This window comes from Cryptomeria japonica, chromosome 4 (assembly GCF_030272615.1).
Source record: "Cryptomeria japonica chromosome 4, Sugi_1.0, whole genome shotgun sequence".
Lineage (NCBI taxonomy): Eukaryota > Viridiplantae > Streptophyta > Pinopsida > Cupressales > Cupressaceae > Cryptomeria > Cryptomeria japonica.
In genome coordinates, this window is record NC_081408.1 from 590,343,814 (window position 1) to 590,415,902 (window position 72,089).

At 34.9% G+C, this 72,089-nt stretch overlaps 1 protein-coding gene across 1 annotated transcript; it reads right to left on the minus strand.

The window, feature by feature from the left end:
- Positions 1-36,957: 36,957 nt before the first annotated feature.
- LOC131050773 (cysteine-rich receptor-like protein kinase 10) lies at positions 36,958-39,835 on the minus strand. Its single transcript, XM_057985031.2, has 7 exons — positions 38,947-39,835; positions 38,705-38,848; positions 38,460-38,605; positions 38,132-38,342; positions 37,806-38,040; positions 37,559-37,709; positions 36,958-37,456 (listed from the first exon to the last, which is right to left on the minus strand). The coding sequence occupies exons 1-7, from the start codon at positions 39,725-39,727 to the stop codon at positions 37,097-37,099; spliced, it is 2,028 nt and encodes a 675-aa protein (XP_057841014.2). The 5' UTR covers positions 39,728-39,835; the 3' UTR covers positions 36,958-37,096.
- Between the last annotated feature and the right edge of the window lie 32,254 nt (positions 39,836-72,089).

A 72,089-nucleotide genomic window follows, 5' to 3' on the forward strand; every position in this document is an offset into this window, starting at 1 on the left:
GAGGTAAAGCAAGAATTCTCAAAGCAATGGATCCGAAAGTCAGATTAGAATTTTGATGGGAATATGCCTCCACTAGCAGAATAAAGTATCACTCCACTAGCAAGAGACTCTTCATCTGATTGAAGGAAAATCCTTTGAGGGTTTAGCAACAAATTGAAAAACATGCTATTATACCCTTGGTTGATGGTGAGAAGTTGGATGACTTCCTTAATGACACATGAGTTAAGTTGTGACTTAACCGACAAGCATTAAATGTGGTAGTTGGAGAAAATAACATTATAAAGCAAGTGTTTTGGCTCCTTTTTCCTTTCACCGAGCATTCAAATCTTTGAGAGTGCGAAAATTCCCGAGCGAAGGCATCCTTAGCGAAAAAGTGAAGCAGTTCATCCAAGCACTCATCCCTAAGGAAGATTGAGGTATTTATAACTATGACTTTCTCATCCACATCTGAATTTATTGCAAACCCTACTGTGATTGAAGTTATCAAGTGCCCTAGACCCGTATTCAAGCTTGTTCCTGAAATTGTAGAAGGATGATACCATAGGTGAATTTTTAAAAATACCTAAGGAGGTAGTATATGTTGAATATCCTAGAATATACATACATTGTCATATAGAGGAACTAGGAGATGATGAAATCAAGAACATGTATAGGATTGTGATTTGTGATGAAACTGGCAATATCAAACTAGAACACAAGGTAGTAGAAACCCTAGGTTTTGTGGATATTCTTAGCATCCCTGATTTTCCTAAAGATGTGATAAGAATAGTCCTAAGAAGAGTCCATGGTGAATTTTTTTGGTTGGACTCAATTCATAAGATCACCAAAGAAGCAGTTAAGGCAGTAATAGGGTTACCTTACACTGGTAGCAGACCTAACAAAACTAAAAGGGTCTCAAATGATGTAGTGATGGACCTAACCGGTGCAACATTTGACAAGAGGTCTCTAAGGATAAATGATGTGAAGGACATCAATGTCATATTTGTCAGTATGATTTTAGGCTACAAAGCTACACATGCAAATAGGTTAAACTCAGTATCTAGCCTATGTAATAAAAGTGCATATGACATGGTGAATGATAATGCTAGAATAGATGTGTGTGAATGGCTCAAAGATGAATTATAGAAAATCTGAAAAAGATCAAAGGAGATAAGAAAGGAACTTTTAGATTTGGAAATTTGCTTGTATGTTTAATGTTGTACATTACTAAGCAAGTACCTAGTATTGGTAGGAGAGATTTTGTCTTTAATATACTGGTAGGAAAGCAACTATTGGATCTATTAAACAACATGAGAGAAAACAGAGAGAAAAATATAAACGAACATTTTCAAGTACTGAAGGCTCGAATGAAGATATGAATAAGGATGTCTCAGGCAATTGTGGATAAGTATCAAAATGAAATATGTTTCATAATAAAATAAGATGAAATCTGGATGGAGGTAGTTCTCCCTAGAACTATTTGGGTAACTGAAATGGGGTATGAAACAGATGATAACATCATTAAAACTGAAGTGAAAGCCCTCCTTGAAGCACCAAAGGAACCCTTTGAGAAATTCTTTGGCAATGCAGAAATAATTGAGAGTGGCATTCAGTCTAGGAAAAGGGTTAAGAAAGTTGAACAAACAGTTAGGAAAGGCACTAGACAAGCAAAAGCAATTAAGGAAAATGTATTGAAGCAAATTAGTATCAAAGAAAGTGAGTTGGAAGGACTTCAACCGGAAACTCAGCTTTCACCAGTTGTAACTTCCTCTGAGAGTGATATACCGACGATATTCAAAAGGGTAGAAAGGAAATGAAAACCCTCACTGGAACCCTCACCTACACCCATGAAAATAAGACAAAAGCAACAAGAAGTGAGGCCTCCAGTTAAGAATTTGACTCTGAAGAAGAAGAAGGTAAAACAAGATATTGTTCCACTAGATAAAATCCTTAGTAAAATAACAGAGGATGGAAAGTTGAAAAACATTAGCAAACTGTATAACACACTTTTTGCTGATGACAAAGAAAGCATAGAAAATAGTGTAATTTTACACTTGGATATATACAAGAAATTTTTAATGGAAATTGTTGATGAAATACCAAATGATTTGTAGAGAAGACTAGAAGCTATAAGGGTAGCCATTGTTGAGCTGGACAAGAAGATAAAAATTGAAAAATTACTCGCAATACATCTAGTAAACTCACCTGATGAGATAGAAAAATTAATCAGTGAGCCCAACCAGACAATATTTTCAACTGCTCACTAGCATGTAGCACTGATGGCAGGAAGAGTAAATGAAATTTCAGAAGAGACTGCAGATCAATGGGATATATTCTTTGTTGCAAAAGAGGAACAAGAAGAACTTAAAAGACCTAAGACTGTCAGAGTCTATCAAAAGGGCATGGATAAGGGGAAAGGTAAGGTAGGTGGTCCTCCAAGCCTAGAAATAACCAACAACTTACCCCCACCTCTATTTGATACTCCACCGGCACATACTGCTAACAATCAACCTACAAAAGATAGTATGGAGACTCCTCAAGAGGATAGAAATCCTAAGTAAGTGATATTATATACTATGAATATAGACACCCAGGAGGTGAATATTGTGGTAGATAAAGAAACTACTGAGGATAAGAAGAAAGATGTGGCTATGCAACCATCGGTTGTAGATGTGGAGATTAATGTTAGCATAGAGAGAGAGAAACCGTAGAGGACACTACGAGGAAATCATCAAAAGCACTGGTAGATAAAATTGAGAAATAATCAGAGAAACCGGCAATGGACACTACAGAGGTGAATGCAGAGAAACCAACAGTGCATATCAAGACTACATCAGAAAAACTGATAGTTGAGCGCACAGGGAAACCCACTGAGGCACAGACCAAGAAATAGGAACACCAACAGGTTGATGTACAGATTCAAACATAAACAGTGCCATCGGCAAGAACTGAAAAGCCAAAACCTTTTCTAATAGAAATGAAAACACAAACTGACCTACCAGAGGTCGAAACAAGCAAGGTTATTACTACAACCAGTAGCATGGAGATTGTGAAAATAGTTGGGCAGACATCTGCTACTTCAATAGTAGAATTATGACACACAAACATGACAGAAGTCTTACTGGACTCAATAAAGAAAATCACAAATTATAATGCACAAACCTATAAGGCCATTGGTGACACAATTCCTATTCTTAAATTAATAGCACCCAAGTGCATTGTGGATAATAAAGATAATTTAGGTTAACTAGACACATTGTCTAAATTCATCACTAGCAACATTTTGACAGTTGATCAAATAAATGAGGAGACATTTAAGGAGAAAATGAATAAAGATAAAGATAAATTTTTTGATGAAACAATAAAGAAGTGCATGGGACACATTGGCACTCTTTTACCAGTGCTAAACAGAACAATAATGGAGTTTAAGGAACTCTATAGAGACACATGCAAGACAAACAATATGACAATAAATATAGACAAGGAAATCAATAAGGTACAAAAGGAGATTGACAATATAGCTAATAACCTCATTCGTTCATCCAAAACATTATCAGTTACAGAGTAGGAGATATATAGTTTTGAAGAAAAACTTGAGAAACTTGAAAAAGAGAAAATTAAAATAAAAGGGAAGGCAAAAGACCCGAAATGCAAACTCAGTCCCAAATTGGACTACCTCATCTCTCAAGGACTAAAGACACCGGAGGAACAAATGCTTCACCTCACTGATACTATTCAAAGGATAGAGGCCACATTGAAAGACAATAAAAAGTTCATTGAGAGCTTAAATTTTGTATTGGCAGATCTTTTCCAAATTGTAACCAACCGGTTACAAGGATCGAGCTGAAATTGCACTGAATAGACTCTTTGACAACCTTTGTCATTGATGTCAAAGGGGGAGTAGTGGAAATGTGAGAAAGGTTGACTAAAGGAAATCATCTGCTCATGGGGAGTACGCAGGGAGCACTCAATTTTGAAACAACATTATGAGCACACAGTTTTGGTAAGAGAATTTTGGCAAATAATTTTTGGATATATATTTTTGGATTTTTCTCATGAGTGTTGCCATCAATGCCAAAGGGGGAGATTGTTGGAAAATGCACACTACAATAAGAAATTGTAGGTGTAATGTCCTAAAATTGTGACACTTGCAATTTCGACCCCATTTGGGTCTTCACGATGGTGACGCAACACTGAACCTGAATGGAGACCCCGAAACTTGTTCATGACACCGAAAACTGCATTTTTCTGCACCTTGGCATGATCCCTCCTTGCACCCTGCTATCCTGGGAGGTGGGACCATGGCGCCCAGCGCCCTGGTCCCTGGCCCTATTTTGGGCCCGATCTCTTTTGGGCCTTGGGTCTTTATGTTTGCAATTCGGGAAATAATGTTTCCTGGTCGGCCTAAGGTCGGAAAAATCAGTCTATCAGTAAGTATATAAACTACATTTCCTCTCCCATTTTGGGGAGGAAGGACATAGGTGTGCAAGATGTGAAAGCGATATTAAAACACTCAAACATTCAAGCATTCAAGCATTCAAGCATTCCTTCAAGCAATTGAGCATTCTAAGTCTCCATTCAAGGCTAAGTGTTGCATTCAAGACAAGGATTCAACCATTGAAGAGGAGATCACATACAACATACAACATACAACAACATTTACACCTTCGCATGTAAGAATACAAACATTCTTACAACAAGGTATCAGTACTTGTTTACATTACAATCATTTACATTTATAGCATTCTCATTTCTTGGTTAATTCCAAAACCGGGGTTTGACCTAAGGGCAAACCCCTAATCCCTAACCCCCCAATCATCCTCTCTTTTCTGTGTGTAGGTTGCAGGTACGCAGCTGTAATTGAAGATCTGGAATCTTTGTGCAGAGACAAACAGATCCCCCTTCGTTTCGCGGATTTTTCGGAGGACCGTGTGCACGCTGAGCGCCATCGTCCCATCAACTTTAGCTCAAATTTGCAGGACAGCATCGTCTCGACATTTTACTGCTAATTCTAGTTCCGCAGCCTCATCCTATATTCCTATCCCTATTTATAAGTGAATCTTTCTCACTTTACATGCATTCCTAGCTCAATCCTTCTATCTACATTCTTTACAAAAGAGGGTAGCCTTGCTGTCACAACCCTTGAAACTCATTTAGAATCCAATCTTGCATTGTGTGGGATTGGATCTTGTGGGTTTCAACCCCTCTTTTGAATGTAAAGTCTCCCCTAAGTGAAAACCGTCAACCCTAGCGACCTCCTTTCTCTCTCCTTGGAGTGGTGGAGGGAACACTTAGGGTTCGATCGCGATTTTCTGCTTTACAGTAGGTGATTAAGGTATTGTCATTGATGGAAACCTTACAATAATGTGATACTGGTAGATAGACACAGGCACCCACACCGACAAACTCTACATCGACATACAGATCATTGGCACCAAAAAAGAAGATTACCGGCACCCTGGCCGACAATAATTTTGTATAAATATATATTGTAATTAATTATTAAATCTTTTGTAAGCCGACTTGGTGGATTATAACATGATTCATATAAGTATGAGATCATTGTAGATTATTTAGGATGTAAAATATGAAAAGAATATAACAGACCTAATGTGCGAAATAAGGGTTTATGTATATTGCAGAGCTTAAACCGGTACTGAATCTCGCATAGTAGATGCTGATCTAAAGTAGTACAAGAGATTGGATTTGTATAATCCAATTTTGTCAGTCAGTGTGACTTCTTTTGTAACTGAGCAGTGAGCTTTAGGCACTTGGCCTTCCTGCATGTGCAGGCCCCTATTATAAACAATAATATTCCCTTATTGGCTAGTAAGTGAATATTGTGGTTCACAAATCCCACTGAAGTTTTTCCCACACTGGGTTTCCTCGTTAAAATATTGTGTTATGGTGTATCTCTTATTTTGTGGTTATTCTTAATTATGACATTATTTTTAGTTTATTGGTACACAGTTTTGAAGTGTTTTTCATGTTATAATTCAATTAAATTTATATACCGGTCAAATACTGATTCAACCCCCCCCTCTTAGTGTCTTTGGGAATCCTAGCAATTCGTATCAGAGCTTGGTCCTCTATTTTCAAAAGCCTAACAACTTGAGGAAGATCTTGACATCGGTAGAGATGGAAAACTTAAGAAAGCAATTGGAAATAGCTCTTGCACACTATGATGCGGAAAAGGTGAAGAATATCAAACTTGAAGATGATCTGAAGGCTACATAGGATATTATTCATGGACTTCAAGAAATTTTCACTATTGCAAGGAACAAGAAATAAAAACTTTTTGAAAAGATACAGAATGATGAAGATGAAAAGGAAACTCTTAATGATTTGGTAAACAAGCTGAGACAAGAAAACAGTACAATGAAGAATGAGATGCAAGAAATGACTATGAGATTTTGTAAAGAAATTGAAGATAGGAAGAATAATGAAGAGGACTTGGTTAGAAGACTAAATGATGTTAGAAATGAAAACACAAGACTTAGTCATGAAAATGATATGTTGAAGATAGACTTGATGCATACACAAAATGAAACAAATCAACTCATGAGACTGAAAGGAATCTTGGAGAGTGAATTGGCTACTGCAAATCAACACAAGGAGAAATTCAAGAAAATTTCAGAGGAACTTGTTGGCATGCTGAAGAATTAGAAACCTAATGGTGATACAAATGACCTTTGCTTTGAAGTTGGTGAAAGCTTTGGTACTTCAAATAATCATAATCATAGTAAACTGGTAAGACAACCTAATGCTTACAAATTTAATGGGAAATACTTTAATTGTAACAAGTATGGTCATAGAGAAAATTAGTGTAGATCTAGAAATTATCAGAACACTAATATACCCACCAGTCAATGCTCTAAGTGCAACAAAGTTGGTCATAATTCATAAAATTGCAGAATGAATGTAAAATGTTATGTTTGTGGAAGATTTGGACACTTATCTAATCAATGTAGAACACATACTGACATAGGATATGGGAAAGCTATTCAGAAAAACAATGTGACTTGTTATGCTTGGAACAAAATTGGACATATTAAATTTTTTTGTAGAATTAAGGTATCACCGGCAAATAACAAAGGTCCTAGCTTGAAAGGTAAAGAAAAGGTTGAAGAGGTAGAGCAATAAATCTCAAAGCAATGGATTCAAAAGCTAGATCAGAATATTGATGGGAATACTCCTCCACCGGCAGAACAAAGTATCACTCCACTGATAGGAGACTCTTCATCTAACTGAAGGAAAATCCTTTGAGGGTTTAGTAACAAATTGAAAAACATGCTATTATACCCTCGATTGATGGTGAGAAGTTGGATTACTTCCTTACCAGCAGTTGAGTTAAGTTGTGACTTAACTGACAAGCATTAAATGTGGTAGTTGGAGAAAATAACATTATAAAGCAAGTGTTTTGGCTCCTTTTTCCATTCATTGAGCATTCAAATCTTTGAGAGTGCAAAATTCCTGAGTGAAGGCATCCTTAGCAAAAAAGTGAATTAGTTCATGCAAGCAAGCAGCCCTAAGGCAGATTGAGGTATTTATAACTATGGCTTCCTCATCCACATTTCAATTTATTGCAAACCCTACTGTGATTGAAGTTATCAAGCACCCTAGACCCGTATTCAAGCTTGTTCCTGAAATTGCGAAGAAGGATGATGCCATAGGTGCATTTTCAAAAATACCTAAGGGAGTAGTATATGTTGAAGATCCTAGAATATACATACATTGTCATATAGAGGAACTAGGATATGGTGAAATCAAGAACATGTATAGGACTGTAATTTGTGATGAAAATGACAATATCAAACTAGAACACAAGGTAATAGAAACCCTAGGTTTTGTGGATATTCTTAGCACCCCTGATTTTCTTGAAGATGTGATAAGAATAGTACGAAGAAGAGTCCATGGTGAAATTTTTTGGTTGGACTCAATTCATAAGATCACCAAAGAAGCAGGTAAGGTAGTAACAGGGTTACCTTCCATCGGTAGCAGACCTCACAGTACTAAAAGGGTCTCAAATGACACAGTGATGGACCTAACCGATGCAACATTTGACAAGAGGTCTATAAGGGTAAATGATGTTAAGGACATCAATGTCACATTTGTCAGTATGAGTTTAGGCTACAAAGCTACATATGCAAATAGGTTAAAATCAGTATCTAGCCTATGTATTAGAAGTGCATATGACATGGTTAGTGATAATGCTAGAATAGATGTGTGTGAATGGCTCAAAGATGAATTGATAGACAATCTGGAAAACATCAGAGGAGATAAGAAAGGAACTTTTAGATTTGAAAATTTGCTTGTATGTTTAATGTTGTACATTACTAAGCAAGTACCCTGTATTGGTAGTAGAGATTTTGGCTTTGATATACCGATAGGAAAGCAACTATTGAATTTATTTAACCAGATTGGAGAAAACAGAGAGAAAAACATAAACGAACATTTTCAAGCACTGAAGGCTCGAATGAAGACAAGAATAAGGATGTCTCATGGAATTGTGGATAAATATCAAAAGGAAATATGTTTTGTAATCAAGAAAGATGAAATCTGGAAGGAGGCAGTTGTCCCTAGAACTATCTAGGTAACTAAAATGGGGTATGAAACAAATGATAACATCATTGAAACTTATGCAAAAGCCCTCCTTGATGCACCAAAGGAACTTTCTGAGAAAGTCTTTGGAAATGTATAAACAATTGAGAGTGGCATTCAGTCTAGGAAAAGAGTTAAGAAAGTTGAACAAATAGTAAGGAAAGGCACTAGACAAGAAAAAGCAATTAAGGAAGATGTATTGAAGCAAACTGGTATAAAAAAAAGTGAGTTGGAAGGACTTCAACCATAAACTCATCTTTCTCTAGTTGCAACTTTGTCTTAGAGTGATATACCAACAGTATTCAAAAGGGTAGAAAGGAAAAGAAAACCCTCACCGGCACCCTCACCTACACCAAGGAGAACCAGACAAAAGCAACAGGCAGTGAGGCCTCCAGTTAAGAAGTTGACTCCAAAGAAGAAGAAGGTAAAACAAGATATTGCTCCACGGGATAAACTCCTTACTGAAATAACAGAGGATGGAAAGTTGAAAAACATTAGCAAATTCTATGACACACTTTCCGTTGATGACAAAGAAAGCATAGAAAATAGTGTAATTTTACACTTGGATATATACAAGAAATTTTTGATGGAAATTATTGATGAAATACCAAATGATTTGTATAGAAGACTTGAAGCTAGAAGGGTAGCTATTGTTGAGCTGGACAAGAAGATAAAAATTGAAAAATTACTTGCAGTGCATCCAGTAAAATCACCTGATGAGATAGACAAATTAATCAATGAGGCCAACCTGACAGTATTTTTAACTGCTTATCGACATGTAGCACTGATGGCAGGGAGAGTAAATGAAATTTCAGAAGACACTACGAATCAATGGGATATATTCTTTGTTGCAAAAGAGGAACATGAAGAACTTAAAAGACCTAAGACTGTCAGAGTCTATCAAAAGGACATGGATAAGGGGAAAGGTAAGGTAGGTGGTCCTCCAAGCCTAAAAATAACTGACATCTTACCCCCACCTCTTTTTGATACTCCACCGACACATACTTCTGACAATCAACCGACAACAAAGAGTATGGAGACTCCTCAAGAGGATATAAATCCTGAGTCAAGGATATTATATACTATGAATATAGACACCCAAGAGGTGAATATTGGGGTAGATAAAGAAACCACTGAGGATAAGAAGAAAGATGTGGCTATTGAGCCACTGGCTGCAGATGTGGAGATTAATGTTAGCATAGAGACAAAGAAACTGGCAGAGGACACTATTGGGAAATCATCAAAAGCACCAATAGATAAAACTGAGAAACAATCAGAGAAACTGGCAATGGACAATACAAAGGTGAATACAGAGAAACTAATAGTACATACCGAAACTACATCAGAAAAACTGGCCGTTGAGAGCACAGGGAAACCCATTGAGGCACAGACCAAGAAACAGGAACACCAACAGGTTGATGTACAGGTTCAAATCAAAATAGTGCCACTAGCAATAGCTGAAAAGACAAAACCTTTGCTAATAGAAATGCAAACACAAATTGTCCTACCAGAGGTTGAAACAAGAAAGTTTATTACTAGAACTGGCAGCATGGAGATTGTGAAAACAGTTGGGCAGACATCTGGTACTTCAATAGGAGAATTTTGGCCCAGAAATGTGACAGAAGTCTTACTGGACTCAATAAATAAAATGACAGAGTATAATAAATAAGCCTATAAGGCTATTGATGACACAATTCCTATTCTTAAATTAATAGCACCCAAGTGCATAGTGGATAATAAAGATAATTTAGGTTAACTAGACACATTGTCTAAATTCATCACCGACAACATTTCGACAATTCATCAAATAAATGAGGAGACATTTAAGGATAAAATGAATAAAGAGAAAGAGAAATTCTTTGATGAAATGATAAAGAAGTGCATGGGACACATTGGCACTCTTTTACCAGCACTAAACAAAATAATAATGGAGTTTAAGGAACTCTATAGAGACACATGCAAGACAAACATTATGACAACAAATATAGACAAGGAAATCAGTAAGGTACAAAAGGAGATTGACAATATAGCTAATAACCTCATTGGTTCATTTGAACCATTATTAGTTACAGAGCAGGAGATATACAGTTTTGAAGAAAAACTTGAGAAACTTGAAAAAGAGAAAGTTAAAATAAAAGGGAAGGAAAAAGACCTTAAATGCAAACTAAGTCCCAAATACATTCAAATGACAGAGGCTGCATTGAAAGACAATAAAAAGTTCACTGAGAGCTTAAATTTTGTATTGGCAAAATCTTTTCCAGATTGTAACCAACCGGTTACAAGGATCGAGCTAAAACTACACTCAACTGGCACTTTAACAACCTTTGTCATTGATGTCAAAGGGGGAGTAGTGGAAATGTGAAAAAGGTTGACTAAAGGACATCATCTTCTTAGGGGGAGCACTCAGGGAGCACTCAATTTTGAAACAACATTATGAGCACACAGTTTTGGTAAGACAATTTTGGCAAATAATTTTTGGATATACATTTTTGGATTTTTCTCATGAGTGTTGCCATCAATGCCAAAGGGGGATATTGTTGGCAAATGACACTCCAATGAGAAATTGTAGGTGATTGAAGGTATTGTCATTAATGGCAACGTTACGATCATGTGATACTACCAAGAAGACATAGGCACAAGCACCGGTAGACCCTACACTGGCATACAAATCACCAACACCAAAAAAGAGGATTACCAGCACCCTGGCTAACAAGAATTTGTATAAATATATTTTGTAATTAATTATAAAATCTTTTGTAAGCCAACTTGGTGGATTGTAACATGACTCATATAAGTATGAGATCATTGTAGATCATTTAGGATGTAAAATATGAAAAGAATATAGTAGACCTAATGTGCGAAATATTGGGATAAGGGTTTATGTATATTGCAGAGCTTAAACCGATACTGAATCTGGCATAGTATATGCTGATCTAAAGCAATACAAGACATTGGATTTGTATAATCTAATTTTGTAAGTCAGTGTGAATTCTTTTGTAACTTAGCCATGAGCTTTAGGCACTTGGCCTTTTGCATGTGCAAGCCCCTATTGTAAACAGTGATATTCCCTTATTGGCCAGTAAGTGAATATTGTGGGTCACAAATCCCACTGAGGTTTTTCCCACACCAGGTTTCCTCATTAAAATATTATGTTATGGTGTGTCTATTATGTGGTGGTTATTTTTCTTTACTATATTATTTTTAGTTTACCGGTATACAGTTTTGAAGTGCTTTTCATGTTATAATTCAAGTAAGTTTATATACTGATCAGATACTGATTCAACCACCCCCCCCCCTCTCAGTATCTTTGGGAATCCTAACAGAAAACGAAATAGGGAAAAACCACGATGGGAATCGGTACCCATAAATATTGTGCACTCTTTTGGAATGCACCCTGTTAGGAGCCTATCCCGATTAGGAGCTTACAATGATGCCCTGTTAGGAGTCACTCGGTTAAGGGATTTAGATGATGAGCCCTATTAGAAGCTTTGATCTGTTAGGATCAACCTCGCAAGAGGATTTAACACTCAGATGTTGAGCTACCCGATTAAGGGATTTACAATGTAAGGCCTGTTAGGACCTACCCAGTAAAGGTATTTTAGTTGTTGCATCTATTAGGGAACAACAGTGAATGATCTGGGTATAGCACTTAATTGCTTGCTTGATCAGATCTAATTTCTGCTCCAAATCTGCAACAGTCTGGTAGATCTCTCACACTCTGGTTCGGCTTCACACCCTGGTTCGGCTTCACACCCTTCTGAAAACCACCGACACAACAAACATCAACTGTATCGACCTAAATAACCTTTACAACTTAGTCAGTTACAAAACTCTAAGACTTACATCATAGATCATCACTGATCTTTACAACTCATTATAGATCATCAAATGGATCATTACAGTCATTTACAAATCAACATAAACCATTGAGTGATCATAAGTCATCATAACGACTCGATCTGATACAAATTCAAACCCTTAGCTCATTTTGCTAAGCACTTTGCACATCCCCAAGAAATTTTCTCTCGATCATGCCAAAACATAATTCAAATACATCACGCAGGATGTGCCATCTCACCTCCAATATTTTAACTTGGTGTAGATCACTACCAAACCAAAAATCATTACCGGTTAAGAAAATTCTTTACCGGTCCTTAAACCTTAGCAAAAATACAACATAAAACATAAACATGACTTCCTCTATCTAAAACATTATGCGGTTCTAGTCAGATACATATTAAAATAATACAAATTCATGTTCCAAACCGCAATACTTCAATCATCATCAATCTCTAGAATCAATGAAAAAATGTCCTCATTTACCAGTTAAGGTCTTAATTTCCAGTTTAATATTTCTTACCCGATAAGCCCTTTCTGGTAGACCAAAAATACTTAGATGACAAAATACAACATAGTAAAGATCAGTTGCCATCAATGACAACACAAATAACTGATCAAAGTCATCAATCATACAATCTCAATCTCTTCATCATAATGTCATCATAAAAAGTCCTTTATCAGTTCAGTCATCATTCATCATCTGCATCAGTTATGCCAATCATGCCAACATTCTCCCCCTTCAACATTGATGGTAACACCAACATATTTAACTAAAATTATGCTGCTCAATTCTGGGACCTCTCTGTTGCACTTCACTCTTATGCAGGTTCTTCTTTTCTCCATCTAGAACTAAGTCTTCATTTCTTCTCCCCCTTTCTATTACAATTCTTCTCCTCCTTAGGACAATATATTTATTCTCCCTCTTTGACCATAACATTGATCATCAAATTACTTTTATTGTCTTCAAGGTCTCTGCCAATCTCATCTAAGTTGCTCCCCTTGTGGAGTAGCCACCATTTCATCAATCTATGGTGAAAAATATTCATTAAGTCCACTGGATTGATGCATCTTCTGCATCTTAGTTTTCTTTATGTAGGGGTATGACCCCTAATTTACTTCTGAGGTACTCAAAGGTAGTCTTTGACAATGGTATAATAAAGATGTTTGTGAACTGCTCTTTGACACATACTTTATTCTGACTTGCTTCTCCTATACTCTCTCCCTCAAAAATTGATATTTCAATTCTATGTGTTTTGTCCTTGCATGTAATATAGTATTTTTTGAAATATTAATAGCACTAGTATTGTCACAATAAATAGTTACTGGTTCAAACATATCAAGTTTAAAACCTTCTAACACATGTCTCATCCAGATTGCTTGTGTGCAATTCATTGATGCTACAACATACTATGCCTATGCTATTGACTGTGATATACATGTTTTCTTCGTACTTGTCCAAGCAACCAATCTACCTCCATGAATAAAAGCTCCACCAGTAGTGCTTTTTCGGTCATTAACATTGCCTTCCCAATCTGCATCAATAAACACTTCCAAAGAAAAATCATTTTTATAAGGATACCATAAACCATAATATATTGTGCCTTTCAAATACTAGAATATCCTTTTCACTACTACCAAGTGAGTTTCCTCGGGATCCTTCTAAAATCTAGCAACCAAACCAACAACATGTGCAATATCAGGCCTACTATGAACAACATAATGCAACTTACCAATCATGGACTTGTATTATTTTTCATCAATAGAGGGTGAATCATCATGTTTAGACAATTTACAACCTGTCATCATCAAAGTACCAACCGGTTTACAATCCTCCATGCCAAATGTTTTCAACACTTCTGTTACATACTTACTCTAATAGATAAATACTCCACCATCCAATTGTTGGACCTGCAACCCAATGAAAAATTTAATCTCACCAATAAGAGACATCTCAAGTTCTTTCTTCATCTCCTCAATAAAATCCATACATAAATCATCATCACCTCCAAAAATTATATCATCTATAAATACTTCAGCTATCAACACTATATCTTCATCAGTCTTAAGATATATGTTAGTGTCCTCACTAGTACACTATAATCCTATCTTGATTAGGTGTATATGCAATATTTCAAACCATTCTCTTAGTGCCTACTTCAATCCATATAGTCCCTTATGTAACTTGCAAACCATATCTTTATCCTTAGACAAAGAAAATCCATCCAGCTGTTCTATGTACACTTCTTCCTCAAGGATGCCATAAAGAAAAAAAAATTTAACATCCATCTAGTATACCTTAAATCCTTTAAATGCAGCATAAGCAAGTAACATTACTACTCCTTCCAATATTGCCACACGTAAAGGTTTTACCATAGTCTTCTCCTTCTTGTGCATAGCCTTTGCATACCAACCTTTCTTTATTCCTTACAAACTTTCCTTCTTCATTCAACTTGTTTCTAAAGACCCATTTAGTGCCAATCACATTTTTGTCTTCTGGTCTGGGAAGAAGTGTCCATGTCTTGTTCTTCTCTATCTGATCCAATCATCATCCTTCAGTGCATCTCTTATTGTTTTAGGCTCAATAGTTGAAATCAGACATGAGTATTCTCTTATTTTCCTTCGTGTTTGTACACCAACACTTTAATCACCAATAATTTATTGTTCTGAATGATTCAGTCTGACATACTTTGGTGTTACCAGTTCCAGTGTTGTGCCTTATGCTTCATGTTCTTCATCCTCTTCATTGCTTTCTTCATTTTCCGATTGAGCACCTATTTCTACGTCTTCTTTCTCATCATTCTTTTGTACTTGTAGTTCAATAAGTACATGTTTTTCTTCATCTTTCTCAAGTTCAGATCTGTTGTTTTCATCAAAATTCTCAGAGAGTTCATCTACCTTCACATTTGCACTCTTAATAATCCTTTTTGTTCTCTTGTTATAGCATTTGAGAGCCTTACTCTTCATAGGGTAACGAAGAAAAATACCTTCATCACACTTTGCATCAAATTTTTCAGTGAAATCATCACGTTTAATGAAACATCTACTCCCACATTTTTTAAAGTAACTTATACTAGGATTCTTTCCATGCAATAATTCATAAGATGTTTTGTTGTTACCTCTCATGACAAGTACCCAGTTCAAAGTGTAAATAATAGTGCTAACTTCTTCTCTCCAAAACATTTTCGGTACTTCACCTTGAATCAACATGGTTCTAGAAGCTTCAACAATTATTCTGTTCATCCTCTTTGCTATCCCATTTTGTTGTGGATTTCTAGGAGCTGACATCTGCCTCTTGATTTCCTGTTCATCATAGAGCTTCACAAATTCATCAGAAGTAAATTATCCTCCCTGGTCAGATCTCAAACATTTCAAATTCTTCCTGGTTTCTTTCTCTTTCTAAAGCTTTGAATGATTTTAACTTATTGAATGCCTCATAATTTTCTCTTAGAAAAGTTACCCACTTCATCTTTGAAAAATCATTAGTGAAAATCATAAAATATCTATCACCAAAATAACTTTAGTCCTCATAGGACCACAAAGATCAGTATGAACCAAATCTAGAATATGTTTTGAAGAGAAAGACTTACTCTTAAAACATACAAAATTCATCTTGCCCATCTAGGCAAACCTCTTACAATGCTTGACTTACTAACCTTTATCAAATCGTCAAAATGCACATGACAAAATCTCTTGTGCCATAACCAACTGTCTTTAGTCTTTGCCACCAAATAACTATTCACATTAGTATTTAGATGAAAAACATTACCTCTTGTCTACTTTCCAATAGCAATCAATTCTCCATTACTTCCAAGAATCCTGCACACTCCACTTTTAAATTCTAGAAGTTATCCCTTATCATTTAATTGACCAACACTCAAAAGGTTATGTTTTGATCCATCAACCCAAAAGACATCATCTTCATTTCTTTATCCATTTAATGAAATAGTTCCTTTACCTTTAACCATGCAGGGTGAGTTGTTACCAAATCTTACTATACCTCCTTCAAATTATTCAAGGGATAAGAACTTGTTACAACCACTATCCATGTGAGACACCAATACCTTTTCATCAATTAGATCTTCCTTCATGGTAGTAAACACTATCTCCTCCTTTTCATCTCCTTTTGATTCTTCATCAGTCACACCTTCATCTACTGCAACATAGCAATGTTTCTATCCTTTTCCTTTAAATTATCCTGAACTTTTCCTTTCTATCACTGATAGGACAATTAGCAATTATGTGTCCAATCTTATTGCAAGAGAAACACTTCAAGGGTAATTTACTTTTATACTTATCGGCGCCTCTAGGAAATCTTTTAGCCAATAGTGCCTCAAGTTCTATTAGATGATCTTCATTATCATCCTTACCTCTTCTACTGCCATGACTAGACCTGCATTCATGATTATGACAAATGTACCAGTTACAGAAGCTTTAAAAGAAGATTCAGACAATTTTGAAACACTATTATCAAATCTGTTTAACTCAAATGTGGTCAAATTTCCAATAAGAAAACCAACAGTGACTTTATCATTAAAAATAGATCTCAGTTCTTAAATTGTAGAAACTCTGATAGCATATTGTGGTAGGAGAATTCTAAGCATTTTACTAACAACAATATCATCATCAATCTTACCTCTAACACTCTTAATACCACCAACAACTTCTTTAATCCTTTGACCATATTGTGCAATGTTCTCACCATCAACCATTTTCATGTCATTAAATTTACCTCTTAAACTTTCTTCTTTTGTTCTTTCTACATGTTCATCTCCTCCATAAATCAAATCTAATTTCTCCCATACCACAAATGTAGTTTCTAATCCATGAACATCTATATACTTGGAATCAGATAAATACTTACAATTTCTTACAAGGCTTGAATGTTTTCTTGTTGTTCTTTAAGCTCATCCGGTGTCAAGGGGCTAGTAGTAGGAGCAACATACTTGTTTACCACATGATTACAATACTAAGCACCCAATCCTTTAATGTATATCTTCATCTGGTCTTTCCATATCTAGTAGTTATCCTTGCTAAACTTGGGACCCTCCTTCTTCATCATCTTTATTCAGGATCTTTCCCTCAAGCTGTTAAGATTTCTGCACATAGAGGGCCAATTCTTGGATACCAATTGTTAATCTTAGAGGATCTAATTAATACGGAGATGGGGGGTGAATCTGTATTAACAACAATTTCAAACTTAAAACTCAACCTTATAAAAATTCACCAAATCAATCATAAACCAGTAATAAACTCATTACCATTACCAGTAATCACTGATAACCAACTGCTAATCTGATTTATCAAGTCTGCACATTAAGTGTTCATAAACCATGCATAAACTAAAAATAAACATAACAGAACATCAAAACATTCACCATATGAACACCATATTTTTAACATGGAAACCTAAATAGGGAAAAACCACAGTGGGAATTGATACCCATAAATACTGTGCACTCTTTCGGAATGCGCCCTGTTAGGAGCCTAGCCTAGTTAGGATCTTACAATGATGACTTGTTAGGAGTAGACCCTATTAGGAGTCGCCCAGTTAAGGGATTTAGATGATGAGCCCTGTTAGGAGCTTTGACCTATTAGGATCAACATCACAAGAGGATTTAACACTCAGATGTTGAGCTACCTAATTAAGAGATTTATAATGTAAGGCCTATTAGGACCTACCCGGTTAAGGGATTTTATCTACTACAACTCTTAGGGAATGAACAATGAATGATCTAGGCATAACACTTAACTGCTTGCTTAATTAGATCCAATTTCTGCTCCAAATGTGCAACACTTTGGTAGATCTCTCACACTCTAGTTCGGCTTCACACTCTTCTCAAAACCACCAATACAACAAGCATCAACTGTACCGAACTAAATAACCTTTACAACTTAGTCGGTTACAAAACCCCAAGACTTAAATCATAGATCATCACAAATATTTACAACTCGTTATAGATTATCAAATGGGTCATTTAAATTATTTAAAAATCAATATCAAACATTGAGTGATTGTGACTCATCACAACAACTCGATATGATACAAAGTCAAACCCTTAGCTCATTTCGCTAAGAATTTTGCACATTCCCAAGAAATTTTCTCTTAATTGTGGAAAAATATAATTCAAACACTTCACGCAGGATGTGCCACATCACCTCCAACATTTGAACTTGATGTAGATCACCACCAAACCAAAAATCATTACCAGTTAAGAGAATTCTTTACCGATCCTTAAACCCTTCTTAAACCCTAGCAAAATACAACATAAATCATAAATATGACTTCTTGTATCCAAAACATGATTTGGTTCTAGTCAGATACATATTACAATGATACAAACTCACATTTCAAACCATAATACTTCAATCATCATCAATCTCCAAAATCAGTCAAAACATTTTCTCATTTACCGGTTAAGGTCATAATTCCCAGTTTACTGTTTCTTACCTGGTAAGACCTTTCTGGTAGACCAGAAAGTCTTAGATGACAAAATACAACATAGTAAACAATAATTGCCATCAATTACAACACAAATAACTGATCAAAGTCATCAATCATGTAATCTCAATCTCTTCATCACAATGTCATCACAAACAGTCTTTTATTGGTTCAATCATCATTCTTCATCTGCATCAGTTATGCCAATCATGCCAACAAACATGTCGGCAAAAATCACTAAGAACAACTCCAAAATATAAAATGATGCATGAACCTCTCAGAATACCAGCCAAGGCCCAAATCAACATCTCCAACGATCTGCAAGTCACGGAGATCAACCACAACCCAATTCCACTTTGTTCAACATACTGCCAGAATAACCGGTAAGAACATATCAACCAGGTCAATACCGGAATTGATAACACTGGTATTAAATCTAAATGCCATGAAACTCAAACATGACAAATACAAAACTCAAGGGGATAAACCCAAAACAACACTAAATACTCCAACATGAAGAAAAGCCTTGATGTAAAGTAATTCCACTAAAAATTGCTCAAACGATACGAACTACAACTTTTGGTTGCCTCTCCATGACAATCTATTGGTCCAAACTGCAGCCTGCCTCAATCGGCAATCTATTGAAGTCTCCACCCACTAAATGCCTCAAGCTCAAGCTCTAGGATCGACAGTCTACCTGCAACCTTTCTCTTCCTCATGCTCAACGATCTGCACAAGTCCACAAGTTGCCTCGACTTTCTCTCCAACTAACAGGTACATAATCAGCACTCTGTCCAACAACAGGTTCACAAACCAGCTTTGATACCATTTGACGCAGTTACCGGTGAGAAGGGACCTCAAAGAGATCAATCCAGACCGATTAGCAAAAGTAAACACAATGGAAACTCAAAGATAAGATGGAGGAAATGCAAAATAGATTATTTTATTGCATAAAATTTGATTACATCCAACTGGTAACAATCAGGTTACAACATACCAACTCATAGGCCTATTAGAAGAGGTCACAACCGGGACCTTGAATCTTAAGATCTATGTTCTATGCACAATATAGCTAATTGATTCCATGATTGATTACATTCTGATGCATAACTATAAATAGATATCAATCCAAAGGATCCAGTCGGCCCAAAAAGGATCAAAACCCAAAGAATAAGACCTAACATGTAAAATAATAAGGTCAGCCTCCGCTAAGAGATTCCTCCAAAAAATCCAAAGGATGAAACATAGATTGCAGGAAAAGGTCGGCCACATGCCAAGGAATGTCGGAATCAATGCCCAAGGCTCCGCAAGCTTTGGAAGGGGTTTTAGTAGATCACCAGAATAGGTCCAGGCAACTAGTAACAAAGGATTGTCAATCGGTAATAGGAAAATGTCACAGAAAGCATTAGTGATATCTTCCCGAAAAATGTTCCAATTGTGATGCAGTCTGGAAGAAGGAAAGATGATCAAGTCTTCATGTAGAGTCCAACTCCACAGGATCTGGTGAGCCAAAACTAGGACACATAGAAAGGAAAACTGAAAATGCAAACAGAAAGTAAAATAGAATGGAAAATGTTTTTGGTTGATGCAAGATTGCTATGAACCAGGGATGCTCTTGCATCAAGTAGTGAAATTTATATAAAGAAGTTTCAATTTTTTTATAAAGTAGATTGATATATTTGTGAGGGTTATTTTGAAACGAGCTGTATATTGAATTAATAGTATTGATTGTAAGAAAATAACACTCATTCTTTTACACTAAATAGGTGGATGTTGTATTGATGATTTTAATAGATTAGCAAGCAAGTGTCAATTGGTATTGTATTAAAGTGGTCATCTTCTTCCATTCATAGTGTCATATATACACAATATTTGTCACACATATATTTCATTAATATATGGAGTCAACACATGACCCATACTATTTTAAGGGATAATTAGTAGTACTAATCTCAAAATATCATGATGATGGAAAAGTACTATGGTTGGTTGGGACTTTTATGTAAATTATTTTTGAAGAGAAACTATTAAATTTTTTGAATTAACAATAAATAATTAAATATTTTATAAAAATGCATAAATAGAAATATTCAAATCCCACCTTTGTATACTCTTATAATAATTATTTCTTGCTACCTTTATATGTCTTTTATCTTCTCCTCTATTTATTGCACATATGGATGACATTGTCATTATTGATGCCAAACCATTGTCAATCTCATATATTGCCTTGACTATTATTGGTGATCTGGATTTTTGATAAGATCAGTTAATGGTGGTCTAGATGTTTTCTCTCTTGATATTATAATACATAAATTTTTACAGGTTCATGTTATGTTGATGAGAAGATATGAATTAATGTGTCAGTATGTCTCTAGAGATTTGGTGTTATTCACGTGGTTGGAAATTACTTCTATTGATTTCTCTAGAGAAACTTATCATGAACCATAATTAGTATTTTTACTAGATATGTTTTTGAATATGGGAAAACAGGTTTTGATGGGCCCCTAAAACCCATTATAGCCAAAAGATCAAAAGATTTATATCAAAGCACAGCAAACACAAAAATCAACACACTAAGAAATGACAGTTGACGAACAAAACGCCAGCAAACAAGAGACAACAAGTCAAAAACAAAAAAGGACCATCAAAAGGCTAGATTTAGGTTAAGTTCTAAAGCATTTCAGCAGCTTCCAGCTCTAGCTATTCCATATTATCAGTTTCCCACTTGATATCCTTAATTTCCTTGTTGTGGCTTTGCATCTTTTTAGTGCCCGCCTGCGTTCTTCTCCCAAGTCCTATTTCCTTATCATATGGGGTGTCATCCTTTACATCAATATTGTCTGCCACAGCCTTATCCACATGGTTATTCTCCAACTTACTTATAAGAGCCTCCATACTAGCCGAGGTAGCCTTAATAATCTTATGACTTTGCTCACCTATTTTTTTTGAGCGTGTTCTCAACTCCATTGAGTGTGATAAATTCCATTATAGGAAGCAAAACCCTTCGCCAAATTAATTTAATTACCTTTGGTGAGAAGTAGGTATGGTTGCCCTTCACCAGTCTAGATTTATCCTCCTCATCCTTCAAAAATTTCTTCATGACAGCGTCTGAAATATTTTTGTCCATGTATAACTTGATGTCTTCCATTAGAAGACCTGTTGTCTCTACAATCATAGTTTCAATCACCTTGACCTTCTTGTTTCCTATGGTTAAAGTGTCTTTATTCCATCCCTTCTTGAAGATTCTCATAATTTTGGGTTGTTTCTCCAACATGCCCTCCATGAAATCAGTCATCTTGGCAACTTGAAGAACTGCCCAGACCTGCAGACGACTCTTCCATTTATCAATGGTGGTAGCCTTCATTCTCTTTTGTTTTCCACCCATAATGCTATTGATGTCAATTGTCTGTAATTCTCAACTGACCGTGAGAAACCACTTGAAATCTATAGAATTTTTTGATGTTATTGTTCAAGATAGATAAAATCACCCATAAAGCATGTAAAGTGAACCTGCAATGATTATTGTACCTCCTTCTCGACTGCCTACAAAACCAGCTCATGCTACCACAACTTCTCCTTACACCTCGGGAGATGATTTTAAATCTAACCTTTCTTACCATGCAATCTTTCATAAATTAAGATATCACGTGCCGCACACGGTAGCTCTCCTTCACCTTTCCAGGTAATAATTAGCTCGCTCTGTACTACCTCATTGGTAGTCCAGTCAACACTCCTATTAGCCTCTCTATAAACATGGGAAATGTTGCATTTTTTAAACCCCTGAAGCAAATCCTTGGTGGAATTAATGATTTTTTTGATAGTCCACGAAGGTTGATATTTACCTAGAAGGCAGTTAATAATATTTTTAGACTCGCCTTCCAACCATAGCATTTTGACCCATAAATTATAGGCTAATTTAATTGATTGAAGAGCACCCATAGCTTCCGCTAGATGATTGGTTTGAATTCCCAAGGGATAGACAACCACCCCAATGCAAAAGAGAGCCCCATTTCGGATAACACTACTGCAACCAGCAGATCCTGGGTTTCCTTTCCTTGCACCATCAAAGTTGGCCTTGAACCAATCATTAGGGGGAAAGGACCAACAACACAATCTTCTATTTATTTGGTTGATGTTGGAGCCCAAAAAGGCTAGGATATTGCATCTTTTGAGAACATCAAAGTCCTCCTTATTGCTACAAGAATGCATCCCCTGGCCATCACATTCTCAACATAGTTATTTTTTATCTTGACCCATACCACTTCATATGTGTTAATATGATTCTGAAATATTCTATTATTTCTCTCTTTTCATATCCTGAGAGGATATGGGCAAAAGAAAACTTTCACAGACTTCTTATGGTGATGTTATTGGTAGAATAATGTTAGCTTCTGAAGCAATTCTGCATCTCCTCTGGGAAACCTAATTCAACTCCCACATTTGAGAAAACATCCCCCAAATAGGAGTGGTAAAAGGATAGTTTAAAAAGATGTTGTTCATAGATTCTTCATTATTAAGACAAAGATAGCATATGTTTGGGAAACAAAATCCCTTCTTTCTCAAATTATCAGTAGTTAGAATCTTATTTTGCAAAAGGATCCACAAAAAAATATTGATTTTAGGAATCAAACCTGGATACCAAGCCTTAGCCCTACAAGGAGTAGGATCTTGGGATTATGCTAGTAAAAGGACAACAAAAGGGACTGAATAAGTCCCTGAGGAAGTCCCACACCACGCCATGTGGTCTTCCCTTCCAGTATTTAAGACAACATGGTTGATCTTTAAATTTACCTGCTTGAGTTTGGGATCAATAGATCTGAGGTCCACCCACTTTTGATCTTTCCGATAATCAGCCACTTTGGCACCTATCTTCTCCTTACAATTCTGGATGAGCATCTGAGAGGCTTTCTTATTAAGAGGGGCTCCATCGATCCAAGTATCATCCCAAAAGTCCACTTTCCTACCATTACCTATGGAAAAGACATTGCCGAGACTAAGAATAGCTTTAGCCTGAATAACATTGTTCCAAATGAAAGTACCACTTGGTATCTAATCAAAGACCAGGAAATCCTCAATGGTAGGAGCTTTCCTTAAGTACTTAGCCTTCTAGATATCATTCCATTGTCCTTTTCCCTGACAAGTTCTACAAATTTATTTGGCAAGAAGAGTTTTGTTCAAAGTTCTGATATTCCTTAAGCCCAGCCCCCCTTCTTTTTGGGTTTACACACATTTTCCCAGTCTATGAGAGCCATTCCCTTCTTATGCTCAATCACAAACCATAGGAAGGCTTTGTGGATTTTCTCAATGGCATCAACAAATTTTCCAGGGATTTTAAGAAGGCTTAAAGCATACACCAGAAGACTCTGGAGGGAAGATTTTAAAAGTTGGACTTTTTCGGCTTGACTAAGAAGGGTCCCTTTCTAGCCAGCCAACTTTCTACTAAATCTATCAACAATACTATTCCAAAACAACTTCGAGGGTTTCAATTCCAAGGGAAGGACAAGGTAGATAGCAGGAGGCTTACCAATTTGGCATCCAATCATCCGGTCCATTCTAATTTGTCCTCCCTCCGAGGTATTGAAGAAGAAAACATATCTTTTCTCCCAATTTATAGTTTGATCCGAGGCCAAACTATAAGTGTTGCAAAGGTTCTTCAGATTGGACACTTCTTTGACAGTGGATGATCCCATTAAAATGGTATCATCAACAAATTGTTGATGAGTACAGGCTCTAAAACTAGAAGAGGGCGATATACCACAGAGAAGCCCCAAAGAAACATAATTGCTGATAAATCTACCCAGACATTCAACCAAAATGATGAAGAGTATAGGGGATATGGGGATCCCCCTGCCTTATACCCCTAGAAGTTTTGAAGAATGGGGAAGGCACCCCATTGACTAGATATGTTTCAAGATATTATAAGTTATTATTTTGATGAGAAATATATTATGGTTTCCTTGGATGAACTGCTTCAATGGGCTACCTTTTTCTTGGTGGGTTATTGTTTAGGTTCCTATTGTTCCTCATCCTCCTTTCTCTTTCTTTTTAGGAAGGTTCTGGGATTATTTTTGTCCACATCCCTGGATGTCGTCTATAAACCCTTTTGAGGTGGTTGTTGCTACTTTTTATTGTGCCATGGATCTTGCTTTGGAGCCTATGGAGCTGGCTTCTGAGGTTGTTTCAATCTTTGTTGTTATTTATCACAAAAATCATTCTGTAGATAGTGGATCTATTGAGGTGATCTACAATAGATCTGATGTGGTGATCCATGCTTTGGTGTCTATAGTGGTTTTCTCTTTGATGGGGGTGGGTTTCTTGCCTTTCTCCCTTTCTATGAACAATTTTGTTTGTAGTGGTTCTTCCGGTATAAGCTTTTAGGATGCCTTTCAAAACCTATTGTGTGGTCTCTCCTCCCTTCACTGCTTTGTTCCAGTGCAAGGTACTTTTGTTAGTAGTTGGTTTAGGGTTCTCCTAAACACCTCTATTGTGATTAGGTAATTTTTTTGTTTATGAATCTCTTTCCCATTGGTTCGATGCTCCAATCAAAAGTATCCTCTTCAAAGAGGGGTTGCCTCTTTTTTTCTGGTGATCTCACTGCTTGTGAGCTCCCCTTTATGCATTGGTTTAGTAATTATATAGCGGTAATGGTCATATCCCATATTTTATTAATCAATTTTTTTCTAATTTTTTAATTTATAAATATTTTATCAATATGAAAAAAGCTATGTTATAAGATTAGGAATGAAGCGATGTTTTTGAAGGAGAAACAAATGAAGGGCATGGAGGTGTAGAAAATGTGTTGGATTGTTGGCATTGACAAAATCGATCAATCTAGAGAACCGGTTTATGTGTTAAGATTTGTCATTGATGTCCAACACTTACCGGTGAAGACACTAACCAGTGAAGTGGTATAAGTAGAGTGGTGTTTATCAGTAAGCAAAAGTGATGACTTACAAACACATAGAAAGAACATTGGTGATGAATGATCAAAGGTTCAATCAACTCAAGAAAAGATAGACTAAGCCAACCGATCTGTCATTTAGGAAGATCGATCACTCTGATGATGATGAAGTCCCAAAACGTGACTCAGACAAGAAAGCTTGAAGTTGTATGCAAACCAGAATCTCACTGGCAAATAGGGGAAGAGACTTGATACTTGCACAACAAACCGGTAATCAAAGAATGAACTAGTAATATAGAAGTGCAGTGGCATACAAGTTTACTGATATGACAGAAGGAAGAGAAGTGATCACCATAAATTTTAGAGTAGTGATCGGTTATTTAGTTATGGTGGCAAAAGATGAGTTGGTGAGCTTTTATCTATGCCAAATCACTTGTTGGTAAGATCAACTTTAGTTATCATGCAGTCGAGCATGATTTTCTGCAGATTTTCAGGTTCGCACTTAATTAACTGAACACGACCCAGAAGTTACTATCTTTGGGAGATGCGGTGGCAGATTTTTTTGAACACTTGGCATAATTGTTGCAAGGCACGTAGAGAAAGAGGGAGATTTTGAATATGAAATTTTCTGAAATCCATGATTGCCTTGATTGAGAAAATGCCTGAAAGAGTCGACCTAAAATGTATAAAGTGTTCTTGAGTTCATTTAGAAATATTTTGATCATGAAGTTTCCAACAAGCAGATCTTGTTGAAGATGATCCAAAGTGAAGAGCAAAGAGAGAGGAAGTGCTAAGAGGTTTTAGCAAAGTAGAGTGTGTTTGAGGTAGACCGACTAAGTGCAGAGTCACAAGATAGTGAACCGGTAAAGTGCAGAGTCGAAGGTTAGAGGACCGGAAAAGTGCAGAGCTGAAGGATAGAGAACCAACAAACTAAAGTGTCGAGGGACAGGTGATCGACTGAGTGAAGAGCCAAAGGTGTAAGAGGAAAACTGGTATTGTAAGAAAAAAATAGTGAAGATTGAGTGTGATGCATATTGATATCTAATCAAGCTATCAGTAGCTAATTTAGTAGATCATCCATCTATTTCTTTCTAACCACTGCAACATAATTCCCTTAACCGAGTGGACTTTAAAAGGTCCCATTGTATAAATCCCTTAACCGGGTGACATCTCAATTGATGTTCTTAAGTCCTTTAACCAGGATACCTTTAATAGGGTAAAAGAAATAACTGGCCTTGAATAAAATCCCTTAACAGGGTGGCACCTAATAGTGTCTTTGCAATCTCCTAACAGGGATGGCTCCTCACTAGGTGTACTTCAAAAAGTACAAATTTTGTGAGTTCCTACTCACACTGTAGTTTTCTCCCATTTGGGTATCCACAAGATAACTTCTTGGCGTCACTGTCAAATTTTCATGCTTGCCTATTTTACCTAAGTGATTAAGTATATGTTTGGATATTAGAGGAATGTAGATTGAAGTTAAAAGTTTAATTGTGAAAATTTGATCAAGTGTTGATTCATCCCTCCCCTCTCAGCACTAGTTGGGACTAATAATTGGTATCAGAGCATTAGGTCCTTAGAATCAGAAGAAGCTTAATCAGTATAAGGAAAGATCCAAGATGATGTGTAAGGAGGGTCCTAAGTTCTCTAAGGAGAATTACATCCTATGGTGTGGAAGAATAAAAATCTATCTAAGATCCCTAGGTGAACACTACTGGAATCATGTGATCACAGAGTACAATAGACCTTCAAGAATGCTTACGCCAGATCAGATCAAGGAAAGGCATGATAATACTATTGTTATGGATCTGATTGTTAACAGTCTTTCTGATAATGAGTTTCTTGAGGTACAAGATTTGAAAATAGCTTTTTCAGATATGGAACAAGCTGAAGATGGTCTATGGGGGAAATCCTCATGTTCAAAAGGCCAAAGTAGACAACGTGAGAGGAAAATGTGATGAGATAAGGATATAGGAAGGAGAAAACATAGAGCAATATAACAAGAGGATAAAGGATGTAGTAAACTCCATTAAAAGTGCTGGAAGAAAGCTTGAGGAGGATGATGTGGTTAGAAAAATCTTGAGAACCTTGCTACCACAATATGCCATAAGGGTATCTGTTATCCAGGAACTCAGATCCTTGGGAACATTCAATGTAACTCTTGACTCACTGACCGGTAAGTTGACTTCTTTTAAATTGAGCAATTATGACAACATCGTACCAAAGATTGATGCTGCTTTGAAAGCCTCCATGATGCATGCACCAACAAGGAGAAGGAAAGAAACTAGTAGTACTTCTACTACCAGAACCAGTCATTCCCATGAAAGTGACAATCTGCTATCTGAGGAACAGGAGCAAGATAAAATTGAAGCTCTATTGGCAAGAAGATTGCCAAGAGGAAAAGGAAAGTACAAAGGTAAACTACCCTTAAAATGCTTCTCTTGTAATAAGATAGGTCATATTGCATCAAGATGTCTTGATAATTATAGAGATAGGAATGATAATTTCTAAAGCTACAGGGATAAGAGCAAGAAGGAATGTCATCTTGCAGAAGAAGTCACTGATGAAGAATCAAAGGGATCTGATGGAGATGGCATTGCATTTATGGTAGTCAAGGAGAACAACATAGAGGGATCATATAGGTAAAGAAAGGGACAAATAAAACTCCCTATGAATTATGGAGTGGATACTCACCAAATGTTTGTTATTTCAAAGTATTTGGGAGCAGGTGCTATATCAAGAGGGATGAGTACACTGAAAAATTTTATCCCAAGAGGGATGAAGGAACTTTCTTAGGTTACTCAACAAAGAGAAAAGCATACTGGTGTTTAAACAAAAGGACCAGTAAAATTATGGAAAGTGCAAATGTTAGAGTAGATGAGTACTCTGAGAAAAATGAATAGGACAATAAGAGTGAACTGAAGGACTATAAAGGGTTCGAGTAAAATGTACTGGTGGAATATACTGAAGAAGATCCTATTGAGGTGGCAAATGAAGAAGCCGATGAAGTAGAACCTACACAATCGGTAGAAGAAGCTTCGAGGAGTGAACCGGTATTGACTAAATATGTCAGAAATAATCACTCTGAAGAAACTATCATCAATGACAAGGATGCAAAAGTTCTAACCAAAAGAAGAGCAAGAGAGAATGGATGTATGCTCTCCATTTTTTATCCCAAAACAACAAAGGGGGCTCTAAAAGATGATGAATGCGACAAAGCCATGGAAGAAGAGCTGGAGTAAATTAAGAAAAATGATACATGGACTCTAGTGCCTAGACTAGAAAACAAAAATGTTATAGGCACCAAGTGGGTGTTCAAAAATAAAATGGATGAAACCGGTAAAGTGATAAGAAACAAAGCAAGATTGGTCTGTAAGGGCTATGCTCAAAAAGAAGGTTTGGACTATGGAGAAACCTTCGCACTAGTGGCTAGGCTGGAAGGGGTCAAAATTTTGCTAGCCTATGCTACTTATAAAAAATTTAAAGTTTACCAAATGGATGTAAAATCGACATTCTTAAATGGGGTATTAGAGGAAGATGTATACATAGAGCAACCGTAAGTGTTTGCATCTGAAGATGGAAGGAATATGGTATGTAGGTTGTCAAAGGCTCTGTATGGGCTAAAATAAGCACCGAGATCTTTGTATGAGAGGTTACAATCATATCTACTAAGCATAGGGTTCAAAAGAAACAATGATAATAGTAACCTATATCTGAAGTGTAGAGTTGAAGGAAAACACCTAATTGTCGAGATCTTTGTGGATGACATCATCTTTGGTGGAGATGATGAGATGAGTAGAAGCTTTGCAGAACAAATGATGAAAGAATTTGAGATGTCCATGATTGGCAAGATAAAAAAATTTATTGGCCTGCAAGTCTCTCATCTAAAGAATGGCATCTTCATCAGTTAGACTAAGTACATAAGGGAAACTTTGAAATTTTTTGGAATGGAAGATTGCAAACCTATTGGAACTCTAATTTTTATAGGTTGTAAGCTATCTAAATATGATGAGGCTGAAGAAGTGAATGAGACACTTTACCAGTCCATGATTGGTAAATTGCAGTATGCAATACATAGAAGACTAGACATAACACACGTTGTTGGCATGGTTGCCAAATTTTCTGCAAATCCAAAAGAGACTCACATGGTGGAAGTCAAAAGAATATTTAGATACCTAAAGGGGACTGATGACCATGGTCTCTAGTATCCACATAAGGGAGACTTCATTTTAAGTGTCTTCGCTGATTCAGATTGGCCTGGGAACATTGATGACAAAAAGAGCACTAGTGGAGGTGCATTCTTTCTCGGAGATAGGATTGTATCTTGGACAAGTAAGAAACAAAATTGCATATCTCAATCCACAGTTGAGACTGAGTATGTAGTTATTGCAATCAATTGCACACAAATAGTTTGGATCAAGAAATTGGTGGAAGGAATATAAGAAAAAGTGGTTGGACTGGTAGTGATTCATTGTGACAACATCAGTGCCATTGACATATCCAAGAATCCGATGATGCACTCCAAAACGAAGCATATATCAATCAAATATCACTATCTAAGGGAACAAGTTCAATAAAAGGAAGTGATGTTGGAGTACATACCAACAAAAGAGTAGGTGGATGATATCTTCACCAAACCACTACAGAAGGACATCTTTGACTATCTCAAAGGTAAGTTAGGGGTTATGCCCCTCCAGTCAGTAAGGTAAGCAAACAGGGCTTTACATCAATATGGTATTATTTCAAGTTAAAAAAAAAAAAAAAGAGAGAGACTAGATTGATGAGTGTGGACTACTCTGGTTAGGGGGAGCAGTCTTGTTAGTGTACAATAAAGACTCTTTGACATTGTTGTAAAAGGGGGAGATATGATTAGAATACTTGAGCATTGGTAAGTAGTGATTGAGCTGAAATTGTTGCATTAGAGTATTACCAGTAACAGGGGGAGATTTTCATTACTTAGGGAAAAAGTAATGACCGGACTGGTATAGAGTTGAAGGAAGTAAAAGAACATGCAACTAATTAGCCAAATTTTGAAGTGTTTTCCATCAATGCCAAAGGGGGAGATTGTTGGATTTTTGGTATTGACAAAACTGGTCAATCCAGAGAACATGTATATGTGTTAAGATGTGTCATTGATGTACAACACTTACTGATGAAGTGGTATAAGCAGAGTGGTGTTTGTCAGTAAGAAAAAGTGATGACTTACAAACACATGGAAACAACATTGGTAACAAATGATCAAAGGTTCACTAAGCTCAAGGAAAGATAGACTAAGCCAACCGGTCTATCATTTAGGAAGATTGGTCACTCTGATGATGATGAAGTTGCAAAAAGTGACTCAGACAAGAAATATTGAAGTTGTATGCAAACCGGGATCCCACTGCCAAATAGGGGAAGAGACTTGATACTTGCACAACAAACCAGTAATCAAAGAATGAACCAGTAAAATAAAACTACAGTGGCATAACAGTGCACTGGTATGACAGAAGGAAGACAGGTGATCACCATAAATTTTAGAGCGGTGATCAATTATTCAGTTGCGGTGGCAAAAGATGAGTTGGTGAGCTTGTATCTATGCCAAATCACTTGTTGGTAAGATCAACTTTAGTTATCATGTAGTCAAGCATGATTTTCTACAGATTTTCTGGTTCGCACTTAATTGACTGAACACGACGTAGAAGTTACTATCTTTGGGAGATGCGGTGGCAGATTTTGTGGACCACTTGGCAGAATTGTTGTAAGGCACATAGAGAAAGAGGGAGATTTTGAATTTGAAATTTTTTGAAATCCATGATTTCCTTGATTGAGAAAATGCCTGAAAGAGTTGACATAAAATGTATAAAGTGTTCTTGAGTTCATTTAGAAAAATTTTGATTGTGAAGTTTCCAACAAGCAGATCTTATTGAAGATGATCCAAAGTGAAGAGCAAAGAGAGAGGAAGTGCTAAGAGGTTTTAGCAAAGTAGAGTGTGTTTGAGGTAGATCGACTAAGTGCAGAGTCACGAGACAATGAACTGGTAAAGTGCAGAGTTGAAGGTTAGAGGACCGGCAAAGTGCAGAGCTGAAGGACAGAGAACTGACAGACTGAAGTGTTGAGGGATAGGCGATCGACTTAGTTAAGAGCCAAGGGTGTAAGAGGAAAAGTGGTGCTGTGTAGAGAGGACACAACCAATGAAGATTGAGTGTGATGCATATTGAGATTCGATCAAGCTATCAATAGCCAATTTTGCAGATCATCCATCTGTTAACCAGAAGCTTTCTAACCACTGCAACATAAATCCCTTAATCAGAAGGACTTTAACAGGTACCATTGTATAAATCCCTTAACCGGGTGACATCTTCATTGATGTTCTTAAGTCCTTTAACCAAGTTACCTTTAACAGGGTAAAGGCACTAACCGACCTTGAACAAAATCCCTTAATCGGGTGGCACCTAACAGTGTCTTTGTAATCTCCTAAAATGGATGGCTCCTCATCGGGTGTACTTCAAATGAGTACAAATTTTGTGAGTTCCTACTCACACAGTGGTTTTGTCCCATTTGGGTTTCCATGAGATAACTTCTTGGCATCACTATCAATTTTTCATGCTTGCATATTTTACTTCACTGATTAAGTATATTGTTAGATATTAGAGGAATGCAAATTTAAGTTAAATTTTTAATTGGGAAAATTTGATCAAGTGTTGATTCACCCCTCCCCTCTTAGGACTGGTTGGGAATAAACAAAATGAAGGGTGCAAAGGTGCTACTGTAGATGGGTAATCTGATGACAAGAAGGAGGTGCATGCAATGAAGGCTAGAAGCAATGTTCTTAGAAGCATCAATTTTCTTTAAAGATTGGAGCTATTATTTCTTTGTGCAAATCTTCAATTGTTGGTCTAGGATTTGACCCTCTTAGTGTTTCAATAGGTGGTTTCCAACAACCTTCTACTCTCACTGATCCAAGTAATCTTGCACCACAAGAACCATGGCTCATCTATAGGTCAAGGGCTATAGGAAAACCCTAATCTACCTCTTTTCCAATTGAATATAGTTGCCTCTCTTGACCCAATTTCAAATCTAACTCACATCTAGTTGATAGTCACATTTACACTCTCAGAGATTTAGAGGTGATTTTAGTAGATGTCCCTATTGATTTTCACATTTTTTATTATAGTATAGAGGAATCTTATTCTAAGGTTGGGATTTTTTCACTCATTGTCAAATGTCTCTACAAGAATCCTCTAGTGGATCAGTTGTGACTTGGATGAAATGTTCCTAGAGTAGTTTGGCCAGCCCTAATATTATTATTCTAGACTTTGGCTTCTTTATTCTTTGGTTTGCCTCTATGGAGGACTAAAACTTTGTGAGGTAGAATTGCCCCTAGTTTCATGGACATTTGGGTCTTTTTATTTCACCTTGTTCCCCCATTTTTTATCAAGCAGCTAGAAAATCTTTTTTGTCCCATATTTGGATCATATTATATGATATCCCTTTGATCATGTGAGATCTTGGCCTCATGTTGAATATGATTAAACATGTGGCTTAATTTGTGAAGTTGAACTCTAACTCAATGGTTTCCCTTAGTAGTTACACTAGGTTGTGCATCATTATTGATATCTCAAAGCTTATGTATTATTTAATCTTAATTAATTCAACTTATGGAAAATGGACTCGATATTTTAACTATGAAGGCCTTCCTTTTAGATCCTTTTGCTGCAAAATGTTAGGCCATAATATTGTAGCTTGTTGAACATGTATAAGATCAATTGCAAAAAATAAATCAACCTAAACAAGTGGATTAAGAAACTTGACATTTTAGATGCAAATATTTGGCACAACTATGGTAAATTCATGGCCTCCCATCTAGAGCCTAACCTATTCTATGGTTCTTGATGCTTCCACTCTTGGCAAGATACCCTCTTCTCAAAATACCCCCAAGAATGATTTTCTTTGCACCAACTAGCTTATAGAATGGATGGGTAATTGTTCTGACTTTGAGGGTTCCTATCCCTTTATGGAGGATCTTGATGATGATTTTCAAGATTTCATAAATGATTATGATGTGGTTGTCTCCACAAAAAAGTGTTCCATTTCCCAAATTTATTGTGGCCTTTCAAAACCAAACATTCCAAGGAAGAAGAAAAGACACAAATCAAAGGAAGAGAAATATTTTTTAGAAGGTTGTGATGTTGTTGATGATGGAACCGAGTAGAACATGGATGTCCTTCTTACTTGGAGTAGGAAGGAATGTTTATCTAAATAAATTAGATGAGATATTCCTACCTCAAGGATGGTCATTTGTGTGTCTCTTGTGGCTCTTGAGCTTTTATCTATAATCTATCTCTTGTATCTTGTATTCTTTTCTTAGGTGCATAGAGATTGTCATTTCCTTTTTTGATAACTCTTTATCATTTGTGCTCCCCATTCATGGGTTTGAAGCTATTATTCTTTATTTCTTTTATGAATTTATATAAATCTTCACAACATTTTTTGTATTTTATAGAATAAAAAAATTTATTTATATTAAAATAACATAAAGATGATATGGAAAAAAATGCTTCCAAAAAAATGGAAAAATTATTACTACCATTGAATGTCTTTTGTAACTAAAGTTTCAAAATTCATATTTGAAAAATATTTATAATAATTTTTTTAAATTATTTTAAAATGAAAAAAGATTTATTTCTATCTTTAAAACTTTTTAAATTAATATTTTTTAATAATTTAAATATTATAAAATGGTATAAATTAATATTATAAACTATATTATTATATTATTTAAAGCTTTTGTTCTTTTTTTTCTCCATTTTTAAAACTTTGAAAAAATGGTAACATTCCATTTTCTCAACTAGAGATCCATTTTGTTTTAAATTTTATTTTTTCTTTAAAAATGTCATAAATCTACATTCAATGGTATTGGAAAACCAAATTTCATTCAAATTTGTAGAGGACTCAAGCTTTCATGAGAAAAAGTATGGAAATTTGAAGAAATTAAGTGACCAAGAGGTGGTTAATGATGAAGAAAGGACACTTAGAAAGTCAAGATATACACTCCTAGCTTAAAACAAAGTAGAAGAAGTATGTGATACGAGGAAATAAGATTGGCTTATAACAAAGTAGAAGAAGTAGGTGATATGAGGAAAGAAGATTTATAATTTTTTAAAGCGAAATTCTTAAAATATCTTAAAATAAGCAATAGAGTGCTTGTAATATGAACTTTAAGGTTATTTGTAGTGTTGTTATGCTCAATAAATGTTGTGTGTGTTGTGGCACAAATATATTGGATTTAAAAATTAATATACATGGAGAATCTAGATATGGAGTTATGTTCATTTAGATTTATTTAAAAAATAATATATTAAAAATAAGCATTAAACTATTTATAATAGGGTACTTGACCATTTTTCAATAGTTATGATTATGAATTAATTTTATCTTATATTGTTTTTCATTTTGAAGCTTATCCTCCCTATTCATGAAGACTACTTATGATTCACACTAAAAATGATGAAACTAAAATAGAATGATAAAATCACACATCTATACCATTCAATTAGTGTAGATAATATATTGTTATAATAGAGTTACAATTTAACTAAATAACTTTCAATATAATTTACATAGAATCTTTGAAAATATAGGTATGCTAGTAACTAAATTCATAAGCGAAGGTTCATGACCAAGAGGTTATGGAGTTCAAGAAGAAAGAAGAAAGAGTGGGATCTATATTAGAAAATGTGGGTGAACCAAAAAATATTTTTTAAATATTAAAAATAAATTTTAACCAATAAAAATAAGATAATTGAAATAAATGATATTTAAAATAGCACAGAATCAAAAAATTAAATGTCCTATCTTAATAGACTTCTTCTTATATTGTACCTTGCCTAGACTAAAAACAATTTTCTAATAAATTTCATTATTAAATTACAATCTTTAGGAAGAACACTTCTGCAAAACTATTTTAAATTATAAAAACTGATAAAAACAACCAGAAAAATATCTATCAAATTTAAAGGAAGAAAAAATAAATTCCTATTAAAAACTAAAGTCTTTGAACTCAAAACCTACCATTAAAAATAAGAAATAATCAGTCTATTTTCAGGAAAAAATTAAATTTACAAAACCCCTTTTCAGCAATACCAGAAACAAACTCATATGACAAATATCCTGATTTACCGAGTTCCTACCAACGGCATCAGAACTTTCGATGCACATTTGACCAAATTTATTAATTAGTTGAAATTTTCAATTATAAAAGATAGTTCATATTTATATTTTATTATTCTGAGATTTTTTTAGATTTGACAGTGTAATCTTTTTCATTGAGATTTACCATCGTATTCTATTTAAAAGTAGTTTAGAATCATATTCTATTCTAGATTTTAATTAATAAATAAAATCAAACATGATGGAAAGATGAATAATTATATCCAAGATGTTGTCCCATCATTTCTGATGAACAAATATAGACGTGTGACAGTAAATTCATGACCGGGACAAATAGAATATTTAACGATGGGAAGGGATGAAGCTTTCCTCCATTGTTATGGTCAACAGAGGTGGCAGAACACTGAAATTCCACTTCTGGCAAATCTGTTTAAATAATCGTTGAGATTCGATAGTAATGTTTACCTACCTAGAAAGACTTATTTCCAGATTTCATAATAAAGAATTTAGATTTTCCTAACTTACTTTATCTTACCAAGTTTTAGATTCAAACTACAATATTGATAAGATAGTAATGTTTACCTGCCTAGAAAGACTTATTTCCAGATTTCGTAATAAAGAATTTAGATTTTCCTAACTTACTTTATCTTACCAAGTTTTAGATTCAAACTACAATATTGATAAGATATTAAAAAACTATGACTTTATTATCATTCACATGTGATTACAATGGGCAATACGATTCTTCAAGAGCAGAAGTGTTTTGTGTTATTGATCGCTTTCAACATTTACAAATTAACACGGATAATTAAGAACATTTTACATATAGTTGTCTAACATTCCCGATTACAATCAAAATTCAAAATTCAAAATTATATTATTTATCGTTCTATGAGATGGATGAATAAGATTTAATTCTTAATGTATAATGTGTTGTTTTTTATTTTGATTGTTTAAATATTTTTATATTATATTTCAGATAACACTCTATGATCCATCATCAAAATAAAATAAAAATCAACTTAAAAAAAATTACAAAATATACACAGTCTGGTCTGGGAAATAAGAATCAATATTTGACCGATCACAACTACGTAAGGCTCACGTCTTTCACAAGAAAAGAAGAGTCCTGAGTATCCACGCCTCTATCAACAATTGTGATACTCCAACTTTCAACATCTACCTTACCTCGGTCCTACGTCAGTAATGGACGTGTCATTTACAGATTGAATGCCCGACGCAGATGAAGCGGTCGTTCCAGAAGTATGTGATGCTGATGCTCTATCCTTTTCATACCCTAACCCGGCACTTGATTCTGAACCACTCCAAAATGCTAACGCTGGCTTTGTAGGATTTGGCAATGTCACCGCATTGCTTGATAGCATAATAATAACATTCGACATAGCTGGACGAACTGTTGCATCTTCTTGTACACACAAAAGTGCAACATGAATGCAGCGTCTCACACGATCCTGCGGACAACTCTCTTTTATAGTTGACTCAACCATACTTATCACATCTCCTCCTCTGTACAGTCTCCATGCCTGCATCACAAATCAGACGTAGTCAATTCATTTTGATTTTGGCCTCTGCTATTGAAAACCATTATTGAATGCAAACGTACGGTGGTAAATTAGACTTGTTACCCATTCCAACAGATTTTGTATGTCTTGTGGAAGATTGAAATCTGTGTTTTTTCTTCCACTCAAAATCTCAAGCACTAGCACGCCAAAGCTATAAACGTCTGCCTTAACTGACAGCTGTCCTCGCATTGCATACTCTGGTGCCATGTAACCACTGCACCAGAAAGAGGACCCCCACTCAGGAAAATAAAAAATTTAAACATATTAATCTGAAACCAAAAGCACACAATAACATCAACGCAGTGCTTACTATGTGCCTGCAACTCTGGTTTGGATTTGGGTCTCATCTTCAGGGAAAAGTCTTGCCAAACCAAAGTCTGCTATTTTAGGATTGAGTTTGTCATCAAGCAAAATATTGTTTGCTTTAATATCTCTGTGAATGATTTTAAGCTGTGAATCTTCATGAAGGTAGAGCAGGCCACGAGCAATTCCAATTATGATGTTATAACGTTTTTGCCAATCTAGCTGGCTGTTCTTTTTTAGATCTGTCATCACAATTCAATCTCAATTTAGTAATTTCTTTCAAACAATTTTACAACATTAAGAATGCAAAATAAAAATAAAAACGAAACTTACCAAAGAGAAAAGTGTCCAAACTCTTGTTAGGAAAGTATTCATAAACGAGCAATCTTTCATCTCCCTCAGCACAACATCCCAACAGCTTCACAAGGTTTCGGTGCTGAACATTGGCCATCAGCTTCACTTCATTCATGAATTCCTTTGTACCTTGGGAAGATTTTGCAGACAGCTTTTTAATTGCTATTTCCTTTCCGTCTCTATTTGTTCCCTGAAAGATGAAAGCAGAATTAGAGGACGGAATCCCCCTTAAGAAATTTCACCACAATACCCTAATTTATCTATGACCACAGTGTTAATTAAGCTCAAGGATACAATATAGCCCCACCCTGTACACTGGTCCAAAGCCTCCCTCTCCAAGTTTGTTATTTTCATGAAAATTTTGCGTGGCTTCTGCCAGTGCCTCTAAGCTCATGATAAAATGTTGCTGGCCGTGCATGAGTAACCCAGATTCCGAGGAATATCCATTCATTTCTGAAGATAAATGAAAATTGGAAAAGCTTAGAAAATTTAATGTTTTACTAAAACCATGAAAAGAAGCGTAAATACAAAGATAGAGATTATAAGCAGCACCTTCGTTTTGGGTAACTAGAGTAACTGGCCTCCCCAAAAAAGCAGATCTCACTCTTTTTCTCATTGCAATTAGACAAATAACCAACGCCAGAATCAGGCCTCCTACAACTCCCAAAATTATGGGCAATGTTTTCGAAGACTTATCTGCAGCGTAGATTCTTTCAATATAGACATATTCAAGAGTACAATCCAAAATCTATTAAAAAGGAAGTAGAAGCACATAATAATTGATTGTGCCTGACCTTTTGTGGGGGATGTGGAAATCGAAGGAGTCGGTGGTGAAGTCTCTGTAGTCGTAGTGTCAAAGAATGGGGTTCTTTCAAATCTTACTGTACAGCTTCCTAACAGAGCTTGAGCTCCTTGTTTCCCAGAACAACAATTCTCCACATCGTTCTGTGCGTTCACCAAGCATGTTGTGCAATCCTGGACGGATAAATATCTCCAACATTGAGCAAGCCCATATACATATTGGGATGTGGAATAGTTGGCTGATCCTAGAGCGTAACGCTTATTTGTGGAATCAGAAGCAAGATTAGACAGATTGGAGAGAAGACTAGAGGTTGTGGCTTTGAAATCATCCATATTGCTTGAGATGTTATTGACATTAGTGAAAAAAACAAATACGCTGTCATCTAGTGTTGAAATGAAATTGGAGTTGTCATAGCGCAGAAAGCAGTCATCCATCAATACCGAACCACCTATATCGTTGGCGCAAAGTTCCTTAAGAGAATTATTTCCTTGTTGTGCACAGTCTGAGCATTTCTCTGTTGAAACGTTCCCAATACACTGCAGAAGGCCATAGACCTTGTTGGGCGTTTGACCAAAGGAAGTAGTGTTAAACCCTGAACTCAGAGATGTATTTGTAAACAGATCATTCATAACTCGGTTCAAATTAGTAGAATATGTACTGCCGTCGGTGAAAGTAGAATCATTATTGCATTTAGACCATCTGTAAACGGATATCACAGGGGAGAAATTCATTACAAAAAGCAAAAGAATATAAAAATAAGAGCTGCACCTCATTTTGCTCTTCTTGTTACTCAGATGACCACTGTCTTCTGCAACCTAGATAGAACTTATGTGCAGTATAACTATAACCAGGCTGAGTATTGCTTCATGAGATCAATTATAGCGATGAATTGGCTGGGTTAAGGCGGTGCGGTGAACTTTAATTCGCACTAAAAAAACTGAAGAGAAAAAGTCATCGATTTAGGTCAGCTGTCCGTATAAATTTCCAGAGATCCTTCCTCGAAGCTGCGTCAGATAAAACAATGTTTTCCGCTTTTGGCTTGTCAATCGGTAGAAAATTGGTGCACGTTATAACCACTTTGGGCTTCCAAAATATGTAGCTCAGAGTTGAATTCAAGATACCTAAATTGTTTGACTAGTGAACAATTTGATGTTTAAAAGGTTGTGGCTTTCAATGGCGAGACGTACGACTTCAGGAATTATTTTAATAAAAAACGATGAACAATGCCAGTGTTCTTACTATACTTATAAATCCGTCTTTGGCCGTGTTTCACTCTTACAAGCCACCTCAATAAACCAGACCTAAGTGGAAGGTAATGTATCTACATTTTAAATATTTAAATTATAGATAAGGTTGTTTTTAAAATATTTAATGGAGGAAATTTTAAGAATGAAACATGGTGGTTTATTATTATAAACTGTATTTTAAAACATTTCTAATTTATTGTAAAGAATTTTTGTTGGTGCTAGTAGGTTAATTAATTATATGTTATAATTAAATATATTATTAATTTAAATAGGTGAGTTGTGTAATTATATGTGACAATATGTTGATCGTCATATCTAGTCAGTTTATGAAATGATAGTTTACTTCAGTCTTTTAGTGACTACTCCGTGTCAGCAATATATTGCTAGCTCCTATTTATTGTAAATTGTTTTATTCAATATAAAAAATAAAAAAATAAAAATAAATATGACAATAAATGTTAATTTAAGAGAGTAAATGTGAATGAAATGTGTATTTATATGTGGGAATTATGATGAAGAATTAAGATCAATATTTAAATACCATCACTAAAGCAATTGTTCTAAATACTTGAACTGGACACATGTGTGATAAGAAATGCTAATTTTGAAAATAAAATATTTAAGGGATGGTGTACTTATCTATGGGATATATGATGATGGATTGAGCTTGACATCACATGTAACTCAATCATCTATTACAAAGAAATATGCACCCTCGTTGTGCCACTTGTTTGAAAACTACACAAACTTGTGATTATTTCAAGGTCAATTATTTGACTTTGGATGCAAAATTGTTCTAAAACCGAAGGATTTATATTGATAGGTTGTGTAATTTTCTACCCAATTTCCCTTGATCTCTATTTTAGTTGACACATAAAGACTAGTAGTATTTAAAAATACTTTGGTGAATTCATGTTATATTACAAGTGTCATGTTCTTATGCATCATCCATGCCCTTGATTGAACCACTTTCATGGTCTTCTAGAAGATTGAAGACAACAATAAGATATGCAGGTGTCCTAGATAAATGTGATATGGAATAGATTTCATTAAATGTTTTAAATGACATATTTTTGGAATGATGCTTCTCTTCAATGAATGAATTTTGGACATGAATTTGATATAAATTAATGCACATTAATGTATTTAAATACTAAGAAATATCAATTAATTGTGCAAATGTGTATCGAGTAAACTCATAATTATTAGTGAAGTATGTGGGAATTAGAAAAAATAGAAAAATTCAAATTTTAAATTTTAAATTGCATGGGTTTCTTTTGCATGATGCATGACTACTTTCATATTTTGTGAGATTGAACCAAGATAGGAAACTATTAAGATCAATAGTGGGGAATGAATTTCCTCAAATGTCGCAATAATAGGTGTAACAAATGTTGGCCATTTGGTGGAATTGATTATGTGTTGCATTGATATTTTGTCATTGATGACAACACTAGCTGTTTGGATGCTTTACCGACACCCTTTTGGTCCCGATAGGTTGAGTGGCTTTTGGTTAACTTGGATCCGACATGATCCGATAGACTCTGGTGATGGAATTGGCTTGTTCATAGTGCTTATACTCATACTTGATTAGTTGCTTTTGGTCTTGTGATTGGATGCTATCCTGCTTACTTAGAAGATTGGTTTCTAGTTCTGGCAAGGATTTCATTGATAGAGATTTTGGTGGAGATCTTTGATGAATTGCATAATTGGTGTTGGTGCAGCTTCTAATGGAGTTTCATAATGTTGTTGGTGATCATGTTCAAGGCTTGGTGTTTGGAGATCATTGCTGAAGTGTGTGGAGCTACACTTGGTCCTGGTTGATCTAGGCTATGGACCGACATTAATGTAACGTGTCGATAGGACCTATTGTTGTATTTTCAGGATATCTTATGTGTTGATATTATTTGTTTTGGTCTAAGGCGGAAATGGTTTGTAATTATGTAATTGGTTTATTGTTTGGTGGCCGACTTGATTGTTTATGGTTGAGGGTTTGTAGAAATAAGATGTAAGATCTCATTATAGATCATCATGGTTAATGCAAGAGGTCATGGTCAAGGAATGCAATGTGTGAATAATGTAATATCATTCAGGTAGAGGAGTTGGTCGATCATAGGAAATCAAATTGGGTTTATGTAAGAGGATTTAGTCCTCTAATATTGAGCTTAACAGAAACTGTACTCAAGCATAGGAGATGCTATCTTTTGTAGTTCAACACTTCTCTGTATTGTAGTCTAGATTTATATGTAGTTAGTGAGACTCCTTTTATGGTGAGCAGCCTGCTCTAGGTTGTTGGCCTTCTTGCAAGTCACATACTTAGTGTAGAAGTATTATCTAGGACTGTGGGTAGGCTTCCCACCGTGGTTTTTCCCCTTACCAAGTTTTCCACATACAAATATTGGTGTGTGGATGGCTTTTATTCTATGATTATTGCTTATGCTTAATTGATTTATTTGCTATTTTGGTATTAATGTTTTGGGTTCTAGTATTGAATTTTAAATAGCTAATTCTTTTGATAATCTATGACAACTGATTCACACCCCCCCCACCCCCTCCTCTCAGTTGTCTTCTGGATATCTGAACTGTCTAACACAAATAACCTATGTATGAGAATACATGTGGATGTGGATAAGAAAATATAAAATGTGAAGGAGAATATTAGGTCGGATGGGTGAAAGATCAAGGAATGGGCATAACTTTCAACAATAGTGTGTCATTTGTTGACAAGTAATTACAAAATTGTAAGTTTTTATAATCTTTCATGGTTTGGGAAAAAATATAGAAAAGTGTGTTATAGTTTTGTATTTATTTATCTAAAGCTCAAGTAAAAATTGAGTCTAGAGTTTAATGTTATAATATATAGGATGTAAAACTAGGCTTGAAAGCTCACTTAGAAAATTATTATGATTCAAGGTTGACTATTTACTTCATGTTAATACTACGATCATCAAAAGTCCATGAGCTCCAATATTATTTAATTTTTAATACATGTGTACTTATGAAGACTTGTTATGACTAAGTTGAACCAAATTTGGGGTTTGGCTCCAATTTAAAATTTGACTCATGTTTAACCATTCATTAAAGGGAGATTGTCAACCCATGCACTAGAACTAAATACTCATACAAAAACTTATTTGAGTTGTCATTAAGGAAGAAACAATGCAACTTGTCTATGGGGAGGCGAACCTGGAAAACCCGTGAAGTCTGGATGAGGGAGTTCATCAATTTCACTAATAGTCTTAGGTTGTTTTGCCAACAAATTTTATAATGTTATTCTTTTAGTCTAGCTGGCTTTTTCCTAATTGTGGTAGTGTTGGCTTTTGGTTGGCACCTACCAAATTGGTTGATATGGTCTGCTGATTTTATGTGCCTATCTTTACTAGAAAAATTTTCTTTGTAGGTTCTTGATTCTGACAAACTTTGTGGGTTTCGGGTCCCTTCAAAAGCTGGTGTAGGGGGTTTCTGGCCCCCTCAAAACTTGTTTTCCTTTAATAAAAAAAAATGCAACTTGTCAATGTTCGTATGGCTAACCTTCCCCTACGTCTCCACCAAATACTTGAGGTGCTCTCAAAGGTCATGAATTTTTTTTGTTAAGTTGTTCTTGAAACTTTGAGTCCTTTTAATAACAAAAAAAATTCTATCTTACGAAGCTTAATCTTGTACATGAGACTTAACAATGGATAGACATGGAGAAGTGAATAGTGGCAATACACCATCATTGAATGAATCATAATGAGTGATCAAAGAAATTTACAACACAAGGGTTCTTCTAAATTACTACTTTCCAATATTCAATTTCTTGGTACAAAGGTTCCTGAAATTTTATTCATTATATATAAAAGGTTCCATGTAATTTTTCTACTATTTTAACCTTGCACATTCTTTGAGTACAAGTGCTAGTTTATTTTGTTTGTTTGATTGATTGGTAGCATCTATTTTAAGTTGGGTGAAACTAATGGATCCTTTGGGAGGAGTCAAGTTATTATTTTGTCTACAATTAGGAAAAATAAAAATATTAGTAAGAAGCATGTATGTTATTAATAGTTTGTTTCCTTTACTCTTAATTTTATATGGTTTATTTTTCTCTTTTGTAAGGTTTATTTTCCTATGATTGCTTCATTTTCTTATTTATCAATAAATTTATAAGTTTCAAGGACCATGGTAATTCCTATCCATGTTTAATTATTTTTCACTATATTTTGTTCTTTGTTTACCAACTTAAGATTATCAACTTCTTACTATATTTATTGCTCCAGACTACCTTAAAAACCTAATAGAAATGATATCAGTATCCTACTAATAATCCCTCATTGCAAGCTTCAACAAACATATGTAGGGACTCATCTTACAAACATAGAAGTTAAAGATTTTGGATCACAAAAGTACATCTATATAGTTGAAGCTTGATTTGGCATATAGGAGTGTTGTATTCATGAGTATATTTTGTGAAAGAAAGAATTGAATAGTCTCAAAGGTTATCCTATTTATCACCTAGTATATGCCAAGTAATGAAAAATTATATTAGGATAAATAAGTAACTTGATTTATTGCTACTTTTAAAATGAACTCACATTGGTAAGTTGATATACTAGTATGCATGCGTAATGGTTCAGGGAAAGTGAGAAAATTATATAGGTCACATATTTGTGTTGAACTTCTATCATTATTAGATAATCTTCATATCCCTTTATACGTGCCTTTGTAATTTTGACTCCATCATGTTGGTATTTATCTAGAATCCTTTTCATGCTCTTATCTAGGGATATGTAGGGACCACTAAATTGAGAGTGTCATGTTGAGTAGCAATTATTGGTTGCATTAAGTGATTGAGTATCAAGTTTCATGTTATACAAAATGGGTTGGACTTTTTTATGTCAATGATATTGATAAATTCCTTAAGATGGCTGACAAGATATGAATGAATATATCAAATGGGTTGAGTGGATCACAATAGTTAAAAATTTAAGGTTGATTATATGGTTCCAGTTTTGGGAATTCATTTGCTAGGTATAATTTTATGATGTTAGATGAGTCTTATTAATTTAAAGCTTTGTTCAACTATACTAGACCTTGTAATTAATTGTCTAGGTTTTAATTTCTAAAGGGTTTTCTCTTTCTAGAACTAATCTATAAATAGATTATTTCATATGATCAACTTAGGAACAATGTACTCACCTATAACTTATTAGCTATCCTAAAAAGATATCCAACATGCATAAATATAAATAAAATTCTCTTCATGATTTATTTTTTAGGTCTTGACTTACTTTGATGGCTTAAAGGGTCATGTGTATTATTCCAATATTAAGGGTGTTTTAGAAAAAAATAAATTAAGTACTTTATCAATTTACTTTGTATGATATTCTACTTCAATTTAAAAACTATATTTAATTTTCCCTCTATATGCATATAATTAATAAATAAATATATAGATTATTTAAACTTAAATAAGATTAAAATGTATGAAAAATAAAATTGACTTAATATTTAAATAAAAAGAGTAATTACTACTCTTTTTTTCTAACCTACCTCCCTAATTGTTATCAAAATAAACATAAGAATATATTTGAGGATAAAAAGAGCCTAAGTATTGTAAGTATTGTAGCAGAATAATTTTAAATTTACAATGTAGATAAAGTAGCCATGTAACCTCTATAACCAATACTCATTCTTATGTAGCAAATAATAATGAAAGTGCAACCTTCTAGAAATAAAAGAAGATTAAATTCATGCATATAAAAAACCATATATCATACACAATTTATTATATAATTCATATTTATAACTCAAGTGATACAATTATTTTTTCAATGCATATATATGAATTACAAAAAAACTATACCTACTCCTAATTATAAAACAAAACAATAAAAATATACACATCAAATTATTTGTTCTTGTTAATTAAATGTAGGTAAGGCCCATACCATTACATATCCATAGAAAAGAGCCACCTAGGGTGCATGAGATATGCACACCTAGCTAAATATAAAAAAATAAAAAACATCAAGGAACCACCAACAACTAGACCAAGACTAAAGATAGAACCAGCAAACAAAAACCACAAAAAAACCAACTGCCAAAGACACGAAAAGATGGTTTACTGGGGCAAGGCATTAACTTCTTGCCAATCTTTACACATTCCCAAAAATTTATCAGAGAAAGATTTTTTTGTTAGAGTACCAAAGTCTAGAGTATCTTTAACCATAGAGACAAGGGACTCCACAAAAGAAGAATGGGACAAAGCATGTCTTTTACAACTGGCTTCCTATGGCTAATTTCCTCCCGAATAGCTTGTAGGGAAGCTAAATTCCTCAGGACCATCTCCTAGCTTCTCTTTGATATCTCGTCAATATTTCTCTTAAGGTTCTCCTCGCTTTCTTTCAACTCCATAATAACCTCAATGTTATCATTTCTTTGAGATGCCTTCTCATTAAGGCCTTTTACCATTCCTTCAACTTTATCCCTATTCTCTAATTTACCAGCCATATTACTAGCAACTTCCCAAACCTATTCATCCTTCACCTCCATAACTCATTTGTCTGCAATAGAACCTATTATCCAATTTATTAATCTTCCTAATCGCTACATCGAACTATGATAAAATCCATTTAATCACAAGGTCTCACCGCTCAACAATTTCCTCTATTTTTAAAACCTTCGATTCCAAGTCAAGAGGGCCAGTCTTGGTGTCAAGAATCTCTTGACTAAGGGAAAAGGGGGAAACCTCCTCAGAAGCCACATGGAACTAGTCCAATTTTAAATCATAAGAGGACTCAAAATTCTTGTACACATCCTCTGCATACTTAGGAGGTAGATTAGGAGAGGTCTTATGTTTGGCTTGTCTGATAGGATTAAAGCAGGTAGGGACAATCTTAGGTTTGGTAGTGAGGTTGGATTTCACAATGGAGGCCTTAAAAAGATCAACCACTAAATTTGAGTCTGAAAGGGGGCTAGGAGGACTTAATAGGGACCCATTTGGAAGGGTTAAAGAAAAATGAAAGTTATAGAGTCTAAGAATAAGCCCTTGTTGGAGGAGAAAAGGATTATTAGACTTAGCTCTAGAAATAGATTAAGAAAGTGAAGAGCAAGCCTAGTAAGAAAAATTCATTCTTATGCCATACCTAAGCTAGTTTAACGTCGGGGAAAGTTGGGTATGGAATCTTTTGTAATTCCCATCAAGATTGAAGGAATTCATCAACAATAGGGCATCATCTTTCTAAATACTGGGTATCTCTTCTTTGTTTTACCCACTTTGTAATCTAGAAAACCCTTTCACTTGCCATGAAAAGATGCTTAAATTCCTCTATGTAAGACCCTTTTAGCTCCTTGGAGATATTTATACCATCTTGTGGAAGCTCAGTGATGTCAGGAATCAAATCTAGAGTGACTCTTAAAGAAACCTTAGCAATTATCACCTCCCCCTTCTCCTATGCCTGGGCAAAATTCTTGGACAACTCTGAGTCGAAACCTGGCATGCCTTCAACATAAATATCTAGATTCCCTTTAACCACTTTTTGCCATAGATTAAGTTTACTTTTGAACTCTTCTCATGAATCTAGTTCAAATTTTATTAAATCCCCTCCCATGTCAAACCCAGAAAGCTTTGAAGTAAAAACCAACAGTTTGAGCGTGATAGCACTTATGAGAAAAGAGGGAAGTGGCGCTACTTTTTTGAAAAAGATATTCACCAACAAAGAAGAAAAATGACTAGCCAAAAGGGCAGTTAAAATAATGAAAAAGGTGATCCTTGGATTCTATTCCATCATTAATCTTTATGTCCTTAGAGATTGCCGCATGAACCAAATCTGGAATACCATTGATATTCATCCATATTTTTAAATTCTTGGAAAATGGTCCAAATGAGGCCAGCATGTCAACATCTATTTTGCCTTCCCTTCTCATGTCACAAAGGCAAACATGGCTAATCTCATAAATGAGGGCCTTACACTTGGCCACAAGGTCTTCACACTTCCAATCTGAAATGGCTTTGTTTTTAGGAGGATGGCATTTTTCAAATCATCTTCTATTATCATTCAATTGTACCTCCTATCATTAATAATAATGTCTATAACAAATAGTTTCCACCTCCACAAAACTTGAAGTTTGTGTGCCTAAATTGGCCACGTAGCCCAGAATAATATTACCCCTGTGGTCACGGACGATACCACCGCTACCTGCTCGACCTGAGTTACCTTGAATGAGCCATCGAAATCAAATTAGTTGTAATTATTCATTTTGTAAGTTTTTCAACAGAGATAATCCCTACTGATCTAGAGGTAGGCCTAATAAAAAACACAATAAAATGAAAAGATCAATATAACTTTAATGCTATCTAAGAAACCAGATAAAAATGCGTAATTTTTTCTTATGTGCATAACTACTTATGAGCTTTGAATTCACATTCATACGTAATATAACAATACATAAAAGTATATGCATCCTCGAGTAGTTTTACCCTTAGATTTATGTACATTTCCTTGGTAGATAAATTTAGACCTCAAAGTCATAAATTACTATGGTTGCTTAACTTTGAAGAAAAGACTAGAAGTTGTGGCTGTGAAATCATCCACATTGGTTGAGATGTTATAGATGTTAGTGAGCAATATAAATACGCTGTCATCTAGTGTTCAAATCAAATTACAATTGTCATAGTCTAAAAAGAATTCATCGATCAATACACAACAACCTATGTCGTTTGCGCAAACTTCCTTAGGAAAATTACACTGCATAGCATTTCTCTTTGAAACGTTCCCAATACACTGTAGAACGCCATAGACCTTGTTGGGCATTTGACCAAAGGAAGAGCTGTTAAGCCCTGAACTCAGAGATTTATTTGAAAACAAATCGGTCATAACACGATTCAGACTAGCAGAATACGTACTGCCGTCGGCGTAAGTTGAATCATTATTGCATTCAGACCATCTGTAATCAGTTATCACAGATGAAAAATTTATTACAGAAAGCAAAAGAATATAAATATAAGAGAGCTTCACCTCATTTTGCTCTTCTTGTCACTCAGATCACCACTGTCTTCTGCAACCTAGATACAACTTATGGGCAGTATAACTACAATTAGGCTGAGATATGCTTCATAAGATTAGTTATACCGATGAATTTGATGGGTTAAGGCCGTTCTATCAACTTTATTTCACACAAAAAAACAGAAGTAAAAAAGTCATGGATTCACCTTGGAAACGGTCAGTTGTCCGTATTAATTTCCACAGATCCTTCCTCGACGCTGCTCGAAATAAATTTCCAGAGATCAGAAGAAAATTGGTGCACGTTATCATCATTTTGGGCGCCCAAAACATGCAGCTCAGAGTTGTGTTGAAGATCGACTCTTTGACTTGTGAACCATTTGATGTTTAAAAGTTGTAGTTTTCATTAGTGAAACGTACGACTCCGCAATTATTTTAATAAAAAGAGCAATGCTAACTTTCTTCTTAGTTTCACTTTTACAAGCCACCTCAATAAACCAGAACTAAATGGAAGGTAATGTATCTATTTTTTTTATAATTAAACTACTGGTTAGGGCCAGTCCCTTTCATTGAAAAAGTCAGAAATTACATCATTGATAATCATACTACATATAATTGCAATGTTTCAAGCATAGTCCTTTTTGTCTTTGCTAAATTTGCCCATAAGCCTATTAAATATTTAAATTACAGATCAATAGAAGAAATTTTAAGGAATAAAATTTGGTGGTTTATTATTATAAAAAATGTAGTTTTAAACATTTCTAATTTATTGTAAAGAATTTATTTTGGTGATCGTAGGTTAATTAATTACATGTTTTTTATTATATTAGTAGAGAGACGACCCTGATAAAAAAGAGAGAAACAACATTACAACAATAACCATACATCAACTGTAAAACAACTACCAGTAGGATACCAAGTCTAATAAAAAATAATCAAAATTTTTCATACCCCTGAAACTATGTCTACGGATACTAGTATCATTCCTATTATTAGTTACAACAGTATCATAGTAGCTATTGCCATAAACCATACTACTAATTCTCTTACCAGCATTATGCGTATCAACCTTTAACAAACTTGTCTTAGCATAATTAATTAACATGAAGTCTTTCAAAGCGGAAACACAGGCCCTAATTAAATAGATGAGTTAGGTAATTAATTACATGTTACAATTAAATATATTATTAGTTTAAATAGGTGAGTTAGGTAATTATATGTGACAATATGTTGATTATAACATGTAGTCAATTTTTGAAATGATAGTTTCCTATAGTCTTTTAGTGGCTGCTATGTATTTATAGATGTGTTGGTTTATGTTTTCTTGTCGTCGATCTATTGCTAACTCCTATTTATTATAAATTGCTTTGTTCAATATAAAGAATAATACATAATATAAATAAATAAATGTGACAATACATACTAATTTAATAAAGTAAATGTGAATGAAAAGTATATTTATATATAGAAATTATGATAAAGAATTAATTTTGATGTTTAAATGCCATCACTAAGTATGCAATCATTCTAAATAGTTTAACTAGACACATATATGTGATAATAAATTCTACTTTAAAAAATTAAATATTAAGGTATGGTGTACTTATCTATGGGATATATGATGAAGAATTGAGTTTGACATCACATGTAACTCAATTGTCTAATACAAATAAATATGCATGGTTGTTGTGCTAATTGTATGGAAACTACACAAACTTGACATTATCTCAAGGTCAATTGTGTAACTTTAGTTGAATTGTGTGGTATGTAGATTTGTTCTATAACCTATGGATTTATCTTGATATTCTATGTACTTTGGTACCCAAATTTTCTTGATCTTTATGTTTAGTTAACACTTAGGGACTAGTGGTACTTAAAAGTATCTTCAGGGATTCGTTAGATAGTGCCATGTTCTTCTGGGCGAACCAAACCCTTGATTGAACTAATTTCCTTGTCATGTAGAAGATCAAAGAAAAAAATAACATATGTTGGTTTCCTACATGAATGTGACATGAATTTGATTTCTTTAAGTGCTTTAGAATGATACTTCTCTTCAATCTATAGAATTTATGAATTATAACTTTTGGACATGAATTTGATATAAATTAATGCATAATAAATGTATTGAAATAGTAAGACATATCGATTAATTGTGCAAATGTGTATTGAGTTATCTCATAATTATTAGTGAATTATGAGGGAATAAAAAGACAAAAGATTTAAATTTCAAATTTCAGGGGTTGCTTTTGCATGATGCAAGACCACTTTCACATTTTGTAAAATTGACTAGAAAATATAAATATCAATAACGGGGAATGATTTTTTGGACATGGGACGATAATAGGTTAATAAATAACATATGTATGGGAATGAGTGTGGATGTGGATAAGAAAATATAATATTTGAAGGAGTACTTTAGGTGGGATGGGTGAAAGATCAAGGAATAAACATAACTTTTCACAATAATCTATCATTTTTTAATAGATAATTATAAATTTTTAGATATAATATTCTAAGTTATTTGAATCTATCATGGTGCAGGGAAAAGATTTAAAATTATGTTATAGTTCAACATTCAAGGATCTAAAACTCATAAAACTTAAGTCCAGAGTTCAATGTTATGTTATATATGATGTAAAATCAAGCTTGAAAGCTTAATTATAAAAAGCATTTGGATTTAAGGCCAAATATTTACTTCATTTTAACAATATGACCATAAAAAATCCATGGGATCCAATATTATTATTTTTAAATAAATGTGTATTTATAATGACTTGTTATGACTAAGTTGAACAAAATTTGGGGGTTGGGCCCAATTTGAAATTGGATTCATATTTAACTATTCATTAAAGGGAGATTGTTCACCCATGTACTAGAAATAAATATTATCAGAAAAAAACATATTTGAGTCACCATTAATGAAGCAACAATATAAATTGACAATTTGTTCTTGTGGTTGATCATCCTCTAAGTCTCCACCTTCAAATTGGAGTGCTCTCATAGGTCATGAAATTTGTTGTTGGAACTTTGATATGACAAAAAATTATATGTTACTAAGCTCAATCTTGTACATGAGACTTAACAAGGCATAGACATGGAGAAATGATTAATGATAGTACATCATCAATGAATGAATAGTGTGATGAGAAGAAGCATAAGAGACATTAGCAGCACAAGGTTTTTTCTAAATTACCATTTTCAATATTTGATTTCTAAGTGCAAAGGTTTCCTAATATTTATTCATTATATATAAAATGTTCAATATAATTTTGTACCAGCTCAACCCTTGCACATTGTTTTAGTACAAGTGCTAATTCATTTTTTTAATTGATTGATTGGTAGCACTAACATTAATTTAGGTGAAAATAAAAGATCCGTTAGGAGGAGTTGAGTTATTACTTAGACTAGCATTAAGAAAAATAAAGATATTAGTAAGAGGTATTGTTACCATCTTTTCACTTTCAGGTTCAATCAGGTAGAGCCATCATGTTGTCAAGCGAAAGGTGCATTTTAAAATCCTTACATTGTATTCACCATTATAAAATTCAATTAGCTTTAAAGATTAAGATTACAGAATTGAAGAAGATCATTTCATTTTTGAAGGAAAATGAACATAGCATAGAAAGATTTGTGCAATCTTTTCTAAAAAATAATGTAATCTTTATTCATCAAATACAGAATGTACATGTAGTCTCACACAAGCCATGAGACTAGCCTTTACTTCTTTGAAACAAAAGAAGAACAAAAAATATATGAAATAACTAAAATAAAGGCATAAGCATGTAAAGAGGGTAACCAGACATTGCCTAGATGACTAGTTAGGTGTCTTCAATGGTGGTCTGAAGCTGATTGTTTCTGCACATCTCGAGCCCTTCCAAGTTCCAGGATTCCTGCATTAGTCATAACAATGATGTTAGATTTGAAAGATCTAAGAAATGACTAGTTATACGCTACATGATCATGTTCTCATACATATATAAGTTGATCTCATTGTGTACCAAAAAAGTAAAGACATGTATCAACAAATATTTTAAAAAGAATCTTTTGCTAACTAGTTTGTTCCATGTGCAGTAACAAGTCTAATCATTTTTAGTATCAACATGTGGGGTAAAATGTGGTTCCCACAAGGGTTGAACCCAACATGCAAATGAAAGGTACAATAACTACATTTTCCCCTAAGACAATTTAAGTCCAAAGTCCTGCCAAACGAATAATCAGTTTTGAAAGACAGGATGTCTGGTGTTGGTTTTTTGTATTCGCCATCAAAAGATTCATTTGGCAGAAACTCTGGCCTCAAATGGTCTTAGAGTATTCATTTCTTTCATGGAGTAACTAGTGAGTGGTATACATAATGATAAATTAAGGCAGTAAGTTGATACACATTGCCAAACCAGGGAATAAAAGAGCAAGATGTTGTTCAATTTATCCAAAAAAAAAAAGGACAATTACTCAAAAGATAGCAATGAATGAACTTGAAGCAATCTTATCCAAGTAAGGTTAGAAGATAAATACATGAATTCATCAAGCAGTAAAGGAGAAGTAATGGGATGACATGGTCATCATTATGAAGGAATGACAAGCATTACTAGGCCTTGAGCAGGTGGCTGTTACATTCAAAGCAAGGGTGGCAGCAATAATCAATTGTGGTGGTAAGAAATGTTTTCATCTTTTAGCTATAGGAGGTAAGGATATATATCCATAATGACATTCATGTGTTTCTAAGTTTCCAATGCCTCATAATTAAACAAATAAGATGTTGATCATATGAATGAAAGAACAAGAGAAGAAGTGCATCACTTCCAGTTATGACAGTAAGTTGTTCATGTTCACAAGAGCAAATACATATCTGCTCTCAGCTAGTAGGTATTACATGAAAATAATGAGTTGTTTAAAATGAATCTCTAACTAATTATCTGCAATCACATATCTCCCATAAACACAAAGGTGGAACTGTGCTCTCAAAGAAGAAATGGATTGACAACAAATATGTATTCTTCCTCAAGTATGGAAGCTAGTATGCATAATGAAGATGCCAAATAAAATAGATAACATGCTGTTGTATGCAAGATTATAAGAGAAGATGCATGCAAAGAGCATGAACAAAATGTGCAAAAATTTACAAATGATCATTAAAAGAACATTTTTCATTGAGCCTAAAACTTTTATGATCAACTAGAAGGGGCATTATTCGTTAGATATTTCAACAATTTCAAGATAGCTTGCAATAGTCATTAACCATTTTGGATACTTATTTTGTTAAGAATTCAGCAAATCGAAAACCCCATGGCTTTAAGCTAAAGCAAATTTTTTCAACCATGGCCACTACATTCCCCTTGGAATGTGTCTTTCCTCTCAAATCTTTGCAAGAAACAAAGCATACAAAGTGGCCAAATCAGAATGCACAGATGTCGGTTGAACCTCAATATTTCGAGGTAAAGATACAAGAAGAGGGTCATGCCCTTTGAGTTTCAGAAAATCCCAGCAAAACAAGAGAAGGAAAAAAACATAGGTTGACCCCCTTGTTTAATGAGTGGAGGTGTTTTAGAATTAGAACCCCACGTTTTCAAGGATGGCAGCCATAGGCAAAGTGTGTCGGTTAGGGTTTTTGAAACCCTATGTATAATAATCAAGTGCAAGTTTCATACAACAAACAGATGTTCAAGAAACTACAGTAAGTACAACCAAAAGAAATTGGGATTTTTGAGTTTTCCTCACGGCCTATTCTCAGGAGAATAGTCTGCTCAGAAAACCTCATCTTCAGCATTGGCAGGCATCACAAAAATAGTTTTTTGAAAATACAAGATGTAAAATGAACAAAGGAGGCTGCAAAGCATGTTTTTTAGGGTTAGAATACCCTAAAAATATCTTTAGTTATGAAGGCATATTTTTTATGCCTTGTTTTTAAAATAAATCTTTGTAACTAATGTCGTAGTGGGCTAAGACTTATGTCTTATGGTTTCAAACTTAGAACTTTATTCCTTAGTGTCAAAAAGACCACATCTTGTACATGAATTTATGATGTGAACAACAAGATAAGTGTTGTTTTGCAGAATACTTCAACTGGTTTGTTATTTTTTAAATGTAAAATTGCCATACGAGGAGATCATTAAATGCAAGATTGTAGATGTGGCTTTGAAGTGATTATGTTCCTTAAAGCCTAGTCAAAGACATTTTCCAAAGGTATAGTGAGTTTGTTTGCTTTTAAAAGCAAAAATTAGCTTTTGGGGATTTTTTGATGTATCATCATGTTGGATCAAGTAATGTATGACATTTTCACTCATTATGAGCTCTTTTCATAAAGATTTAGGTGCTAGATTTTAGGATTATTGAAGGCATTCGACCCCAATCAAGTTTTGGTTCCTATCTTCTTGGATTTTTTGCAGGGGGAGGATGGTTGGTCTATTTATTCATGTTTGTAACTCATTTTGAGGGAGTTTTGGATTATGCAGATTGGGACCTTAGTGACTTTTGATAGTCCTTTGTCCAATTTTTGGCATATAGAAACCACCTTGGAGACAGATAGAAGAGTATTATTACCTTCTTATCATTTACATAATTGCGTGTTTCATGTGATTCATCAAGTTATTAGTGAAGTTTGAATGCCTTCCTTATTATCTTCTCTCACTTTCTTCATGCATTTTCTGTGAAAGTGTTATGTGCAAGTTACATTTTTCTATCTAAATAAGTGATGTGAGCTCAATTTCATGAGTTTTTATTTCCTTGGTTGAGAAAATTTTATTTAGACCTTCTTGTGAAATACTTATGCATGTGCATGTTTAGAATGATTCATGTAAGTTCATTTCTATCATCTTACTATTCAAGTGTCTGGTTTTCCTGAGTATCATAACTTGCAGTTTGGTGTATCACTTAGCTTTTAGTCTTTTTATTTAATTAGTAGTAGTGGGTTTTACTTTCCAATTTACCCTTCTTCCTTTTCCTGTTAAGTTTAGTTGTGTAGGTGATAACCAACTAGGAGTCGGCCCTATCCAGAGGTTCAATTCAGTCGTAGGTGACCTGCAACCTTGAATTGATCCCATGTTTCTCAAGAAGGTTTTAGTTTTCAAACTTTGCTAAGGGTGCATTTCTAGGAGATAATAATTTTTTGGCATGCCTGGTGGGACTATCGTCAAGATAGTTGAAGGATTTTTCAATGTGTTGTTGGTTTTAATGTGTAACTAGCAAAGTTCAAGCCTTTCAGAAGGTGATTTTAAGCACATTTGACAACTCTAATTTTTTGTGAGAAAACATTGTGCATATTTACAGTCTATGAGAAGAGTACAAACAAGGAACAACTCTTTGTCTTTTGATTACTTACATCTTTCTCCTCCAAAAAGGAGAGGGAGGGTTACAAAGTGAACTCCTGAGCAATCCAAAAAAGTGCAATCAACACCACCTAGTTTTAGGCCAGGAGGTCCTATTTTTTTATCTGTTGTTTTACCCATCTTTCCAGCTCAGGTTAACCCACCTCCACTTGTCCCTATGGCTAGGCATTTTCCTTTTGTTCCATTCAATGGAGGTAGCCCCCTCGAATCTTACAGTGCATGATGATATTCCAGTGGCTACACTTAAAAGTCTATCATTCTATACTAGTGAAGATCAGACCACCCCCATAGAGCATATTAGAGATATAACCTCTCTTTATGGAGTACATCATATCACTCAAGAAAATGTAGCTTTGAGATTACTTGCTACTTCTTTTAAAGGAAAGGCTTTATAATGGTTTAGAGGCCTGGCAGTTGCATTAGTTGCAACATGGGATGATTTAGGGGAAAAGTTGTATAATCAATTTAAGGACAAGTCTGATCATCTATCCCCTGTTGAGAAACTTACAACCGTTAAAAGGGCCACTCATGAGCAGATGTCTGACTTTAATTTTTGTTTTCAAAGGACTTGGGATAGAATTCTCGCCACTATTAAGCCATCTGCTGAATATTCTTTTCTCTACAACCTAAGATTCCTAAATAGTGATATAGCAGTGATGATCCAATCAATGGGAGGAGTTTCACTACCTAATGCATATGAGATATCCATTAAAGAAGAGAACAACTTAATTCAAGCTATAAAAACCTGCTCCCAGACCCCCTATGCCCATATTTCCTGACATTCAGCCCAACATGCCTTTGCAAATTCCATCATTCACACATTTGCCAGTGGTGCCAACATTACCAGCAACTGCTCAAACTATTGCAACTCAAGAAGTTGTTGTCTTAGGCTCATCTCAAGAGCTACAAGAAATTAAAAGCCTACTTTAGACTTTTGGTAACAAGCTAGTGAACTTGGAAAAGAAGCAATCTCATTACAGACCCCCTTATGAGAAATAAAATCAGGTTTCAAATCAGCCTTTTCAAGGACAACAACATCAGTACCAGGGCAATAGGCCTTTCTATCAAGGAAACTATCAAGGTCCAAGACATAATGTAAATTAGAGGCCTTTTCAAACATATAATCCAGTACCTATCAGTACAATGAAAGACCTTGTACCTATTCAAAATAATCTTGTTGCTAATTATAAATGGTGTTTTCCTTGTGGTCAGCCTCATGACCAAGCTGCATGTGCAAATGGTGTTATCAGTCAAGCTTTAATGGTGCAAAGTGCTATAAATAGTTCAAGTGCTACAAGTCCAAATCTTAACTCACCTAATGATGGAACTCCATAATAGCATGAGAAACATACAAATGACACTACTCTGCTAAATTGGTAGGGAGAGGAGTTCTATGGAATGAATGCAGATGATACTCCAGTTGCTGCTAACACTAGATCAAAGAAGAGAGCTTTTGAGCTCAAGCAAGCATTTGTCAAAGAAAAAGAAACAACTGCAAAACCATCTACATCACAAATACCTCGCATCCTATAGAGAAACACTCAACCAACTACCAAGGAGTAACCCCATGTGCAAGCTAACCATGCTGGTGTGAAAACCCATCAAAAGCTCAGTCCAACTTTACCTTTTATCATTGTTGAAAATATGAAGAAAATGAACATAACTATGTCTATGTGGGACTCCCTAACTATCCCCATTTAGCAAGATATGCTTCATTTAGCAATAAAAGATTTGAAAGAATCAAAAGAATCCCCAGTAGGTCAGGATAGGGTTGTACTGACTAATAAACTTCAGGAAAATAAGCTATTGAACAAAGAAGAAGACAAAAATGTAAAGCCTCCTCCTTTTCATTTGTCTTTAATCATTGTGGATAAGTTAGTTGGCAGTTGCATGGTTGATAGTGGAGCAAGTAGTTCTTTCATGCCAAGATAGATTGTTGATACTTTAGGATTAACTTACCAACCTTTTGAGAAAGGAGAGCTACAGTTAGCTCGGACAACAATAAAGACAATAGGGGTAATTAAGGATCTGGGTTTAACATTGCATGCTTGCCCAAATTTCTCTGTTCCCCAAGAAGTGTTTAGCATTGACCTTCCTCCTTATTTTTCCCTTTCCTTATCAAAAGATTTCACCACCAAAATTGGAGGATATTTATCATCAAATTGGTCACACATGCTTTTTAGGACTAGATATGGTACTAAGGTAACTATTAGATTTGAGTCCCTTGCCAAAGATCATATTGAGCCATATACACCATCTGCAGTAACTATCAACACAGTTATCCCTCAAGAGAGTGAGCTTGTTCTAGCTCAAGAGTTGCAGTCAGAGAGTGTTCCTGAGTTACTCTTGAATGAATGGGTAGTAGAAAATATGGTTGATAACCTAGACAAGTACATCCAAAATACAAGTCTAGGTAATTATGTTTTGCATGAGCCGGAATCAAAGATGCCTAATATTGTGAAGAAAGGAGAAAGTATATCACAACAACAAGATGATTTATGGGACATGTAATTTGATGGTATTTGGAGTAAGCATGGAGCTGGTGGAGGTGCAATGCTTGTGTCTCCACAAGGTGAGCAATATTTTTTATCTTTTCTTTTTTCTTTCTCTTGTAATAATAATACTACTGAATATGAAGGCCTCATTCAAGGACTGGAATGGGTAAGGAAGAAGAAGATCAATTGTTTAAAAGTACATGGTGATAGTGAGTTCATTGTTAATCAAGTAAGGAATGCTAATGTTACAAAAAATGATACTCTTAAGTCTTATAAGAACTGAGTTTGGGATGCTATAGAATAATTTGAAGCATTTAGTATAGTGTCCATTCCTAGAAATGAAAATAAGTATGCTGATAGATTAGCTACAATTGGTGCCCAGTTTAATATTCTTGATATGATTAGCACAAAGAAGGTTTCACAGTATGTTAAGATAGTGGCCAGACCTTCTATTCCTAATAATAATGTCAACTGGCAAGTGTTTGAGAATGATGATCAAATCCTTAGTTTTATGCTTCAAGAAGATCAGTTCTCTACCATTAACCAAGAAAAGATGAAGTGTATTTATGATGAACAGATTATTCAGTTGAAAAGTAACAAATTTCCCAAAGTTCTTGTGACTTTAGAGTCCATTTTAGCACTGATGATCATCTTAAAAAGAGTAAAGTTGGCATGCATATTAAACAAGAACATTATGAAGAGCTGGAGATATTTAAGGGTAAGCTGCTAAAACTTGGTAAGTTGTGTTCCCCTGAAGAGAAGCAAGCTTTTATTATTTTATGCCCGGAATTTCATGATGTGTTTTCTTGGGAGTATTCATATTTAAAGGGTTTTGACCCTCATATAGCCTAGCATACAATAGAGTTAGAACTAGGGGATAAGCTTATCAAATAGAAACAAAGGCCTTTAAACCCAAAAATGGAGCCTTTAATGATTAAAGAGTTAACCAAATTGATTGAGGGTTCACCATCATTTACCCTATCAAGAACCCATCTTGGGTCTCCAACCTCATCCCCGTGAGGAAGAAAAATGGAGAGATAAGGTTGTGTGTGGATTTTAGAGACCTCAATAGATCATCCCTAAAAGATCATTACCCACTACCTTCTATGGAGCAAATGTTGCGAGTGGTTGCCGGGTCTAAAAGATATTCTCTCCTTGATGGTTACTCAAGGTATAATCAAGTTCAAATCAAGGATGAAGACTAGCACAAAACTGCTTTTACAATAAAATGGGGTACCATGGCTTACAAGAGAATGCCTTTTGGTCTTTCTAATGATGGATCAACCTTTCAAAAGGAAATGGCTATGGCCTTTAAAGGTCTGATGCACAAGTTGGTACTAGTCTATCTGGATGACATAACTGTGTTCTCCAAAAATTCTAATGAGCATTTGTCTCATTTGAAGTAGGTCTTTGAGAGGTGCAGGGAGTATGGTATTTCCCTCAATCCAAAGAAATGTATTTTTGATGTGCAAGAGGGTAAGTTATTGGGGCACATTATGTCTAAGTAGGGTATTTCAATCGACCCTAAAAGAGTAAAGGCTATTTTAGATCTTCCTTTACCCAATCATAAGAAGGGATTGCAAAGTTTTATAGGCCCAATTAATTTCGCTAGAAGGTTTATACCAGATGTTGCTAATTTATTAAAACCTCTAACTGCAATGTTAAAGAAAAATGCAGCTTTCAGCTAGACTAGAGAATCAAAGGATGGTTTTCAAGCCATCAAAGAAGCATTGTCCATGTCACCCACCTTGATAAATTTAGATTTCTCAAAATATTTCATCCTTTATGCTTATGGAGGTATGGACACTATTTCTGCTATGTTGGTACAACAAAATGCTAAAGGTTTTGAGCAGCCTATTGCTTTCTTTAGCTAGGGTTTAGAGGAGTATGAATAGAGATAAAGATTTGTTGAAAAGAATGTTCTTTCAGTCATTAAAAGTTTAAAAAAGTTTAGATATATGATATCTAACAATAAAATCCACTTAATGGTTGCTCATCCAAGTGTAAAGAAGTTCTTGTAAACTAGAGATTTGAATGAAAAGAGAGCATAGTGGGTTACTAAAGTCATGGAGTATGACATAGATATCACGATAACAAAATTGGTCAAAGGAAAGGGATTGTGTGAGTAGCTTGCTACAACAACTCAGAATGACTCAGAGCATGAAGAAAAGAAGGTCTTTCTTTTAAATGATGCACCTCAAAATGTTGAGTCAAATTGGGTGAAAGACATGACTCATTTTCTACAAACTATTGAATGCCCACCAGGCCCAGACAGAGCAAAAAAATGGTACTTTAGGTTGTAGTCCATTGCCTATATCCTTATTGATAATGTTTTATTTAAAAAGGATTTAAATGGCGTTCTGCTAAGATGTATTGATAATGAACAAATTGATAAATTGTTGAATGAGTTCTATGATAGAACTTTACGGGGTCATTTTTCCCCTAAAACAATTGCTTGGAAAGTACTGAGGGTTGGCTATTACTGGCCAAGATGATTCAAGGGTGCCCATGCTTGGGCAAGAAAGTTCCCAAAGTGTGTCATGTTTGCAGGTAAAGAAAGGCTTCCAGCTTTCCCATTGCAGCCTATTCAGGTAGATCAGCCTTTTGTAAAATGGGGAATTGATTTTATTGGCCCCATAAATCCACCTTCAAGTGTTGGGCATAGGTGGGTTATTATTGCTATTGACTATTTTACAAGATGGACTGAAGCATTACCTTTGAAGGAATCCAATGAATCGGCTATTTTGAATTTCTATGATGATTTAGTAACTAGATTTGGGGTTCCTGAATCAATCATATCTAATAATGCTTTGGATTTTGTTGGTTTGAGGGTGAGTGACTGGGTAGTTAAAAATGGCATCTATTTGAACACGTCCTCCAATTATTTCCCATAGGGTAATGGTTTAGCAAAATCAACTAATAAGAACTTAATAAGGATTATCAAGAGGACTCTGCAAGATAATTAGAGGGATTGGCACAATAAGTTGAAATCTACCTTATGGGAAGATAGAATTAAAACTAAAAGATCCATTTTAGCTCACCCTACAAGCTGGTATATGGTAAAGAGGCAAGGCTGACCATTTCTACTAAGGTTCTTGCACTTGATCTTGTGAATGTTCTTCTCATTTTTAAAGAAAATGATCCCATGGAGATGAGGTATTTTGAGTTATTATAGTTGGAGGAATCCAGAGATAAAGCCATGGAGATAATGGAGTATCAGTAACTCCAAATGAGAAGGGTCTTTGATAAGAAAGTGACTCCCAAAATCTTCATAGAGGGAGATATTGTGCTAAAATAGGATGACTTGAAGAGTAGGCCAAGGAAGCACACCAAGTTTGATAATTTCTAGACGGACCCTTCGTCATTTTAGAGTGCAAGGAGAACAATGCATTTTAGCTCTCAACCATGGAAGGGGAGTTGCTACATATCCTTGTGAATGGGATACACCTCAAACATTGTTTTGAGGTATGAGAATTTTATGTATATATTAGTATAGGTTTCCAACTTTCAATAAAGTGTTGTTGCACTCTAGTTTAGATGTTTTGGTTTTCCCTAAGTGTTGTCTTAGCACAGTTTGAGTGGTCTGTTTGTTTTGTTATTTTAGGTCTCCAAGGTTTTTTTATATGGTAAAAGAAGGGGTTTTGTTTAAAGTTGTGTTTCTATTTGTATTCATTGACTAGTTGAGTATGCATATACCATTTATGATAGTAAGACTTATGTCTTACTATCACAAACCTTACACCCATAATCAATCAATCAGTGAGTATGACAATAGTTCATTGAAGAATTATCTTGAGTCAAAACAATGCATGAGATAGCTCTCATTAACCTGTCAAGTGCATTTCCACAACCCATGATAGTAAAGCCTCATGCTTCACTATCACAGATCTTAGACCTATACTTTAACAAGCTAGAAAGGGTTATTATCCACATTGTTTTGTGTTTTAGTAGTGCTGCTAAGTAACTCTATGCCCAAGTTTTGTCTAGGCTACGTAGGTTTTGATGTTTAGCAGGCAACCATTCAGTAGAAATCACCAAAAATGTTACTAGATTTTCACTTTCAGGCTCAAATAGGTAGAGCCATCATGTTGTTAAGAAAAAGGTGCATTTTAAAATCCTTACATTGTATTCACCATTATAAAATATAATTATCTTTAAGGATTAAGACTACAGAGTTCAAGGAGATCATTTCATTTTTGAAGGAAAATGAACATAACATAGAAAGATTTGTGCAATCTTTTCTGAAAAATAATGTAATCTTTATTTATCAAATACAAAAATGTACATGTAGTCTCACACAAGCTGTGAGACTGGACTTTACTTCTTTGAAACAAAATAAGATCAAAAAATATATGAAATAAGTAAAATAAAGGCATAAGCATGTAAAGAGGGTAACCAGTCATTGCCTGGATGACTGGTTAGATGTCTTCAATGGTGGTCTAAAGCTGATTGTTTCTGCACATCCTGAGCCCTTCCAAAGTGCCTGGATTCCTGCATTAGTCATAACAACGATGTTATATCTTGAAGGATCTAAGCAATGACTAGTTATATGCTACATGATCATGTGCTTATACATTGTGCACCAAAAAAGTAAAGACATGTATCAACAAATATTTAAAAAAGAATCTTTTGCTAACTAGTTTGTTCCATGTGCAGTAACAAGTCTAATCATTTTTAGTATCAACATGTGGGCTAAAATGTGGCTCCCACAAGGGTTGAGCCCAGCATGCAAATGAAAGGTAGAATAACTACATTTTTCACTAAGACTATTTAAGTCTAGAGTCCTGCCAAACGAATAATTAGTTTTGAAAGAGAAAGGATATCTGGTGTTGGTTTTTTGTATTCACCATCAAAAGATTCATTTGGCAGAAACTTTGGACTAAAATTGTCTCAGAGTATTCATGCCTTTCATGGAGTAACTAGTGAGTGGTATACACAATGATAAATTAAGGCAGTAAGTTGATACACATTGCCAAAGTTGGGAATAAAAGAGCAAGATTTTGTTGCATTTATCCAAAAAAAAAGAAAGAACAATTAATTAAAAGATAGGAATGAATGAACTTGAAGCAATCTTATCCAAGTAAGATTAGAAGCTAAATACATGAATTCATCAAGTAGTAAAGGAGAAGTAACAAAATGACATGGCTGTCATTATGAAGGAATGACAAGCATTACTAGGCCTTGAGTAGGTGGTTGTTACATTCAAAGAAAGGGTGGCAGTAGTAATCAAGTGTGGTGGTAAAAAATGTTTTCATCTTTCAGCTACAGGAGTAAGGATATATACAGAGATTACTTTAGTGGCGAATATTCGCTAATGGTGAATTTTTCACGTTAGTGACCTGGGAAATGGCGAATATTTTTTACCGACTGGGGGTGGCCATGTCACCAGAACACTATCAATTTCTGTCAAATTCATGGCTCGATCATCATATGTTGTATGTAATTAAATATTTCTATGGAAGGATTTCACCAATACAATATACGATGGACACACGGTAAATATAATTTTTTCGCCTACACTCACCGAGGTTGCCTTAATAGATGACCATAATTCACCTATAGGCATATGAAGATTTGTTAGCTAGGAGGACCAAATTCGCCCGATATTTTGCCGACATGTGTCTTCATTCACCTCAACTTTTTCCAACTATATTGTATTTTCTAATTATTTGGATGACCCATAATCGCCTCGAAAATTACATAAGTTGTGTTATAGTTACGCGAGATTTGCCAAATATTTGCATGCCATATAAAATTCCCATGGAATTCACCATATAACGACTGGTATAAATAAATTCAAAGATCAAATCTATCTCTACACAATTTGGTGGATTTTAGGCTCTGAATTCTGATCAATAACGAAGTTTCAGACAAAGGAAAATCATTGTTGTTGACTACATTGGCCACTGCTAGTGACCTAAAGGTGAGCGACCATATTTTTCATGTGTTATAATATTATTTTGAATTTATCTATATTTGTTTGCACTATTGAGTTCATTCTTACTTAGTGGGAACCCATCAGTGCCAAGTGGTCAGTCAGGAGATTCAGACCTTAGACATCTAGATTGTAGGTCGTAGGGCCAATGAAACATATCTTATACTTTATAGTCTATTATTATTTCTTCAACAAATTGATATTTTTTTGGCAGCCTTTATTTCGTTGGAGATGTTGAACAGGAAGAAGGGTAGGAAACCTAAATGTGGGGAAGGCCATGAGAGGCCAACAAAATGTAGAATGTTGTCTTCGTACTTTAAGTTTGGAAAAGATTGTGGTGAAAATCAGGAAGGTGCATCATCACAAGTACAAGTACACAATTCACAACCTACATCGCATGTTGAAGGCAACGGTGAACCTGATATCTCAGATCAGGATGATCTTGAAGAAGATTATCTAGTAGATGCCCAAGTTAGCCAGAATGATATAATTGACTTGGGTGATAATGCCATTGATGATAATGCACAGAAGGGGAAAAGAAAAACCAAATCAAAAAAAGATCAGGAGTGGGATATGTCAGTGAGGAATTTTCAAATTAATTGGGCATCAAAGTATCCATTCATTGAACCAGTAGAGAATCCAATTGAAGGTGGCCCTCCAATAGAATGCAGGTGTAAACAAATGATAGATGGAGTTGAAAAATCAGTGATAAGATGGAAAACAAAGGAGGAATGTAAGCATGTGAGGAATGTCGAAGAGTATTATTTTCATGAGAAAATACAAATTTAGCTTGTTGAAGTTAAAGTTTCTATTGAAGCTAGTTTTGGAAAAGCAATGCAAATAGAACAACTGGGAAAAGTTGTTCAGTTAAGCGTTGTTTTTTATATTTTGAGCAGAGGGCGTGCTATGACGGATTTCCCATCAATTAGTGGTTTATTACACTTTTTGAAAGTTCCTAACTATCCTAATAGACAATGGTCAGTAAACAGTGGATGGGAATGGACAAGTTCTCTTGTTGAGGTTGGAAAAGAAGATATAAAGGAAAAAATAAAAGAGTCAAACTTTATTGCATTTTCTTTAAACGAAGTTACGACAGTAGACAATACTTCATGGGTATGCATGCATGTTTATACTGTATAGAATCATGCCCTCCAACCTCGTCTACTATCTATTGCTAAAATGAAGGAGAGTGCGACAACAAGAAAATTATTTCAACTAGTAAAGAGAAGTTTAATTGAATATAGAGGCATGGATGATATGACGGTTGCCAAAAAATTGGTGTGTGTTGGAGCAAATAAAGCTTCAGTAATGCAAGGTCACAGGAATGGTCTTTGTACAAATATTGAAACTTCATTTGCACTATACATTACTGCAATTCACTGCATGGCTCACAGAATGAATCGAGCTTTTGGAATTGTGAGAATGTATGCTTCGGTAAAAAAATTGAAATTTTAATCAGAGAGCTGTACTTACACGTCTATCAAAGTCCCAAGCGATTTATGGAATTTCAACACTTTGTTGATGGAATAACTAATGGGAACAAGCTTCTCAAGGATAATGATACCAGATAGATCTCTTTGGATGGTCCAGTGCATCGATTTTTTTCAGAATATCCATGCTTGATTGGACTATTCACACAACTTGCAATGAATCAGATCAACCAAAATTTCTTGACCTTCTTCAAAGGTTAAGTTATCTAGAGACACTCTTAAATTTAGTAGCTCTTCCGCCCATGCTAGAGGAAATGAGGAATATTATGAAGGTTGCCCAAAAAAAAGCTCTGTATATTGTAGAATATGGTATGCTGCATAAGATGACATGCATCACCCTCAATAATCTCTATCAAAATCAACCAACACTATCTGATGAAAAATTTGTTAAGTGGTGAACACTCACAGATTTGAACAATCTTGATAACTTTTTACAAATTAGTGCAAACAGGGAGGTATGTGCCAATGTATGGGAAGTTGAGATACCAATGCACTTCTATGACACGATCGACCCTGAGGAACCAGGAAAGCGCCCCAGGAAGCAACTAGCAAGATTTACAAGGGAAGATTTTGACAAGATTGTTGAGTCTGTAACTACTTCTGTGAAGAAAATTGCCTATGATCTTTCCTCACAAATTAGAAGCAGATTTCCCCCTGACAACCTACTTGAAGCCATGTCTATTGTGTTTCCTCAATATTGGAGCCTCAATAGTGCAGCTAATTTTTGAAGCAAGCAACTAACCTTGATAAAACAATTTTGCATATCTAGAGAATTAAATGGAGTAACTATAAATGGAATATTAGATGGAAATCATCTTAGAGAAAAATCATCTCATTTTGTGTACACTATGAGGGAACGATATGGCACAATGGAGAACCCCCGCAGAGAGGGATCAGTAACAAGGCTTTGGAAACATATAGTTGAGAATGCAACATTGTGTGATTCAATACCTGAATATTTGAAGCTTGCTGATTTATGTCTTACAATGATATTGGGTTCAATTGAGGATGAGAGAGTTTTTAGTGCTTTGGGGTTCCTAAAATAAAAGATAAGAAACAAGCTAGACAAATATTTGTAAAATTGCTTGAGGCTCTATACATCTAGGTATGATGTCCACACTTTTCCTTACGATGGGGCACTGCAAATCTGGAGGTCCAAATGTGAAAGAAGAAGTTTGGGCAACACTTCAAACTAAAGTACTAGTGGGACTATTGACTCATGTACTAGACCTATTGGTAGAATTGAGATGCAGTTCAACGAAGGTATGTAGACTAAGAGTGAAGAAAACATAGACAAGAAACAAGAAAGCTCTGAATTTGATAAAAATGAATGGTAATTGTAAGAGATTGGTATTTATTAATCTTATTATTGTAACTCATCATTCATATTACAAAAGCATATTATTATGTTTGACAACTTGATGATATTTTATGAGTCTCAACTTTTTGCAATTAGAATTTAATATTGATTTGTAATTGTATTTTTCAACTTTCTATTTCTAGAATTAAAATAGCATAATAAAAGACCATAATGTGTTTATTGATACATAGATGTTTATTTAGAAATGTTTGGGAACTTAGATTTTCATTAATTCTTTCAAAATATAGCTATATGATACAATTCATTCAATACACCACTATGTGTGATTCTCTATGCAAAAGTCAATACAAAGTTTTAGAACCCTTTGCAAATGACCCTGAATTCCCTTTTATAGAAACAAGGGAGCAACAACAGCTTTAGCTCGATTTGCAACATGTGAAGACTCAATATTAAAATCAGAAACTCGGGCTTCAACATAAATTTAGTTTTACATGGCCATCACAGGCCAGATTAGCAATTTAACAATTGCTACATTTCTGATGTCTCCTATTCATAAAACAGAGTTCAAAATTAAATATTAATTCAAGCCATGACAAATTAAATATAGATAATAGTAGTGCCCAAAACCTAGTAATCAGAAATAGAGAAATGCAGAAATGTTAAAACTTGGGAGAATTTTAGAATACAAATTTACAGGTTGAAGGTTTGCATTATGGATCATAGATTCATAGGCTGGATTAGCAATGTGATTGCTAGTTTTTTCCTACTCATTAAACAGAGTTATTTCAAGCGATGCTAAATTCCAAATAGAAAAAACATAAAACCTTGAAATTAAGAGTAAAAGTAGAAAACTATGCAATACATACTGTGATTCTTAAGATTTTTGTGCCATTTTTTGTGGGGTTCTCCACTCTTTGTCTGATGGAAAGTCATTATTGTTTAAACTATAGAAAGTCAACAGCAACTTCGTCAACAATCCATATTTAGAAGAGTGACTTGACATCACTGTTTCACCCAATATCGCATTTAGAGTTGTAAATGGTTTGATGAATTCTAGAAATCTTTGGGGAGTTGTGTTCTTAGGAAGCAAATCTAAATCAGACTTCATTTTTATCTCCATGTTTTTTTTGTAAGCTTCTTTTCCAATGAAGTTATTTGATGGGTCAACGATCTTAGGTAAACCAAGTTTAATCAAAGTAGTTGTCTTTTCTTGTAGCTTCAATATCTTTTTGCCACATTTATCCATAACTTCTTATGTTTCCCTTAGTTTTTGGCATTTTTGAAGGATAGATGATGTCTTAATTGTGGCATCAATGTGACTCTTAATTCCCTTGGATGCCAAATAGTTGTCACTGGCACTATAGACTACTTGCAAAATCTGTTTTTTCATATCCTCTTTTGAATAAACATGTATGCTCTTCTCAATGCACCCTTTGATTTTCATATAAATTATTCTCAAACTTTCATTCAATTCAAACCATTCACACAACTTGTCACTCCTCTACATTATTTGCCCCCAAATGTTTTCTTGTGTATACTTTGTTATATTTTTCATATTATCTTTCAATCTATCCTCCGAAGTTTTAATCTTATCATTTGCATTGTGCAGGTCTTCTTTCATTTGTGCACATTTTTTCCTTTCTTCCTCTACTTCCTCTTCCAAATGTTTTTCTTTTTCCTTCTCATGATCCAATAGGTCCTATATTTTTCTTATTTCGGTAGCAACAGACTCAAAACTTTTATATAATTTTTGAAAACTGCCTCTTTCCTCATCAATTTTTTTACTGCTTTTAGTTAGTTTTTCTATCAGGTAAATCATTGCACTTGTTATCTATTGCTTTTCTCTTTGATTTTTTGTTTTCCAGGTCTGCCTGTAACTTTTCTATTTGTTTCTCCAGTTTATTTTTTTCTCTCTCCACCTTTAGCAGTGAAGTGCAGGCCACTTCGTTAGTTCTTTTTGACACACTAATTTTGTCCATATTATGTGCTTTGGAAAAATCCATTTGGAGGGTGCTAACTTGAAATTGAGAGGGATCTATCTGATTGTCTAGTGGATTTTTATCTTTAGTTGGTGGCATAACAACCATGAACTCCATCATATCTTTGTGTGGGTCATATGTTGGAAATACCTTGTTCCTTGCAGGTTGTTTGTCTAAAACTTCAGTCAGGGCAACCCTATGAAATGCTCTCTTTTTATCTTTATTTGCATTTGTTGTGTGTTCAAATTCATCATAGTAATCATGAAATTGAAAATCTAGGCTTGCTGAAGCAATTAAATGTTTGAAAGGTGAAATAGGAATAGCAAAGGCCCCAGTTCCACCTATGCCTATTATTTTAACTAATGCATTACTAGGATTACCAACAACCCTTCTTGATCATGTCCCACTGTCACTTTCATGTGTAGTTTTTATAATATTTTGAGTGGTCTGATCTGAAGCTGCAAATGATAGATTTGTAGTGTCACTGGCACTTGATATAGGATTTTGAATAGTATGAGTATCTACCACTATTGGTCTCTTACAAGCGATATCTTGTTGTTTCCCTTGTCCAACACCAAGACAACTAGTATCTATAGTAGTACCCATGCCAACCCCACCAATCGCAGTGGTACTTGACTAAACACTAATAGGAATACTATCCCCAGATCCCCCACTAGTGGTAGTGGCACTTGATTCACTGCCAATGGGAATACCATGATGTGGTGGTGGTTGTGGATTTGAACCTAAAACAAATGCAGGTGGACCCTGAGGGTAATGAGTTGTACCTTTTCATGATGAATCTGAAGAATCAAGTCCAATGGCTAGTTTAACATGAACTTTTGATTTTGAATTTGATGGAAGTTTTACCTCAAGTGCATACCAAATGCCTTCTCCTCCAGGACCTAGACCACCACCTTCAAAACCCATTTTTTTCACAATATTTGCCCCTCTGCTATATTTTTCTTTCATGGACTCATTGACTCCACCTAATATTTTAGGGAATATAGTAGTTGTTGGAGTGGGCTCTATTAGGATTCCCAAAGATACCGAGAGGGGGGGGGGGGGGTGAATCACTATTTGACCGGTATAAGAATTTACTTGAATTATAACATAAAAAGCATATTAAAACTATGTACCGGTAAACCAAAAATAATCTAGCAAATAAGAATAACAACCATAACATAGTATTTTTAACAGGGAAACCTGGTGTGGGAAAAACCTCGGTGGGATTTGTGACCCATAATATTTGCTTACTGGCCAATAAGAGAATATTACTCTTTACAATAGGGATCTACACATGAAGGAAGGCCAAGTGCCTAGAGCTCACTGCTTAGTTACAAAAGAAGTCACACTGACTTACAAAAATGGATTATACAAATCCAATGTCTTGTACTGCTTCAGATTAGCATCTACTATGCCAGATTCAATAATGGTTTAATCTCTACAATATACATAAACCTTTATCCCAATAATTTGCACATTAGGTCTGATATCATCTTTCCATACTCCACATTCTAAATGATCTACAATGATCTCATACTTATATGAGTCATATTAAAATCCTCCAAGTCGGCTTACAAAATATATTACAATTAATTACAAAATATATATACACAAAATTCCTATCGGCCAGGGTGCCGGTAATCTTCCTTTTCGGTGCTGGTGATCTGTATGCCGGTGTAGAGTCTGTCAATGCCGCTGCTTATGTTTGTCTACTAGTATCACATGATTGTAAGGTTGCCATCAATGACAATACCTTAAATCACCTACAATTTCTCATTGGAGTGTGCGTTTGCCAACAATCTCCCCCTTGGGCATTGATGGCAACACTCATGAGAAAAATCAAAACTGTATATCCAAAAATGATTTGCCAAAATTGTGTTACCAAGACTGTATACTCCCCCTGAGAAGATGATCTCTTTCTTTTGGTCATTTGTCATTTTTCTCATCTCCACTTCTTCCCCTTCGACATTAGTGACAAAGGTTGTCATTCATTGTCAGTGGAGTGTGGTTCCTGCCTGGATCCTTGTAACCGGTGGGTTACAATCTGGAAAAGATCTACCAATACCAAATGTAGGCTCTCAGTGAACTTTTCACTGTCTTTCAATGCGGCCTCTATCCTTTGAATAGTACCAGTGAGATGACGCATTTTCTCTTTTGGTGTCTTAAGTCTGGCAACCAGAGCCTCAGAAATTTCTTTTCTCAAAGAAATGAGGTAATCTAGTTTAGGACCTAGTTTGCATTTTAAGTTATTTGCCTTAACCTTTACCTTTTCTTTTTCATTTTCTAACTTCTCATTTTTCTCCTCAAGATCTGCAATGTTCTTTTCAACTTCCAAAAATGAATCTGATGATCCTATTAGGTT

Excerpts from the sequence above, each read along its gene's own strand:
- LOC131050773 (XM_057985031.2), bottom strand. The coding sequence starts at position 39,727 with ATGAGGTGCAGCTCTTATTTTTATATTCTTTTGCTTTTTGTAATGAAT. Across the intron at positions 38,606-38,704 it reads TCTAGTTACCCAAAACGAAG|AAATGAATGGATATTCCTCG; the intron begins GTGCTGCTTATA and ends ATTTATCTTCAG. Across the intron at positions 38,343-38,459 it reads GCTTTGGACCAGTGTACAGG|GGAACAAATAGAGACGGAAA; the intron begins GTGGGGCTATAT and ends TTCATCTTTCAG.